The sequence below is a fragment of the Salvelinus namaycush genome, chromosome 22 (genome assembly GCF_016432855.1).
Source record: "Salvelinus namaycush isolate Seneca chromosome 22, SaNama_1.0, whole genome shotgun sequence".
NCBI classification, from domain to species: domain Eukaryota; kingdom Metazoa; phylum Chordata; class Actinopteri; order Salmoniformes; family Salmonidae; genus Salvelinus; species Salvelinus namaycush.
The window spans coordinates 20,119,039-20,191,127 of record NC_052328.1 but is presented as its reverse complement, the minus strand read 5'-3'; the positions used below and the strand labels follow the sequence as shown (position 1 = coordinate 20,191,127).

General features: G+C 43.4%; 1 protein-coding gene across 1 annotated transcript; it reads right to left on the bottom strand.

Annotated features, from left to right (window-relative positions):
• Nucleotides 1–31,410: 31,410 nt before the first annotated feature.
• LOC120017930 (regulating synaptic membrane exocytosis protein 1-like) lies at nt 31,411–59,567 on the bottom strand. The gene is made up of 24 exons (XM_038960886.1): nt 59,336–59,567; nt 55,602–55,642; nt 55,316–55,438; nt 54,997–55,096; nt 54,594–54,717; nt 53,481–53,527; nt 53,125–53,237; nt 52,383–52,513; nt 51,949–52,120; nt 50,172–50,319; nt 49,683–49,707; nt 48,850–49,080; nt 48,475–48,585; nt 47,824–47,886; nt 45,517–45,618; nt 42,355–42,470; nt 42,018–42,145; nt 34,573–34,736; nt 34,155–34,366; nt 33,866–34,031; nt 33,625–33,737; nt 31,991–32,092; nt 31,748–31,887; nt 31,411–31,626 (listed from the first exon to the last, which is right to left on the bottom strand). Exons 1-24 carry the CDS (start codon nt 59,526–59,528, stop codon nt 31,411–31,413), a joined length of 3,081 nt encoding a protein of 1,026 aa, XP_038816814.1. The 5' UTR covers nt 59,529–59,567.
• Between the last annotated feature and the right edge of the window lie 12,522 nt (nt 59,568–72,089).

Genomic DNA, 72,089 nt, shown 5'->3' with positions numbered 1-72,089 from the left:
TGTGTGTGTGTGTGTGTGTGTGTGTGTGTGTGTGTGTGTGTGAGAGAGAGAGGCGGGAGCGGAGGGTGTGTGTGGGGGGAGGGGGGGGGGGGTGGACGAAGTAAAACAGAGCGAGGAAAGCCAGTGGACAGGAGCTCGAAGGGGGCCAGACGTATGCTGCATGCGGGGAGGGAAAGAGAGGAATAGAGAATGAGAAAGAAAGAGAGAAACACAGAGAGAGAGACATTTAACAGAGGTTGTTGCATTGGTGGACATTGATCAGGGGACTTGAGTTGGGGCTGGAGCTATGTGGTAGAAAGAGAATACATTATTGTAACACTCCTGGTGTGTGTGTGTGTGTGTGTGTGTGTGTGTGTGTGTGTGTGTGTGTGTGTGTGTGTGTGTGTGTGTGTGTGTGTGTGTGTGTGTGTGTGTGTGTGTGTGTGTGTGTGTGTGTGTGTGTGTGTGTGTGTGTGTGTGTGTGTAAATGCAGAGTGCAAAGTGCAGAATAGGTACATAAGGAGAAAGGGCGAAGCGCCATTGAAACGAACGAAACGGAGCGCGTGAATATAGGGTTGCATGAACTGGACAGACAGGTTCTGGCGAGAGGGCAAGGGGATTAAACCTTACGCGCGCGCGCAGGTATAGAGAACCACCCCGGGACATGAAACATAAGAGAGGTGTCCAATCTGTGCTATACCGGTCTTTGATTCTTCAGAGTTGGGTTTTGGGTTCAGTGGGCGAAGCGGGTTACTGGGCACTAGGGTCAAACTTCGAGACTAGACACTTTCTGTAAAATCCAAACTCATTGAAGAACAGACCGTGGGAGTCTTCCCATAAGCACCCATGTAGGCTAATACGTTTCATATGTGTTTCAGGTTGAACCTGCGGATGGGGGAGGGGGTGTAAATACTCACATAATGGGGTTTGGTAATATAAGACGGGTTAAACACCGCCCGTGCAGACTAAATAACGACACCTAAGAAGACATAACAAATGCGATGACAAGAGTGTCGGGAGGGTGGAGGAGAGGAATGAAGCAGCCTATAGCGAACTATAGCTGAAGTGTGACTAGACAGCGACTGAAGCATAGTGAAGGAGCGAAGCGCCGCAGCGCAGGGCAAGCGTGAGCTGCACACACGGACCGGGGACACGGCTGGGGAAAGGGACAGAGCATTATAGAACGGAGAGAGAGAGAAAGAGAGAGAGAGAGAGAGAGAGACACGACCTGGAGTGGTGGAGGTGCTACGTTCAACGTCTACGAGGAAAAAAATGTATGACCAGTGAGTGAAATATTTTACAGGTTGAGACTAGTTTTTCGTTGCGCGCGGACGAAGCTTGGTGTGCTGTGGTATGGGAGTACTGAAGGCTATGCTTATACAGACTGTTATTACGTCAAAGTTCAGGCGCTGATAAGAGCTTACAGACCTAGCCTAATTCCGCTGTATGAAAGCGATGAACAATCTGATACAAAGCCTAATGCAATGTGATATGTATGGAAGTATGTGGATTATATGGTAATAACAATATAACAGCACACTACAGTTGTTTCTTATACAGTTATACAGACCCAAGGCGACTTGATCGAAATAGCCTAATTATTTGCTTCTGACTGATTAAAACATTAATCAGCATCAGAATGGCGGACGCATTACGCATTTATTTTATTTTCTTAAAAGTTTTTTACGCAAGCAATATGGGCTTACAACCATTCAATACCCAATAAAATAATTATTTGTGAATATGCCAATTGTACACTTTTCCGATTTGTATACTATTTGACCAGTGATCATTCCAGATGTTCCCTGTAGTGCTGAGCGCGCGGAATTGGCTGACTGTTTAAAAACAGAGCAATTGGCTCTGACTTAGAACAATCTCAGTTTTTCTGGTCCACAATTTAAAGAATGTAATATATAACTTTAAATACAGTATCGTCGTCTTTTTGGAGTCAATCTTGTCCAATTACGCACAATAGGGAGCATGGAAACTCGTGAGATTGTTTTGAAACGACTGCTATTGAAAATAAATATCACACAAGTAATAGCAATGGAAACGGTTTGAGTTATAAATTACAGTTTTAAAAAGTTGGATACTAAATGCCAGTTTGCCATTTAAACTAACCAATTCTTGGACATTTATCCTAAGGAGTTTAAAAATGAAGATTGTTTTTTATTCAACAAATGTATGGCTGATATTTATTTAGCCTGTCAGGCAGTTTCAATTGACTCTATCTCCAACGGTATCGTGACATGATTGCCTGATTCAAAAGGTGGGCTAATCATAATGTACTGTAACGACCCTGGGTTTATAAGACGGGTTAAATTGACCTAAATCAAGTGAATGTGTTTCTTGTGTCGCCCCACACTGTAAGCCTTATAGTTGACTTCAATATGCATGGGATATATAGTCCTACGAATTAATACTGTTGGGACACCCTTTTAATTCACTTGATTGACTCACCTTAAATGTCGCTGTGATTTTATGATCAGGCTTTACGCACAGGTGCAATGGTAAAAAAAAAACTGTTACAAGGAAATTCACTTTAACTACAATTGTGTATAGACTACTACTGTTTTCAATGAATAAATATGGATATAAAATAGGGAATAGAAAATAATCGGTGATCATTCAGTAGCCTGTTACTTTATAGTGACAGGCAGCCACAGCGGCCTCTTGAACTTGATAGGCTTCACTGAAACATTAGCCACACTGAGCAATTACATTGACACTGATTATTTGCATAGTGTGGACCGCCCACCATATAGCATCGCAATGATTGGAATTCTCACTTGTAGTGACGTTTCCCACAATAGCATAGAACAATAGCATCATAAAGGTGTAAACAAGTTCAAAAGATGTCCATGCAGATGTATCTTTTAGTTGATAATTTGAATTAATATCGATTCCCCCTAAACTGCCGCTTTATAGGCCTACTAGTCCTTCATGGACAACGCGTTTGTTGACCAGTCTAGGTAGGCTACTGTTGGTATGGCAGCGTGAAAGCTTTTGGGGGGCCCTCGATTTAACACCCCGCAGCCCATTCTAAGGCACAGCGCGCTAACCTCGGCCTCTCCATACACCCTACTCCATCTGTTGGCACAAGTAATGTTTTTCCTTTTTTTCTCCCCCTACTCTTTCTCCCCCTCTCTCCCTGCTCACTCAAGGCAGACATTGATCAAAGCCAATAGAGCGCTACGACTCGTGAGCGAGGGAGCCCAGGACGCGAGAATCTCAATGTGCAAATGGTAGCCCGGTCCCGAATTCGTCATAAATCAGTCAGGCGGTGTTAATGCATTGGAGGTATTCGTCTAGCACCACACTGCATGGATGCATGGAATGACATGCATCACGTGCACGTGTGTGTGCGTGTGCGCGAGAGAGAGGTTTTAATTGCAGTTTAGGTTTGTGAGCATGCAGACCTTGTTTATTTACAATAGGCCTACCTATTCGTAGACTTGTGTTTCAAGTCAATTCATCAAAAAGAATGGGCTAAATAATGGATGGACTATTGACCAGTTTTTGTCGACCTGTGTATTGATCAGAAAGATAAATACAGAACAGTCCCGTTTTGTCTTATAACCCAATGCAAACGATTAATATGTTATAACAAAACAGAAAATAAAAATACATTGATATTATCCTCAAAGGAGAGGGAGAGAGGGTGAAATCTGTGATGGTCACGTGCATGCTCCACGCGCGGGAGCCCGGAGGAAATTGAGTGACTCGGCGCTCGGGCACATTTCAATATATGGAAATGACCTGGGGCTCGCGCAATAATTCAGCGCTCAATACGAACCACGAATTCTCTGTGTGCCTCTTTATGCTTCACTATATCCATTTCCCACACTTCTGCTGTACCATTCCATCGTTTCTGTGGTATGAACGATCTGCCTCTAAACGTTGGTGTTATGACATCGCAGGGCACATCAAAAAGCACATTTAGGCTAATGAGTACAAATAAAGCGCGAAAAGTGCGTGTTTATGGTGGGTCTTTACGCACACATGGCTCCGTTGAGCGCGTTTGGGGACGTAGGCCACGCGCCGTCAGATGGAGAGGAGAAGATATTCTGTCTGGGTTACCCCGGGTGACCATTTCGGCCTAAATGCACCTCTGTCAAGCCTAGCTCTACTAGGATCTCCCCCTTTTCTGGCTCTCTCAGCATTGCCCTCTCCCAGTAAAGATAATGGAAGTTTCTTTTTACAAATCAGAGAGAAACCCAAGGAATTAGCTCAAAATCCTTGGTAAATAGAGTCTTGCCTTTTCGGAGGAATTTCAAGCTCTGCTGGTCCAGGCATTATTCCCAGCCTTACACTTCATATTAATGGCTACATTTCACAATGTGGCATTATAACACGGAGTGATGGGCGCGCATGCTGCCCATGCTTCGGCAGGTATTAGATACAATCTGAAGGATTATGCAGTTTTAGGCCAAATTATCACCCTGAGCTTCCCTTCGCTCTCCCTGTGTGTGTCTGAGCCCACATAGGCCTACGCTAGGACAATAATTTGAGTCAAATTTGTAAGAAACATCCGTGCGTACGATCACACACACATCACACACAGGCGCGAAACTCATCAAATTAATTACATGACTCGGGCGTTAATGGAAACGGACAGGTTTCCTCTACCGCAAACGCCCGTCTCCCTCGGACGGGCTGCAGATACCACCCAGCAATCTGCATCAATCTCGGGGTAATGCATGACCATGTTTATTGCTGTAGTAGTTAAGTCGTTGTTAATTTTACACTAAACGCTTGTTATGATGATGAATGGGGAGGCCGAGATGGTCCACATGGGACGCCAACCATTTATCTGTTGAGCGGAGGCCTGCCTGCCTCCTATGTCAGTGCATTAATGTTAGTTAGATCTGAAATACATTGACGGACGTTTATCCAAGATCTTACCCTTAGTACGCTGACTTGTCCACCTCTCGACACAATTTTGCAATATCACATTGCAATCTCAGTGTGTTTAAATGTTGAGTGCATAAGGTTTCCTCTATAGTCAAATAAATAACCTATCTTTTGTTATATTTTTCATGAATTACATTTTTCATGGAGTGCTGTATGTTCAAGGGATTATCGTAGGCCTAATATAATCACACGTTTATCATAATCAACAAACTTTTAGGTTAATCTAAATAATAAATATTAAGCCAAGGCCTACCCCTAGGCCTACTCATAAAACAGAGAATTTGACTAACATGAAAGTAAGCGATAGCCCACATGTTAATGTATTTCCTGCTTCAAACCTGTTTTGATACAGACTTGAGTTCTCTATTTTTCAGTTCTGACGCGCTTGGAGGTGGCTATGAACATGGCACTGGCATCACTTCCACAATCATGGACTCAGACGCCCTCTAGTGTCAACAATCAGTAAATCACAGCTGCATGGTCTCAGTCGAGTCCTATCTCTCATTTGTAATTAATGACCAACATATTACAGTATCGTGCACTATACATTCTCATCGTTTACTCGCCGTATGAGACTTGCAGTATGAAGACTTAGAACATTGGTATATCCCAGTAGGCTTAGAGTTATTTTTTGGAAGAAATTTGAGATCTATCGAAATTCCATTGTCGACGCTCAAATCCTCCTCAAAAGCCTACAATATCTACAGGAAAAAAATAAATCTATTGAAATCGAATGTGTAATCATGGGAGTAAGAATATTTCTTAACGGTTAGGCAGGCTAATGTAACAGAAAAAAAGAACAAGGCAACTTCAAATATTGGCTTGTAACAGAAAAACGAGCAAGGCAACTTCAAATATTGGCTTGCAAAGAATCAGAGAAACGGTTAATGAAAATATCCATTGGCCTACGTGTTGGATCACCTGTTTCGACTGCTATTTTAAACATGAGGCCTAGTTATATTAGGCCTAATATAATATTGAAGTAGGCCTATAGCCTACAATGTTTTGCCGAATAAACTACAATTTAATTTGTGCAGTGCGTCAGGTTGAGGTCAATTCCATGTGTATTCCTGAAGAGAAAAAGAAGCAGTGCATTGAAAGTAAATTAATTAATTGATTTGGGGGGAAATCCTCATAATCCACTGTTTTAATTTAGCTAAGCCACGCTTTTTGAAAGATATGAAAACCATCTTTGATAATTATTTGATAAACTGATAAAACTCACATTCTCGGAAACAAAACCTTCCCGATAAGGATGATCTATATGTGTGTTGTAGCTAAAGATATTAGGCCTATGTAGCCTAGTGCTATGCGTAGCGCGACACACAATAAGGGCTGATCGTTGAGGTGCAATTTATTAGTCTGCTGTATTACATGATCATGATTTATTCATCTATTTATATTTCGATTTCGATTTATATTTTATTATTATTAGGTTATTATTATTATTATTATTATGCTATTAATCACAGTTTTTTATTGACAATCTGTTGCCAGACGACGTCGGTATAAGAACTGTGGCTTGTCTCTCCCTAGTAAATTAATTCCAACTGTTTATCTTCTTATAGCCTATAGCCTACTTATAGCCTATACGTGGCGTTTATTACCTTCAGACGGATGAATGGGCCATACCTCGGAGAGCTTAGTGATAAATCATGTATTTTTAATGAATATCAATAGAAGAAACCCCAAGACATATCCCGCTATCTAATTTGATTAAACTGTGCTTAGGGCGGTTGGAAGTCTCTGACGGGGGAATTGTGTAGTAATGACTCGGCGGGTGTTACACCAGCCTATTTTAATGATCTAATGGACTGCCTGTGCGTTTAACTCCGCGCCGTTCAAATGATTAGCACCGACGGAAAATAACATTCGTTCTGACATGATAGCCTATTTAATATCCATCCTCAGTCCCCATAGGCACAGCCGCACGCCCTCTGCCCATGATATCTGTTTGGGTAAGTGTGCGGATGCATCTATGTATGTGCAAGTTATCGATAATAAAAATGAACGAAGCACGTAAAAGGTCAGAGCGCACGCACAGCATCATCCGTAATGTAGCACAGTTTAACGAAAATATTATCCAAAGCTAAAGAAAAAGGTAGAGAAAATCTGTTTGAAGAAAAACTTCAACAGCCAATAAAGAGAAACGTAAAGTCAATCAAAAAGTGATATGTCAATTAAGTTATTGCAGGGTGAGTTTCTACTCAGGGGAGTGGGTAGTTAGGACCAGGTCTCAAAGTTAATTTCATGGACAGGTTCAACATGAACTTACTTAACCATTTCATCTGGAGCACCAAACATCACATTTCACCCAAACTATTCTGCTCTCTTGGCAACACAACATATTTGCATCGATCTTTAAAAAAACGAAACAATAAAAAAAGGAATTGATAGAAAATAAGAGAACATGGGCCCTTTAAGCTATTTACTGTGAATGATAACGCATTATGATTCGTGTCCTAAATTATTATAGGCCTACTGAATTTCACACATCCTATGGCATCAATTTGACAAGTCCGCTACACTTTTTGACATTCCTCATAATGCATTGATCATTATTCACGGTCTATAACGTTGAATTCTCAAGCCTAGTCGATCTTAAAAAAGTAAGTCGGTAAACAGTCACAATTAGAGAAGACTGGGGTTGTCACATGGAATGTAGGGTTGGTTGTCACTATCAATTACATTATAATACATCCCAAGATCTTTTGTACTTGTACTAAAAAAATCTCCCTTTATTGCTTCTCTCACACAGATATGTTTTGTGTCACACACCCACACAAACACACATACACAGAAATGTACTCATAATGTCATATGTTATTCTCATGGCATAAAGTGCTGAATTGTGTTAGGAATACCAACCCCAAGATAGGCCTGGTTGTCACAACTGGACAGAATGAGTTTGATGGCTTATAACGCCAGGTTGGAATAAGATATGAGGATAAAAATGGTCCCGATTTCAACCCAAGACCTTAGTCTTTCTCCTAATATTGAAAATAGTCTTCTAAGATATACTGGTACTGAGAAATACACACCAGAGTAAAAAGTGTGACAACCAACCACGGTCTCCTCTACTCCTATAGAGTATCACAGTTCCAATCGTTTTTTCCACCTTTCATTTTTACCATAGGGGATTTTACAAACACTTAAAACAAGGGCTGTGTTTCGTGTAGGCTTACCCTGGCGTGACGTTTTGATAACCGTGTAAATCTCTCTTGGACAAGGTGACTTGTATCAATATATCCACTTGTATTTATCAACCAAAAATGAAATGCTAATTAGCTGTTAATGTGACTATCATAAAGAACTACAAATGCCATGATGATCTGGACGAGACTGCCAAATCGAGGCAAAAGGTAAGACACTCTGGATTAACTATCGAATGTTGGCTAAATGTAGTAATGAATAAATTGGCTAAATGTCTTTAAATGGACAAATCTGTGAACTGTCTTGTACAAGTTTTAAATTGATATACCTGTTAGCAAAGGTGTCAGCTAGAGATGACGTCCAGGAGCTTGCAGGTATTTGTAGTCTTGTATGATGGCTACTTTGATGCTAATTAGCATTTTCAAATCTGAGAGTAAATAAAGCGGAATATATTAATAAAAGTCACCTTGTCCAAGAGAGATTTACATGGTTATCAGAACATCACGCCAGGGTAAACCTACACGAAACACAGCCCTTATTTTAAGTGATTCTACAATCCCCTCTGGGAAAATTAATGGTGGAAAAATGATTGGAACCATTTCCCTGTTTGACCGCTGGGTTTTATGAGTATTATGACACCTCCACTGTGAAGCCCTATTTATGCAAGAAGAAAGTCACCAAAATTGCACTGCTGTATAAGGGGAAAGCTGACTTCTACACTGTAGGCCAAGGCAAAGGATAGTTTGATATTGGAGAGACCTTACCAGCAACCTGGACTCTTGGGTAGAAGTACCATAGTAAATGTAAATACGGGACATAATACACCAATTAGTATTTGGTATTTGGTATTTTATTAGGATCCCCATTAGCTGTTGCTAAAGCTAATACTGTAAGTTTTCTTGAATTTGAATTTGTTCTGGATTTGGGGACTATGAAAAGACCCCTGGTGGCATGTCTGGTGGGATAAGTGTGTGTGTCAGAGCTGTGTGTAAATTGACTATGTAAACAATTTGGGATTTTCAACACATTAAGGTTTCTTATAAAAAGAAGAAGTGATGCAGTCAGTCTCTCCTCAACTCTTAGTCAAGAGAGACTGGCATGCATAGTATTTATATCAGCCCTCTGATTACAATGAAGAGCAAATTGTGCCGCTCTGTTTTAGGCCAGCTGCAGCTTAACTAGGTCTTTCCTTGCCGCACTGGACCACACGACTGTACAACAATCAAGATTATACAACACTAGAGCCTGCAGAACTTGCTTTTTGGAGTGTGGTGTCAAGAAAGCAGAGCATCTCTTTATTATGGCTAGACCTCTCCCCATCTTTGCAACCATTGAATCTATATGTTTTGACCATGACAGTTTACAATCTAAAGTAACGGCAAGTAATTTGTTGTTCAACAGCCACACCATTCATTACCAGATTCAGCTGAGGTCTAGCAATTAAGGAATGATTTGTACCAAATACAATGCTCTTAGTTTTAGAGATGTTCAGGACCAGTTTATTACTGGCCACCCATTCCAAGACAGACCGCAACTCTTTGTGAAAGGTTTCAGTGACTTCATTAGCTGTGGTTGCTGATGCGTACATGTGTATGGTTGAATCATCAGCATACATGGACACACATGCTTTGTTTAATGCCAGTGGCAGGTCATTGGTAAATATAGAAAAGAGTGGAGGGCCTAGAGAGCTGCCCTGCGGTACACCACACTTTACATGTTTGACATTAGAGACGCTTCCATTAAAGAAAACCCTTTGAGTTCTATTAGATAGATAGCTCTGAATCCACAATATGGCAGAGGTTGAAAAGCCATAGCACTTAAGTTTTTTCAACAACACGTTATGGTCAATAATATCAAAGGCTGCACTGAAATCTAACAGTACAGCTCCCACACTCTTCTTATTATCAATTTCTTTCAACCAATCATCAGTCATTTGTGTCAGTACAGTACATGTTGAGTGCCCTTCTCTATAAGCATGCTGAAAGTCTGTTGTTAATTTGTTTACAGAGAAATGGCATTGTATTTGGTCAAACACCATTTTTCCAACAGTTTGCTAAGAGCTGTCAGGAAGCTTATAGGTCTGCTGTTAGAACCAGTAAAGGCCGCTTTACCACTTATGGGTAGCGGAATTACTTTGGCTTCCCTCCAGGTCTGAGGACAAAGACTTTCCTCTAGGCTCAGATTAAAAATATGACAGATAAGAGTGGCTATAGAGTCGGCCACCATCCTCAGTAGCTTTCCATCTAAGTTGTCAATGCCAGGAGTTTTGCATTATTGATGGTTAACAATAATTTTCCCACCTCTCCCACACTAACTTAACAAATTCAAACTTCCACTGCTTTTCTTTCATTATTTGTTTTTTTATGCATAAATATAATTGCTCACTGTTTGTCATCGGCATTTCCTGCCTAAGTTTGCCCACTTTGCCAATGAAATAATCATTAAAATAATTGGCAACATCAAATGGTTTTGTGATGAATAAGCCATCTGATTTGATGAAAGATGGAGTTGGAGATGGAGTCTTTGTCACGGCCGTTGACAGAAGAGGACCAAGGCGCAGCGTGGTGAGCGTACATTTTCTTTTTATTTGAAAAGACGCCGAACAAAACAATAAACACTACAAAACAAACCGTGAAGCTAAAGGCTATGTGCCATAAACAAAGTCAACTTCCCACAAAGACAGGTGGGAAAAAGGGCAGCCTAAGTATGGTTCTCAATCAGAGACAACGATAGACAGCTGTCCCTGATTGAGAACCCTACCCGGCCAAAACATAGAATTACAAATAATAGAACATAGAATACCCACCCCAACTCACACCCTGACCAAACCAAAATAGAGACATAAAAAGGATCTCTAAGGTCAGGGCGTGACAGTCTTTCTGCCCATAATTTCATTTAAAGTACTCCAAAGTTTTTTTCCATCATTCTTTATATCATTGATCTTGGCTTCATAATAAAGTTTTTTCTTCTTTTTGATGAGTTTACTCACATAATTTCTCAATTTGCAGTAAGTAAGCCAGTCAGATGTACAGCCAGACTTATTAGCCACTCCTTTTGCCCCATCTCTTTCAACCATACAGGTTTTCAATTCCTCATCAATCCATGGAGCCTTAACAGTTCTAACAGTCAGTTTCTTAACAGGTGCATGTTTATCAATAATTGCAAGAAGCAATTTCATAAATTCATCAAGTGCAGCGTCTGGAGGCTCCTCATTAGTCACATCATACCAACAAATATTTTTAATATCATCCACATAAGAGTCACATCAAAATCTTTTGTATGATCTCTTATACACTATTTTAGGCCCAGCTGTTGGAACTTTGGCTTTCCTGGATATAGCCACTATATTGTGATCACTGCATCCAACGGGTACGGATACAGCTTTAGAACAAAGTTCGACAGCATTAGTAAAAATGTGGATCATCTTGTTCCTGTAGTGTTTGTAACCCTGGTAGGTTGATTAATAACCTGAACCCGATTACAGGCACTGGTTACAGTAAGAAGCTTCCTCTTGAGCGGACAGCTTGATGAAAACCCCAAGTAAGTAGACCTCTTTGTTTACATCACATACGCTATCAAGCATTTCACACACATTATTTAGATACTTACTGTTAGCACTTGGTGGCCTATAGCAACACCCCAAAAGAAAAGGCTTTAGATGTGCCATGTGACCTGCAACCACAACACTTCAATAACACTTGACATTAGATCTTCTCTAAGCATTACAGGGATATGGCTCTGAATAACTCTGAACAACTCCTCCCCCATATGTTATATCCTTGTATTGCTACTGATGTATCATCAAATGAATTATCTAAGTGAGTCTCATAAATGGCTAATATATGAATGTTATCTGATGTTAGCAAGTTATTAATACGGGCTATTTTCAGCCCTTTCCTGGGACAGCTTATCATAGACATAATATTGAAAAGAGCAGACAAAGCAAAATAAAAATATATAAATTCAGCAGTCCATTAATCAATTGGTGTGTGTGTGTGCTGCGGGGTTGAGGCTACGAACCCATAGGCTTGGCTCTCTCATCCCTTCCAGGTTTCTGGGAGGGTGCACAATGAGTCTGTCGTACCGGATGTACGCAATGTCCCCACGCGCTCTGGCAGCTTTCATGGCTGGAATCAGTTCTTTCCTCTTCTGGCGCACAGCTTCAAGATAGTCCTCGTTGAGGAAGATATACATTCCTCTCAAGTTCTTGGCTCTTTCCAAAACAGCTACCTTGTCTTTGAACCTCAGGAACTTGACCACTATCGGCCTGGTCCTATCAACGGCCTAGGCCTACCACATGGTATGTATTAATTTGTGGATGTACATAATCCATTTCATATGATATGTTATGAACTGCAAATTGTACGATATGTTATGAATTCCAAGTTGTTGTGGCTAACGTTAGCTAGGTGGCTAACGCTAACATTAGCTAGGTGGCTAACGTTTGCTAGGCTAGGGGTTAAAGTTAGGGTTAAGGTTAGGGTTGCGAGTTAGCAGAGTTTCCCAAACTCGGGGTGCACGTTTTGGTTTTTGCCCTAGCACTACAAAGCTCATTCAAATAATCAACTAATCACCCCTTCGGGATCCCGAGGACTAAGTTTTGGAAATGGTGGGTTAAAGGGATATTAAGGTTAGGGTTAGGGGAAGGGTTAGCTAACATGCTAAGTAGTTGCAAAGTAGCTAATTAGCTCAAATGTGATTTGAACATGCAACCTTTGGATTTCTAGACGTTCGCATTATATGCTCACCCATCCACCCCAACCAACCACCATACTTTCGTTTTTGCCTGAAAGGGATACTTTGTGATAAGCAGTTACCATAGACTTCCAGTCATTGCGCTAACGCTAGTTAGTAATTGCACTAAAGGTAGTTAGCAACTTCCTTCAAACTGCACACAGAGACGTAAAAATGGGATCCATAAGTTCATCTGACTCTGGGGAAGTAGATAAAGGGCTTCATTGCCAACATCCTACCCATCCCGGATCCGGGAGCATCCTCATCAAAAAAGCTGACTAGCATAGCCTAGCCTAACGGGACAGGGATATCATATAATATAATTTTCATGAAATCACAAGTCCAATACAGCAAATGAGAGATAAACATCTTGTGAATCCAGCCATCATTTCCGATTTTTAAAATGTTTTACAGCGAAAACACAATGTGTATTTCTATTAGCTAACCACAATAGCCAAAGACTTAACCGCATATTTTCACCATGTTTCTACCGCATAGGTAGCTATCACAAAACCGACCAAATAGAGATATAATTAGTCACTAACCAAGAAACAACTTCATCAGATGACAGTCTTATAACATGTTATACAATAAATTTATGTTTTGTTTGAAAATGTGCATATTTGAGGTATAAATCATAGTTTTACATTGCAGCTACCTTCAAAAATATCACCAAAGCAGCCAGAATAATTACAGAGAGCAAAGTGAAATACCTAAATACTCATCATAAAACATTTATGAAAAATACATGGTGTACAGCAAATGAAAGATAAACATCTTGTGAATCCAGCCAATATTTCAGATTTTTTAAGTGTTTTACAGCGAAAAAAAACCAATATAGCATTATATTAGCTTACCACAATAGCCAAACACACAACAACATTTATTCACCGCATAGATAGCATTCGCAAAAACCAGCAAAAGATATAAAATGTATCACTAACCTTGACCAACTTCATCAGATGACAGTCCTATAACATCAGGTTATACAATACACTTATGTTTTGTTCGAAAATGTGCAAATTTAGAGCTGAAAACCGTGGTTATACATTGTGAAAATGTAGCAACATTTCCCCAGAGTGTCAGGAGCTATTTTGGACACTCACCTAATCTGACCAAAGAACTCATCATAAACTTTACATAAAAATACTTGTTGTATGGCAAATGAAAGATACACTGGTTCTTAATGCAACCGCCGTGTTAGATTTAAAAAAATAACTTTACCATAACAAACAGCTTGCGTTATTGCGAGACAGCACCCGCCAAAACGGCGGAGAATAGAAATAACATTTCCACAGAAATACGAAATAACATCATAAATTGTTCTTACTTTTGCTGAGCTTCCATCAGAATCTTGTACAAGGAGTCCTATTTCCAGAATAAATCGTTGTTTGGTTTTAGAATGTCCTTTTCTCCTGTCGAATTCGCGCCACAATGCTAGCCAATGTTGATGACGTTCCCAGTTTCTCTCGACGCAAAGAACGGAAAACTCCAAAAGTCCCAATAAACGTTGAATAATCTGATAAAACTCGGTTGAAAAAACATACTTTACGATGTAATTATCACATGTATCAAATAAAATCAGAGCCGGAGATATTAGCCGTGTATACCGAACGCTTATCAGAAGACAATATGGAGGTGCTTCGCGCGCCTAGGTAGAGAAAGGAAATTCCTGACCTGCCACTCCAAAAGCTCTTGTTCGACCTCAGATCAAGCTGGACACCCCATTCCACCTTCCACTGCCCGTTGACATCTAGTGGAAGGCGTATGAAGTGCATGCATATCGATAAATATAAGCCAGTTGAATAGGCAGGCCCTGGAACAGAGCCTCGTTTTCAGATTTTTCACTTCCTATATGGAAGTTTGCTGCAAAATGAGTTCTGTTTTACTCACAGATATAATTCAAACAGTTTTAGAAACTTGAGAGTGTTTTCTATCCAATAGTAATAATAATATGCATATTGTATGATCTAGAATAGAGTACGAGGCAGTTTAATTTGGGCACGATTCTTTCCAAAGTGAAAATAGCGCCCCCCTATTGACAAGAAGTTTTAAGTATCCTTGTATGTAACCTTCTGTCTTATGTAACATATCATACTAATAGAGCTGGCCACCTTGTAGTCCTAAAACCCGGAAATTAGTTTCCTCTGGTTCATTAAGCCATCACTATGGGAAAGAATAGGGTTTTGGGATAAATGCAGAAAATAAAAGCTGAGGTTAACACAGGCTTAGGAGATCTTATTTGGTTCTACGATATACTATGAGTCAGTTAACATGACCTTTATGAATTATGAAGCCTTTATATGCTTTTTAAAATGACATCAATTCTTAAAAATTCACCAAAAGTGACATTAGCTGGTGAAGATTTTCTTATAGAACAAAACATATAAGATCTCCTAAGCCTGTGTTTACAACAGACCTTGTTTTCGGTATTTACCCCAAAACCATACAAAAACAACATTCATTTCCCCATAGGCTTTGTCCAACGAACCATGGCAGTAGTGCTAACAATCATTACCAGGTTTGGGATACCACACGCACCACCGTTTCCTTGAGTTTGATGGAGCTGTATCGGGACGCTAGGAGTCTACAGAGGTTGGTCGGCTTGGTGTGTCTTGCAGCATCTGCAATGTGCTAACAAGCAGTGGCAGTTTTAGCATGTAAAATCTTGGTGAGGCAAACTCAACTTATTTTTTGTTGATGCATGCCAGCAAAGCCACTACACAATACAACACTAAACAATACATTAATTGCACTATAACGATGACAAACGATGCCCACAAACTGTTAGGACCTACATAAAGCTGTCCCAACAGCAGAGCTTTCTTTCAGCACCATGGAGTGAATCCTTACCACCGCTACACCTGGTTATCAGAGGAGCCTTGTCTGGCAGTGAAACAGTTCATTCAGCCTCATTTACTGCCTTTTTAAAAACCATAGCTGATATGGCTGACTTGCTTAAAAACAAATGTGGTTACTACTGACTCCTTGTGGATTAAATAAGAAGTCGATAAGAACCGCATTCTCCTTCAATAATAACGAACGGCAAAATGAGTTTTGACTTTTGAACCATACACAATTATTATTCCATTTATGTTCAGTGAATTCATGATGTTTATTCTTATATCATTAACTCTTAGCTCTAACTATAAGTAAGTCCAAGTAAATGCGCTGCAACGAGGTAGGCCTATTCCTTCAGGACCCTTTAAAATGGACACAGACAGAAATTCAGATAGATTTTAGTTCAGATAAATTTAGCAAGATGTTGAGGCCTTAACTTTACGCTTTTTTAAGTCACCACAGAGAGAGAGGGAGAGAGAGACTCGGTTAGCCTACCATTTTAAGTATTTTATTAGGCCTATGTTGTCAAAAAAGGAAGGAAAATACAATCATGAGGATCCACTTTTATATACAATATACCGACGCACAGACAGCGCATTGCGCAAACAAAACAACCCTCGCAATATCAACTGGAATTACATGGGTCTATTACGGAACTTTGTGTTGAAAACAAATATCTGAATGGGAAGTGACTGTCGCTGACAAACATGGTCACAGACCCAACAACATTATATAGTACCTCCTCCTCTTCAAGAAAAGCACATGAGCTAATTATAATACACAAAGTATGCAAAACAATGAAATCATTCAAACATTGCCTAAAACTATGAATAAGATACTAATGAGATGGACCTATATAAGCAATAGACCTATAACAATTGAGATGTACAAACTATGGCATAAGGGAACAATGAGGCAATCCATCATTTCAATTAAGACATTATTAATGAGTGAGCTAAGATGGAAATAGTCAATATAACTATTTATTCAGCACTTTTGAAATGTACAGAGACATAATTCAGAACATGGGCCGTTCTTACAGTTTTCTCCCTGTACACCAAGTCAGAACCATAGGATAAATAAAGGGGCAAGATAAGCAGACAAAGTAAGCTCTCACAATATTCAATCATAACTTTTCTCTAAAACAGGGTATAGGCTACATGTGCAGCACCAAGTCAGAACAGTAGGCTAAGTTCTGAGGGGGAAACTGACCAAATTATTAGGGTGAGGCACAAGGGCTACTAAGCTCAACATACACTTAGTATTACTTTCTTAGCTACAGTATACATATCTCCCTTGCATATTACATAATCTATGCAGCAGCATACAATAAAGTTTTGGACTCACAGTTGTTGTGCTGTGCCCACTTGAAGAGGAAGGTGGCGCGGCGGTCTTTCTTGTAGGCAAATTTTGTCATCAAATTTTGTCATCAATGTCTGGCATTCTCTGGATTTATGGAGCATTCAAGACAACTGGGAACTCGGGAAAAAACAAGGTTGACTCATTTTTTCAGAGTTCCCAGTTGTCTTGAACTCACTGAAGTCTGAGATTTCCCAGTTCCGAGTGTCCAGTTGTTTTGAAGTGGCAGAAGTCATGCTGGATTGACAGTATGGTCAAGTATGGTTATTTTGGCCCATGGTATTGCGTGTGAATGTTTAATCTTTTAAGCAGGGTTAACTAGAGAAGATTACCAAACCCTACGCTTTGTATTTTCGACTGGCTGCCCCACCACCACAGAAAGCACTGAGCTGGGCTGAAACACCTGCATTTTGGAGATGCCTTACTCAAGAAAGCAGGAAAGAGAGCATGTTTGTATGCGGCTTTACTATCTCAATAAATGTGTTTTTTAATTGCTTGCAAACTGATATGTGACACGAATTAATGCCAAAATACTATGCAAAACAGGCAACAAAGCTGAAAAGGTGGGACTCCCACCTGCCCTGAATGACAGGTCGCCACTGCTAACAACACACCAAAGCAAGACAAACATGTAAAACAACAATTCAGCAAGAAAGCAGGGTTAATGTCTACTAGTGGGAATCATGAGCGTAGGCTGCAGCAACCCTAAACTTGTGGTGGAAACGCGAAGAGACTTCACCCAAGCAGAAACTTCAAACAAGTTGCACATGAATTACCTTACCCTATGGCTACTGGGCCACGCATGCCCAACATTTCCCCTCCTTCCAGAAAGTTGGGATTCTTGGGAATGAAGTTCAGGTATGCCAGTAGCCTACCATTTTGAATAGTACAATATGCATGGTTATGAATATCAGCATAATAAATCAAAATTGGGAGAAAAATAAATACAATACTGCAATGTTTTACAGTCAACCTGTGTATTTGTGTATTTAATAAAATGCAATTCCTCTGTCAACAGTCTCCTATCCAATGCCATATTTTAACTCTAAATGCTGTTTGCGTATTTTAGCATACTACATTTCATACAGTGCATTCAGAAAGTGCATGGCCCCTTGACTTTTTCCACATTTTGGTACGTTACAGCCTTATTCTAAAATGGATTCAATAGTTTTTTCCTCTCATCAATCTACACATAATACCCCATAATGGCAAAGCAAAACCCTATTTTTAGAAATTTTTGCACAAAAAAAGAAACAAAAGAAATATCACATTTACATAAGTGTTCAGACTTCTTAGTCAGTACTTTGTTGAAGCACCTTTGGCAGTGATTACAGCCTCGGGTCTTCTTGGGTATGACGCTACAAGCAGGCTGGCTATCAGAAATGGGATCAAGTGTTCTGCCTCTTCTGAAACAGCCCAAGAAAGGCTATTTCACTGTGAATAAGAACTGAAGGGAGAAGAGAAGATCTACAACCAAACCATTAACATTCTTTACATTCTCAATCAAAACGACATAACCAGCGATGTGAAAAAATGAAGAGGAAGCGTTAAAGAAACACAGCTGGTCGGTAGATACATGAAGACTATTATGTGTATTATGTGTCATCATACTAAGTGTGGTCCTAATATTATGACCACACCTCCATTTGGATTTTCTTGTCTGTGAACTGTATGCTACTGAGTAAATTGACAAATGCATCTAGACTAATGCTGCTGCCAATACAGAAGCATGACAAGGGAGCCCAAGTCAGTGCATTTCTGTTAGAACAGACTTATTTTTCACCCGATGATGGCGCTAAAGCCATGTTTGTTCAATCTATGCTGTATCCAAGTGTTTCTATGTAGCCTACTTTTTTTCCTGTACGCAGTGGACATGTATGGTAGTTAATTGCTGTCTTTGAGAAATACAATTTACCGGTAACACTGACACTAAGACAGTTGAGACACCAAGTGTTTCAAACTAATCCCACTCCTCAATGCCTAAGCAAAGAACAATGCAATGGTCCTCTGCTGGTGATACCTGGATGGGAAACCAAGATGCTGCTGGAAGAGGTGTTGGAACATGGAGGGCCAAGGAATGCCTCTCGCTCTGGTTTAAAGCCACAGTCCTTAAATATCCTGTACAGATATTTCAATAAATGAAATAGAAAATGACTTATCTATGACTTATTAGTAAAAGTGTATGACATCATACTATAAAAAAATGGGCCTATTTGTGATATGAAAATGTAATGGGACCCATTAACTCCATTTTAGGTCATCAACTCAATTGTCCAGTATTTTCCCATCTTCCAATAGTCTTATTTAACCCTTCCCACTCCAACTCTTTTCCAGGTCAGACCAGAATATTACGTTTGCCTGGCTGTGGGAAGTAGTTTGAGGGTGTTGGACAAATCCTTTTGCAGCGCACATAGGCTATATCAGTCTGCTAATACAGGCCCAGTGCACATCATTTGTGGAAAACATTTTTTATTTATTTTTTATCCGATTTTTAAGGGGTGCTAATTCTATGGGGGAATGGATAAAATAAGTAAATCAAGACGAACAACATTATGGTTGAATAGTATCCTAGGCCCAGTTGAATAGTATCCTAGGCCCGGTTGAATAGTATCCTAGGCCCAGTTGAATAGTATCCTAGGCCCAGTTGAATAGTATCCTAGGCCCAGTTGAATAGTATCCTAGGCCCAGTTGAATAGTATCCTAGGCCCAGTTGAATAGTATCCTAGGCCCGGTTGAATAGTATCCTAGGCCCAGTTGAATAGTATCCTAGGCCCGGTTGAATAGTATCCTAGGCCCGGTTGAATAGTATCCTAGGCCCGGTTGAATAGTATCCTAGGCCCAGTTGAATAGTATCCTAGGCCCGGTTGAATAGTATCCTAGGCCCAGTTGAATAGTATCCTAGGCCCAGTTGAATAGTATCCTAGGCCCGGTTGAATAGTATCCTAGGCCTGGTTGAATAGAATCCTAGGCCCGGTTGAATAGAATCCTCGGCCTGGTTGAATAGAATCCTAGGCCCAGTTGAATAGTATCCTAGGCCCGGTTGAATAGTATCCTAGGCCTGGTTGAATAGTATCCTAGGCCCAGTTGAATAGTATCCTAGGCCCGGTTGAATAGTATCCTAGGCCTGGTTGAATAGAATCCTAGGCCCGGTTGAATAGAATCCTCGGCCCAGGAGGCCAGTTGAAAAGCATTCAGTTACAAAATCTTGTAGTCATGGTGCAGGGCTAGAGCTATCCAACCCTTTTCCTGGAGAGTTATCATCCTTTTGGTTTCACTCCAACCCTAATCTATCACACCTGATTCTAATAATTAGCTGGTTGATAAGCTGAACCAGGTTAGTTACAACTGGGGCTGGAGCTAAAACATACAGGACGGTATGTAGCTCTCCAGGAACAGGTTGGAGGCCCCTGGCATAGAAGTAGGCGTTTAAGTAGGCGTCCAGTCATGGCGTTTCTTTTACACCTGCTATGTAAGGTTATGGCATAGGTAGTGCCTAAAACTGTGTTATGTCCATTTCTACCACTAAGTGTGAGTATTGGACATGGTTTATTGTTGTAAATGCCAGTGAAAATCGACACATTTGAAGGTGTATTCTTAGATTGGAGATGACTCCTTCAGCTCAGGTAAGTGAGCTGAAAGAATCTTTCCTAATTTGTATTTCTATTTATTATGGATCGCCATTAGCTGCTGCCAAGGCAGCCGCTACTCTCACTGGGGTCCGGCAAAAATAAGGCAGTTATGCAATTTTAAAAACAATACATTCATAACAGATTTCACACACTAAGTGTGTGCCCTCAGGCCCCTACTCCACTACCACATATCTACAACACAAAATCCACCCACTCCAAAAGGCTTTCGGAGCCATCATCGACTCAATGGGTTTTGTCCAACATGTCTCTGGACCTACTCACTGTCACATTCATACTCTGGACCTAGTTTTGTCCCATGGAATAAATGTTGTAGATCTTAATGTTTTTCCTCATAATCCTGGACTATTGGACCACCATTTTATTACGTTTGCAATCGCAACAAATAATCTGCTCAGACCCCAACCAAGGAGCATCAAAAGTTGTGCTATAAATTCTCAGACAACACAAAGATTCCTTGATGCCCTTCCAGACTCCCTCTGTCTACCCAAGGACGTCAGAGGACAAAAATCAGTTAACCACCTAACTGAGGAACTCAATTTAACCTCTTAGTGAATAGGGGGCGCTGTTTTCACTTTGGGAAAAAATTGTGCCCAAATTAAACAGCCTCGTACTCTGTTCTAGATCATACGATATGCATATTATTATTACTATTGGATAGAAAACACTCTGAAGTTTCTAAAACTGTTTGAATTATATCTGTGAGTAAAACAGAACTCATTTGGCAGCAAACTTCCAAACAGGAAGTGAAAATTCTGAAAATGGGGCTCTGTGTCAGGGCTTGCCTATTCAATTGCCTTATATTTATGGATCTGTATGCACTTCATACGCCTTCCACTAGATGTCAACAGGCAGTAGAATGTTGAATGGGGTGTCTAGCTTGATGTGAGACCGAATGAGAGCTTTTGGAGTGACAGGTCCGCCCTATTGGCAGTATTCAGCTGCGCACAAGGGAACACGACATTGTCTTCTGAAATGTGTTAGGTATACACGACGAAATGCTCCGTCTCAGACTTTATTGGATACATATGAGAAAAACATCATAAAGATGGATTTTCAACTGAGTTTGACCAGTTTATTCGACATTTATTGTGACTTTTGGAGTTGATGGACATGTGCCCTCCACAATGCTAGCCAAAGTTGCTAATTCGACAGAAGAAATGGACATTCTAAAACAAAACAACGATTTATTGTGGAACTAGGACTCCTTGCACTACATTCTGATGGAAGATCATCAAAGGTAAGAGAATATTTATGATGTTATTTCGTATTTTTGTGGAATATGTTGGCTCCAACATGGCGGAGAATTGCTGGGCACTGTCTCAGAATATTGCATGCTGTACTTTGTACTAAAGTTATTTTTTTTAATCTAACACAGCGGTTGCATTAAGAACCAGTGTATCTTTCATTTGCTGTACAACATGTATTTTTTAGTAAAGTTTATGATGAGTTTTTTGGTTAGATTACGTGACTGTCCAAAATTTCTCCGGACAATTTGGTGCATTATGGCGCCGTATTCACAATGTAAAACCAGGATTTGTAGCTATAAATATGCACATTTTCGAACAAAACATAAATGTATTGTATAACATGATGTTATAAGACTGTCATCTGATGAAGTTGTTCAAAGGTTAGTGATTAATTTTATCTCTATTTGTGGGTTTTGTGAAAGCTATGTTAGCGGTGAATAAATGGCGTTGTGTGTTTGGCTATTGTGGTGAGCTAACATAAATATATATTGTGTTTTCGCTGTAAAACACTTAAAAAATCAGAAATATTGGCTGGATTCACAAGATGTTGTCACGATCGTCGTAACGTGAAAGAGAAGAGGACCAAGGCGCAGCGTGAAGTGAATACATAATCTATTTATTTAAGCGACGTACTGAAGAACACTTAAACAAAACTACAAAACAATAAACCGACGAACGTGAAGCTATACAAAACAAATAAGTGCAGACACTGGCAACTTACACATAGACATAGACAATCACCCACAACCTACCTAAAGACTATGGCTGCCTAAATATGGCTCCCAATCAGAGACAACGATAGACAGCTGTCTCTAATTGAGAACCAATCTAGGCAACCATAGACATACAAACACCTAGACTGAACACTACCCCATAAACATACAAAACCCCTAGACAATACAAAAACACATACATCCCCCATGTCACACCCTGACCTAACTAAAATAATAAAGAAAACAAAGATAACTAAGGCCAGGGTGTGACAGATGTTTATCTTTCATTTGCTGTACAACATGTATTTTTCATAAATGTTTTATGATGAGTATTTATGTATTTCACGTTGCTCTCTGTAATTATTCTGGCTGTTTTGGTGCTATTTGTGATGGTGGCTGCAATATAAAACTACGATTTATACCTATAAATATGCACATTTTCGAACAAAACATAAATGTATTGTATAACATGATGTTATAAGACTGTCATCTGATGAAGTTGTTCAAAGGTTAGTGATTAATTTTATCTCTATTTGTGGGTTTTGTGAAAGCTATGTTAGCGGTGAATAAATGGCGTTGTGTGTTTGGCTATTGTGGTGAGCTAACATAAATATATATTGTGTTTTCGCTGTAAAACATTTTAAAAATCGGACATGTTGGCTGGATTCACAAGATGTTTATCTTTCATTTGCTGTATTGGACTTGTTAATGTGTGGAAGTTAAATATTTCCCCAAATTTTTTTTGAATTTTGCGCGCTGCGAAGGCGGAATGTTGTGGGTGTTCCGCTAGCGGAACCCCGGGGCGAGAAAGGTTAACCTTGCGCAATACCCTAGATGCAGTTGCACCCCTAAAAACTAAAAACATTTGTCATAAGAAACTAGCTCCCTGGTATACAGCAAATACCCGAGCTCTGAAGCAAGCTTCCAGAAAATTGGAACGGAAATGGCGCCACACCAAACTGGAAGTCTTCCGACTAGCTTGGAAAGACAGTACCGTGCAGTATCGAAGAGCCCTCACTGCTGCTCGATCATCCTATTTTTCCAACTTAATTGAGGAAAATAAGAACAATCCGAAATTTATTTTTGATACTGTCGCAAAGCTAACTAAAAAGCACCATTCCCCAAGTGAGGATGGCTTTCACTTCAGCAGTAATACCTTCATGAACTTCTTTGAGGAAAAGATCATGATCATTAGAAAGCAAATTACGGACTCCTCTTTAAATCTGTGCATTCCTCCAAAGCTCAGCTGTCCTGAGTCTGCACAACTCTGCCAGGACCTAGGATCAAGAGAGACAATTAAGTGTTTTAGTACTATATCTCTTGACACAATGATGAAAATAATCATGGCCTCTAAACCTTCAAGCTGCATACTGGACCCTATTCCAACTAAACTACTGAAAGAGCTGCTTCCTGTGCTTGGCCCTCCTATGTTGAACATAATAAACGGCTCTCTATCCACCGGATGTGTACCAAACTCACTAAAAGTGGCAGTAATAAAGCCTCTCTTGAAAAAGCCAAACCTTGACCCAGAAAATATAAAAAAACTATCGGCCTATATCGAATCTTCCATTCCTCTCAATTTTTTTTGAAAAAGCTGTTGCACAGCAACTCACTGCCTTCCTGAAGACAAACAATGTATACGAAATGCTTCAGTCTGGTTTTAGACCCCATCATAGCACTGAGACTAAGGTGGTAAATTACCTTTTAATGGCGTCAGACCGAGGCTCTGCATCTGTCCTCGTGCTCCTAGACCTTAGTGCTGCCTTTGATACCATCGATCACCACATTCTTTTGGAGAGATTGGAAACCCAAATTGGTCTACACGGACAAGTTCTGGCCTGGTTTAGATCTTATCTGTCGGAAAGATATCAGTTTGTCTCTGTGAATGGTTTGTCCTCTGACAAATCAACTGTACATTTCGGTGTTCCTCAAGGTTCCGTTTTAGAACCACTACTGTTTTCACTATATATTTGACCTCTTGGGGATGTCATTCGAAAACATAATGTTAACTTTCACTGCTATGCAGATGACACACAGCTGTAATTTTCAATGAAACATGGTGAAGCCTTAAAATTGCCCTCGCTAGAAGCCTGTGTTTCAGACATAAGGAAGTGGATGGCTGCAAACTTTCTACTTTTAAACTCGGACAAAACAGAGATGCTTGTTCTAGGTCCCAAGAAACAAAGACATCTTCTGTTGAATCTGACAATTAATCTTGATGGTTGTAAAGTTGTCTCAAATAAAACTGTGAAGGACCTCGGCGTTATTCTGGACCCTGATCTCTCTTTTGACGAACATATCAAGACTGTTTCAAGGACAGCTTTTTTCCATCTACGTAACATTGCAAAAATCAGAAACTTTCTGTCCAAAAATGATGCAGAAAAATTTATCCATGCTTTTGTTACTTCTAGGTTAGACTACTGCAATGCTCTACTTTCCGGCTACCCGGATAAAGCACTAAATAAACTTCAGTTAGTGCTAAATACGGCTGCTAGAATCCTGACTAGAACCAAAAAATCCTTGCTGTCCCCAGTCCACCTGGCCGTGCTGCTGCTCCAGTTTCAACTGTTCTGCCTGCGGCTATGGAACCCTGACCTGTTCACCGGACGTGCTAAAAAAGCCAGACCTGCTGTTTTCAACTCTCTAGAGACAGCAGGAGCGGTAGAGATACTCTTAATGATCGGCTATGAAAAGCCAACTGACATTTACTCCTGAGGTGCTGACTTGCTGCACCCTCGACAACTACTGTGATTATTATTATTTGACCATGCTGGTCATTTATGAACATTTGAACATCTTGGCCATGTTCTGTTATAATCTCCACCCGGCACAGCCAGAAGAGGACTGGCCACCCCTCATAGCCTGGTCCCTCTCTTGGTTTCTTCCTAGGTTTTGGCCTTTCTAGGGAGTTTTTCCTAGCCACCGTGCTTCTACACCTGCATTGCTTGCTGTTTGGGGTTTTAGGCTGGGTTTCTGTACAGCACTTTGAGATATCAGCTGATGTAAGAAGGGCTATATAAATAAATTTGATTTGATTTGATTTGATATGTAGGTGGGTGTATAGTGCGTATGTTATCATGTGTGTATGCATGTGTTTGTGCCTCTGTTTGTGTTGCTTCACAGTCCCCGCTGTTCCATAAGGTGTATTTTTATCTGTTTTTTTTTATCTGATTCTACTGCTTGCATCAATTACCTGATGTGGAATAAAGTTCCATGTAGTCACAGCTCTATGTAGTACTGTGCACTTCCCATAGTCTGTTCTGGACTTCGGGACTGTGAAGAGAACTTTGGTGGCATGTTTTGTGGGGTATTTTTTAATGAAATGTTTTATTTAAATTGTAACCTTTATAGAACTAGGCAAGTCAGTTAAGAACAAATTCTTATTTACAATGGCGGCGTATGTTATAATGTGAGTATGCATGTGTCTGTGTCTATGTTTGTGTTGCTTCACAGAGCAATGCTTTATTATGGACAGACTTCTCCCCATCTTAGCTACTGTTGTATCAATATGTTTTGACCATGACAGTTTACAATCCAGGGTTACTCCAAGCAGTTTAGTCACTTCAACTTGCTCAATTTCCACATTATTTATTACAATATTTAGTTGAGGTTTAGGGTTTAGTGAATGATTTGTCCCAAATGCAATGCTTTTAGTCTTTTAAATATTTTAGAACTAACTTATTCCTTGCCACTCACTCTGAAACTTACTGCAGCTCTTTGTTAAGTGTTGCAGTGATTTCACTTGCTGTGGTAGATGACGTGTATCGTGTTGAGTCATCCAATCCACATACATAGATAGACACACTGGCTTTACTCAAAGCCAGAGGCATGTCGATAGTAAAGATTGAAAAAAGTAAGGGGCCTAAACAGTTGCCCTGGGGAATTCCTGATTCTACCTGGATTATGTTGGATAGGCTTTCATTAAAGAACACCCTCTGTGTTCTGTTAGACAGGTAACTCTTTATCCAGAATATAGCTGGGGGTGTAAAGCCATAACACATATGTTTTTCCAACAGCAGACTATGATCAATAATATCAAAAGCCGCACTGAAGTCTAACAAAACAGCCCCCACAATCTTTTTATCATCAATTTGTTTACTGTAAAATAGCTTTGTATCTGCTCAAACACAATGTTTTCCAAAAGTTTACTAAGGGTTAGTAACAGGCTGATTGGTCGGCTATTTGAGCCAGTAAAGGGGGCTTTACTATTCTTAGGTATGGAAATAACTTTTACTTCCCTCCAGGCCTGAGAGCACACACTTTCTAGTAGGCTTAAATTGAAGATATAGTAAATAGCAATGACAATATCATCCGCTATTATCCTCAGTAATTTTCCATCCAAGTTGTCAGACCCCAGTGACTTGTCATTGTTGATAGACAACAATACTTTTTTCACCTCTTCCACACTCACTTTACAGAATTCAAAATTACAATTCTTGTCTTTCATAACCTGGTCAGATATACTTGGATTTGTAGTGTCAGCATTTGTTGCTGGCATGTCATGCCTAAATTTGCTAATCTTGCCGATAAAAAAAATCATTAAAGTAGTTGGAAATATCAATCGGTTTTGTGATGAATGAGCCATCTGATTCAATGAATGACGGAGCTGAGTTAGCCTTATTTCCCAAAATGTCATTGAAGGTGCTCCAAAGATTTTTACTATCATTCTTTATGTAATTTATCTTTGTATCATAGTGTATTTTCTTCTTCTTTTTATTCAGTTTAGTCACATAATTTCTCAATTTGCAGTACGTTTGCCAATCGGTTGTGCAGCAACAGTGATTTGCTATTTATTTTCCCTCATCCCTCTCAACCATAAAATTTTTCAATTTCTCATCAATCCATGGGAATTTAACAGTTTTACAGTCATTTTCTTAATGGGTGCATGCTTATTAGTAACTGGGATAAGCAATTTCATAAATGTGTCAAGTGTAACGTCTGTTTGCTCCTCCTTACACCCCAATGAACAACAAACATTCTTTACATCAACAACATAGGAATCACTACAAAACTTCTTGTATGACCTCTTATACACTATATTAGGCCCGGCCTTTGGAACTTTGTTTTTCCTACATATGGCTACTATATTGTGATTACTACATCCGATGGATCTGGATACTGCTTTCAAGCACATTTCTGCAGCATTAGTAAAGATGTGTTCAATACATGTTGATGATTTCATTCCCATGCTGTTTGTATACCTCTCTGTTGATATCAAATCAAATTGTATTTGTCACGTGGGCCGAACACAACAGGTGTAGACCTTGCAGTGAAACGCTTACTTACAAGCTCTTAACCAACAATGCAGTTTTAAGAAAATCCTCTAAAAACTAAGAGATAAGAATAACAAATAATGAAAGAGCAGCAGTAAATAACAATAGTGGTGCTATATACAGGGGGTACCGGTACAGAGTCAATGTGTCAATGTGCGGGGGGCACCGGTGTCGAGGTAATTGAGGTAATTATGTACATGTAGGTAGAGTTATTAAAGTGGCTATGCATAGATGATAACAGAGAGTAGCAGCAGCGTAGAAGAGGGTGGTGGGGGTGGCAATGCAAATAGTCTGGGTAGCCATTTGATTTGCTGTTCAGGAGTCTTATGGCTTGTGGGTAGAAGCTGTTTAGAAGCCTCTTGGACCTAGACTTGGCGGTCCTGTACCGGTTGCCATGCAGTAGCAGAGAGAACAGTCTATGACTAGGGTGGCTGGAGTCTTTGACAATTTTTAGGGCCTTCCTCTGACACCGCCTGGTATAGAGGTCCTGGATGGCAGGAAGCTTGGTCCTGGTGATGTACTGGGCCGTACGCACTACCCTCTGTAGTGCCTTGCGGTCGGAGGCCGAGCACTTGCCATACCAGGCAGTGATGCAACCCGTCAGGATGCTCTCGATGGTGCAGCTGTAAAACATTTTGAGGATCTGAGGACCCATGCCAAATCTTCTCAGTCTCCTGAAGGGGAATAGGTTTTGTCATGCCCTCTTCACGACTGTCTTGGTGTGCTTGGACCATGTTAGTTTGTTGGTGATGTTGACGCCAAGGAACTTGAAGCTCTCAACCTGCTCCACTACAGCCCCATTGATGAAAATCCTCCTTTTCCTGTAGTTCACAATCATCTCCTTTGTCTTGATCACATTGAGGGAGAGGTTGTTGTCGTTGCACCACACGGTCAAGTCTCTGACCTCCTCCCTATAGACTGTCTCATTGTTGTCGGTGATCAGGCCTACCACTGTTGTGTCATCAGCAAAACTTAATGATGGTGTTGGAGTCGTGCCTGGCCATGCAGTCATGCGTGAACAGGGAGTACAGGAGGGGACTGAGCACCACCCCTGAGGGGCCCCAGTGTTGAGGATCAGCGTGGCGGATGTGTTGTTACCTACCCTTACCACCTGGGGGAGGCCCGTCAGGAAGTCCAGGATCCAGTTGCAGGGTGTTTAGTCCCAGGGTCACATACATTATCAATGTTATCCAGATACTAATGCAGTTATGATATGCATACATTATCTTGTTATGAAAGATAACAGTTGATAAATAATGATACCGAACAATTGCTTTTGTAGCACTTCATATGCTTCAAAGTGCTTGGCATTGTAAAGGGGGCCAATCCACATCAGCCTTGATGTGCAGCACCTACCTTCGTTGAGGGTTAAGGTTAGGATTAAGGTAAGGGAAAGTCATAAAAAAGTTGTTACATCGCTAAATTTGTTGGCGCCTAAATATGTTGACTTCTTTGTACTGCTCAGCAGCCATTTTGCGGTAGTTAAGTTCATAGTTAAGTTCATCATCATATACCCTGTTTATCGCCAAGGGTGAGTCAAAAACCGGAGTCGATTTGCCCACCATTTTCTTCCACAGTCTTTTATTTGTAAATAATAAAAATGAACTCTTGAATATAAAACATACACATCAGTAGAGCCACATCTGTTATACAAACAAGAAATGTTGAAGTGAATACTTCTTTTCTAGATATCGTGTTTTGAGTGGAAACTCATGGACTGTAAACAATCAGTATCGTGGAGTAATACCGACAAAGGAAAGGGCAGTGGGCCGCACCGCAAGAGGTTCAACTAAAACGTCAGCTAACAAAATCTTTATGGGTTTTAAGTTCAGTCCAAACCATGATAAAATACGGGGATTAAAGTTTTGCGGTTAAATAAACAAGGTGGCATGTGTTGCAAATAGTCATGTTGGTTTTGGCTGCTATGAGGAGAAACTGAAAGGTCTGTTGGCTCCCCCTTGTGGTTGGGCACCGCTCAGCGGCTCTCAAAGCACAGGGCAAGGGGCTCAGATCTGTTTCCATAGGACTAGGAATGTTTGGATCGTTTTGTGTGTGTAAATATCGTCCCCCTGACTCATATTTACAACGTGTGTGTGTGTTTATAGGTGATAGGTGTATAGTCAGATACACTCATTTGATAATCATATATATCTATATCTTTTATCATTTATGTCATAATTATACTTCATATACATTAATCTCTGTTTTTATACACACATTCTCTACCTAGCCCCACTGTCAAAGACTATAGTTAAAACACCTAGCTCCTCAGATAGTCAGTTTGCTCAGTACTACGATACAGCACTGCTCTCCAAAGGGTTCAAAAGGAACACAAGAAAAGAAAAAAGTATTTTGGAGACTTCCTAATATGGATATTCATACGCAGAGTGGGAGGTGTGGCCTGGGCGGAGCTTATTCCCCCGGTGTCCGCCCTTGGATGGCGGATGGCTTTTCTGTTTGTATTCATATTCAGTACGAGCAAACTGTACAAGTACATGCAACATACAAGCTGGCCTAAAGTATGTGGAACTAACACACATTTAGTCTAGTCTCTTTTTAAGTAATTCGTCTGGCTTTTGTTTTACAAAAAAATGTGCATGCAGCTTGGGCCGGGGTCCCGAGTCATGCTGCGCCCGCCACACTCGCGGGGGGTGACGAGACCTCTGCTGGTCTGCAGACCACCATCACTCGAAACCAAATATGCACACAGGGAGTCTGCACCACATTCTCAACATTCTCAACTCTAGGCAAACTCTAGGTACCATTCTCAACTCTAGGCAAATAGAATAAAATAGATCTAACCATAATTTGGCCCTTTTTTTTCTCTTTCGCAACCATTTGTTGTCTGAAAAATAATCAAGCTTTTGTGCTTGCTTTGATCTTAGAACAAGTATTGTTTTCACCTGTGCAGTCTCCCTCCCCTAACAGGTTGTGCAATCACGCCAATCCTCACAGATATAGCGACGCCATGACGACCTCAATGCTGAAACGCATTTTGATGGGCAGCTGTCGGCAGGGCGTCTTCAATCTTTTCCCTTTATCTCCTGCACACTCTTTATGGCCTCACAATAACCTCTTCATTGATTGGCTACACCAAGCCTGGGCTGACATCCCTTGTGCCCCCTAACAGAGTGGGCTGCATGAGTCCCTTCAATCTCAGGAGCACAAGCCATAACACACTCAACGGAGGGAGAGGAGGAATGGAGAAAGAGGGGACAAAAAAAGGAGATGTCAGAGAGAAGGAGGATGGATACATAAAAAGGAGGGATGAGAAATAGAAGAGGTGAGACTCAGGAGCAAGGCCCTAGCAGCCCAGAGAAAGGAGGGAAAACGGAAGGAGGGAGGCATGGGAAATGATTGTCTGACTCCAGCTAAACTTTGATTGGCTAGTTCTCTCTCTCCCTCTCTTTCGCTGTATATCTCTATCTCTCTGTCTGGCTTTGATTTGCTTAAGGTCTATCTTGGCCCTAGGGATGTGGTCATGCACTCTGGTCAGTTGTGGTCCATTGGTTGTTGTCCATTTGGGGTTGTGGTTGCGTTGTGGTCACTAAGAGCGCATACCAGCTGGTCCTGAGCTGTCCAGGGATGTCTGGGACGCCCGCCGCGTAAGCGAGGCTAAGGTAGGGTCCACCAATGAGGAAGGAGGAAACAATTTGTACCAGCCAATCACTGTGCTGGAGAGGTCCAGCTCCTCCAATAGGATCTGTGCAACTCCCATGAAGCATTTGTGATCCAGTCGCCCGTAGTCGCCCCAGACTATTATCTGTGGAGAGGGACAGAGATAAGACCAAGGACCCACACCTTCAAGCACACACGTACGCATCACACACACGCACACAGACACAGACACACACACAAGCAGTACAAGTCCCCGGTGTTATTACCTGGAGGACTTTCCCCTGTGGGCTCTCCTCAAACAGCAGGGCCTGCTGGTAGAGTGGCTCCAGGGTTTTACGTGCAATCTTGGTTTTCTTTTTGGCTTTACAGGCTCCGTTATCCAGCAGGTAGGCCTTGACATAGGGTGCTGCAGAGACAGAGTGGTGTGGGGGAGAAAGGTGAGAGAATGGAGAACAGACACACTTATCTGGGATTTTGTGTGTGTTTGTGTGTGTACGTGTGTGTGGTACCTGGGAGTGATTTGGACCCTGGTTTGGGGGTAAGGCCACGTGCTCTAATCACCTCCACCTCTAGCTGGCCTTTTTTGTCCATCATTCCGATCTGAACATCTCCTGTAAACCATACACGGTATATCATCAGTGGTGTGTACTCAAGGGAATCTAGGCTTCCCCAAAAATGGTACCCCAAAAAATAAATAAAAACATATAAAATAATGTATCTTTCATCTCCTTGTGTTTCATGAGGCTTAATGTACTGTATCTCACCGGAGAAAGCATCCGAGTGAGTGAAACAGCGCCCCTCTATCTCTGTATGTGTAGCCCATCTATCTGATGTCGTCTGGTCAAAAAGAGTATGACATTGTTGCCGACCATAGCATTGAATGTAAGGGAAGCCAGAGAGCATTTGGCCTTCCTTGATAAAAAAATATATGAAATAATAGCCAATCAGCGTTGAGCTAAACTGAGTGAGCTCAATTGTGAATGGTCCTTGCGCACCAAGGCAGTTTGGATTTGGCTTTACACCAATCACATCAGATTAAAAACAGTACGTCATTTACACAATTTCTTTTATTTTTGCATCTCGTTGTGTCACTGTCCTCCAGTTTTAGCTAGCTAGCTAAAATCGTTCCTTTCCTAAATAGTGATGGATAGAGATATGGATTTAGACTTGTGGTTTTATTTCATTCTCTCTACTGGCCAATGATTATAGCAGCGATTCTGATCCAACCATTAATTCATACCTTGTTGTGCCCCTGGCCTGAGAGGATGGAAGTTCAATATGTATCTAGATGTAGAAGGCTAACGTTAACTAGCTGGCCTGGCACATCATTGCCCATGAAGGGAATTTAAGTTAGCGAGCAAGCATTTTAGCCAGGTAGCCTAGGACAACAACAACTAAAATTGTGTACTGTATGACAGAGTGATGAAAGAGAGGAGGATGGCATTGGCGTTTCTCTACAAGTAGTGTGAGTCAACATGTTTTTTCTAACCACACACACACACACACACACACACACACACACACACACACACACACACACACACACACACACACACACACACACACACACACACACACACACACACACACACACACTAATCAGTACCATGGACAGCCACGTCATATTTAGCTTATGTTTATTGAACTAAATTATTTTTGGTATCTTTTAGTTGTCACTGTATTAAACTAAGCAGAGGTGATTTGATGATGTTGAAGTTGAAGTGGTGCTGGAATAGTGGAGGCAGCTCCTGGTTTCTTTGTGACTTGTGGTAACTCTCTGTGGTTCTAAATCAATAGTTGTTTAGTGGTCCGAAAACATTAACTCGCTTGACCATGCTGTAGGTCTGTTTGTTACATGCAATGTGCTTTGTGGACTTCACCAGACAGAGGTTGCTCTCCGGTTTTGTGATGAAACAAAGGTGTGGTTGAGTTTATTCTGCCACTGTGTCTTCTTATTGTCTCGACCTTTAGGCCTATATATCACGGTGTCAAGGCATATGAACTAACAGGTTATAGAGCAAACAACGCAATTATCACAACACATACTGTAGGTTGTAATATGGCTTTTTTTCCCTGGCTTGGCTTCCTTAGCGATTTTACCCACGCATCACTACTGTCCATCATATCCCTTTGTGCCACTCACCCATGGCGGGTGTGGCTAATGTTTGCCGGCCCACCAGTTGGGCGGGGCCAAGGCCATCCAGGAAGTCACTGAACTGACTGTCAACCCCCAGCCTCATCCCCGAGAAGATTAGACTGGAACACACACAAACACACTGGGGTTAGACTACTGAAGATCAGAATAACGTTAGACCGGACAAGCATTGAAGTGAGAATGACACTACCACTACAGTCAAAGAGAGAGTGAGGCTAGAGATACTGACTTCCCCTCAGAGCTGTAGCTGTTCATGCTTCCGTCAGTGGAGTCTCTGCTGGCCTGGCGGTTCATGGCAGAGCGGGGGTACTCTACAGCCATGCCCACCTCTGTACTCCGCTGGATCTGAATTTTGTTCTTTTTCTTGCCCTTCTTTTTAGTATCCACCACCACTGCTTTTTATTACACACAACAAATACAACAACAATACATTCATATTACCAACTGGTTTTTATATGGGTGCTGGATACAGGGCTTGTGTATGGTGGGGTATTGTTTGTATGGTCTGTCTGTGTTACCTTTCTGGGAGGTGAGCTGTGAGGTGCTGCAGCTGCGTCTGGAGGGCAGGCCCACAATGGCCACCACCCGTTGGCTGAGGCTGGAGCGCCGCTTCTTGCCCCCGCCCAATGCTGTATCTGATTGGCTGCCGTCCGTATGCTCAATGCCATAGATCTCACCACTCACACTGGTGCTCTTCAACATGCTGCGGCTTGACGCACGCATCGCCTTGCTACACGCACACACACACACACACACACGCACGCACGCACGCACACACACACGCACGCACGCACGCACGCACGCACGCACGCACGCACGCACACACACACGCATACACAGACAAAGAGACAGACAGACAAATACATTTTGTAGTCTTTACTGCAACACACAGGTGTGTGTGCGTGCGTGCGTGCGTATGTGTGTGGTTCTTTTTACTTGAAGCGTCCCCGGGGTCTCTCTGACTGGATGGATATGTAGCTGGTACTACTGATGCGGGAGGCACTGCTGGTGCGAGAGATGGCTGACACGTCGCTGACATCACTGTCTGAAGACTTGCGGGATACGTTCTCACAGCTGGTTCTCCTCTGGTCCTTATACAGCTAGAGAGAGAGGATTAGAGAGGGACAGAGGATGAGAATATATATACACATGTGTTTCATGCCAATAAAGTTGACTGAATTTAATAATTTTGAATTGTGAAGGGGGATAGAGGAGTGAGAGAGAGGAAAGATGAACATGGAGAGATGGTCATAAATATGGGGAGTGAGAGAGAGGGACAGAGAGATGGAGAGATGGTCATAAATATGGGGAGTGAGAGAGAGGGACAGAGAGATGGAGAGATGGTCATAAATATGGGGAGGGACAGAGAGATGGAGAGATGGTCATAAATATGGGGAGTGAGAGAGAGGGACAGAGAGATGGAGAGATGGTCATAAATATGGGGAGTGAGAGAGAGGGACAGAGAGATGGAGAGATGGTCATAAATATGGGGAGTGAGAGAGAGGGACAGAGAGATGGAGAGATGGTCATAAATATGGGGAGGGACAGAGAGATGGAGAGATGGTCATAAATATGGGGAGTGAGAGAGAGGGACAGAGAGATGGAGAGATGGTCATAAATATGGGGAGTGAGAGAGAGGGACAGAGAGATGGAGAGATGGTCATAAATATGGGGAGTGAGAGAGAGGGACAGAGAGATGGAGAGATGGTCATAAATATGGGGAGGGACAGAGAGATGGAGAGATGGTCATAAATATGGGGAGTGAGAGAGAGGGACAGAGAGATGGAGAGATGGTCATAAATATGGGGAGTGAGAGAGAGGGACAGAGAGATGGAGAGATGGTCATAAATATGGGGAGTGAGAGAGAGGGACAGAGAGATGGAGAGATGGTCATAAATATGGGGAGTGAGAGAGAGGGACAGAGAGATGGAGAGATGGTCAAAAATATGGGGAGTGAGAGAGAGGGACAGAGAGATGGAGAGATGGTCATAAATATGGGGAGTGAGAGAGAGGGACAGAGAGATGGAGAGATGGTCAAAAATATGGGGAGTGAGAGAGAGGGACAGAGAGATGGGGAGATGGTCATAAATATGGGGAATGAGAGAGAGGGACAGAGAGATGGAGAGATGGTCAGATGTGCTCCTGCATTTTTCAGCATGTTCTTAACAAAATATAGATTTAGAGTTAGATAAACTTGGATTTTTTGTCAGGAACATATACGGGATGCTACCCTCTACAATATAACCTTCACTCCAAATCAAAACTCAAAACCTACAACCTGATTTTGGACGGAATTACGGAATCACCTGGAAGGCTTACAACTACCAAAGATTATTATTCCAACGCTATACAGCAAATGCTCTGGAAAACAACAGAAACTTTATAACACCATCCAACCTGGAACTGAGTGAGTCATGTTTAGTCTGAAGCTATATTTTATTTCCAAAAGCCAAGAAGAAAAATTCATTACATTACTTTATAAGGACTGAATACTAAATTAAGGCTGCCAAGCTTGATACAACTTCAATTAGCACTGAAGTGTCAAGTGAGAGGTGTCAAAGCCCTTTAGCCCAACAATGGCAGGAGAGTCGAACAGTCTACTCCAACAAAATGGAGAGGCCTTAGAAGCTGCCTCCCGCTGTTCAGAGGTAATTAAAATACAGTACCCTGTGTATGTAAAGAATGATAAGGCAAGAAAAGATCACAAAATTAAGCTCTTTATGGAAAATCAAGAGACACTTTTTGCTGACTATTTTAAAAATGGGAACATCAGCAACCTCATCTTCCACACAAACCCTCCCCTGGCATGGCACAGTGCTATATTAACCAGACCATCTCCTGGCACAGTGCTATATTAGCACACTACCCCTCTGTTAACAGGGGGGTGTTAACGAGGGGTGGAAACTCAGGATACTAGACAACGAGGACTCTGAGTCAGCTAATATAGTATATCCCTATAAGTCTGGAACAGTAATGGTACAGGGCAACATCAAACAGTTTCACCTGGACTTTCACCTAATAAAAGAATTAGCCCAGCAGGAGAAGCTCTCCCTTGAGAAAGATACCCCCACCCCGAACGGGTCAGACCAGACCTCTTCATTATATAACCCCACAGACGAGCAACCCCAAGTGGAAAGTCAACCTCCCAGGACAGAGTACTACCCCCTCATTGGAATGAAGGATACATTCACCCAGCTGGAGGTAAGGCAGGTGGAGAGGGAACAGCAGGTGATTCCACTCCAGTCAGCACAGACCCAGACAACAGTCCAGCACAACAACATCCCCTTAACCAGACCCGGAGAGCTGGAGGTGGAGAGAGACATATCTGTACTCTGGACTGTGGTGACACAACTTCAACAATATAAAAAGCAGGAGCAGGAGAAGAACAGAGCACTAGAGGAGAGGATCAGACTGCTGGAGGAGAGGGTGAGGGGGATGGCGTGTGACAGAGAACAACCCACTAGAGAGGTGGCCAACCCCGCAGAGAAGCCAGCAGAACAGCCCACCTCAGCTCCCGACAAAAGTCTCGACACCAGAACAGAACAGTCCACACCAGACCCTGACCATAGCGTCGACATCACAGCAGAACAGACAAATGAAGAACCCCAAGCCCAGGGGACCTCACCCCCTCTGAGCACCCCCCCTGTCAGCCACCCTGATAGCTCTCCTGACAACCCCCCCACTCCCACTGAGGACATACCCAAGACACAGATTGTACTCCTTATGGACTCAAATGGGAAATATATACAAGAAGAAAAACTTTTTCCCAAACACAGTGTGTCTAGACTCTGGTGTCCAAACACCCAGCGCGCCCTAGACCTTCTGTCTGAGGACCAACTAGGTACACCTAGCCACATAATAATTCACACAGGCACAAACAACCTGAGAACACAGCAGGAAAGGGTGGCCACAGCACTTAAGGGAGTGATAGAAAAAGCTTATTCTACTTTCCCCAATGCACAAGTGGTTATCTCCACCCTGCTACCACAAAAAGACTTCCACCCTGCTACCATACAGCGGGTAAACACAAGTATTTCCCATGACTGTGCCTCAAAACCAAATGTTTTCCTGGCCCACCACTCCACCCTGGACTTGAACAGCCTCTATGACCAGGTCCACCTAGACAAGGCAGCAGTGCCCACCTTCGCCCGGACTCTAAAAGACATTGCTTTCAAATGCAGCCAGCTGCCAACACTTCACACAGGAGCAACAGATCAATAGACACCCCGCCCAGACCAGCGAGACACTCTCCCAGACCTGCGGGACACCCCCCCCCCCCCCTGGACCTACACATAGAGGACCCACGCCGAGAGGACCTACATCCAGACCACAACACCACCAGCCACATACACACCCCCACCCCAATCAATCAACACCCCACATAAGTCAACCATGCCCACACCCCATTTAGGTCCCCTCAGATCAGACCTATGCCCCTCCTGCCCACCCCATGTACCCCACCCCCGCAAAGAGGGCTTCAACATGGAAGTCACGCATACGCCCAGGCCGTGAGCGGGCAAACAGGCCCAACCCCCACTCTTACACTAACCCAAGCCAATGGCATGTACCAGATGCTTAGCAGGCTCTGCTCACACTTACTGGCCTGAGGCCAAACCACATGACCAACAACATTGGACACTTTATGGAACACAAAGCCTTCACTATCTCATCCTGGAATATCCAAGGCCTGAGGTCATCTGCCTTTGGCCTAAAGAGCAGGTACCTAGACTTCATCAAAGAAATCGGAAATACAGACATTGTCATCCTACAAGAAACCTGGTATAGAGGAGACGGACCCACTGGTTGCCCTCTAGGTTACAGAGAGCTGGTAGTCCCATCCACCAAACTACCAGGTGTGAAAGAGGGAAGGGACTCAAGGGGGAAAGCTAATATGGTATAGAGCAGACCTAACTCACTCCATTAAATTAATCAACACAGGAACATTTTACATTTGGCTAGAAATTCAAAAGGAAATTATCTTAACAGAGAAAAATGTCCTCCTGTGTGCTACCCATATCCCCCCCAACAGAATCCCCAATGAAGACAGCTTCTCCATCCTGGAGGGGAAATAAATCATTTCCAGGCCCATGGACATGTACTAGTCTGTGGTGACCTAAATGCCAGAACCGGACAAGAACCTGACACCCTCAGCACACAGGGGGACAAACACCTGCCTGGAGGTGACAGCATTCCCCCCCATATGCCCCCCTAGGCACAACTATGACAACATAACCAACAAAAACGGGTCACAACTACTGAAGCTCTGTCGCACACTGGGTATGTACATAGTCAATGGTTGGCTTTGAAAGGACTCCTATGGTAGGTTCACCTATAGCTCATCTATTAGCAGTATTACTGTAGACTACTTTATCACTGACCTCAAACGAGAGTCTCTCAGAGCGTTCACAGTCAGCCCACTGACACCCCTATCAGACCACAGCAAAATCACAGTCTACTTGAACAGAGCAATACTCAATCATGAGGCATAAAAGCCAAAGGAGCTGAGTAATATTAAGAAATGCTATAGATGGAAAGAATGTAGTCTCTAAACCTATCAAAAAACAATTAGGCAACAACAAATTCAATCCCTTTTAGACAACTTCCTGGACAAAACATTCCAGAGTAATAGTGAAGGTGTAAACTTGGCAGTAGAAAATCTTATCAGTATATTTGACCTCTCAGCTTCCCTATCAAATCTAAAAATCTCAAATAGAAAACCGAAGAAAATGAATAACAATGACAAACGGTTTGATGAAAAATGCAAAAATCTAAGAAAGAAATTGAGAAACCTGTCCAACCAAAAACATAGAGACCCGGAAAACCTGAGTCTACGCCTTCACTATGGTGAATCACTAAAACAATACAGAACTACACTATGGAAAAAGAAGGAACAGCACGTCAGAAATCAGCTCAATGTAATTGAAGAATCCATAGACTGTAACCACTTCTGGAAAAATTGGAAAACACTAAACAAACAACAACACAAAGAATTATCTATCCAAAATGGAGATGTATGGGTAAACCACTTCTCCAATCTTTTTGGCTCTATAACAAAGAACAAAGAACAAACAGCAAAAACATATACATGATCAAATACAAATCTTAGAATCAACTATTAAAGACTACCAGATTCTCCAATTACCTTGAATGAACTACAGGACAAAATAAAAACCCTCCCACCCAAAAAGGCCTGTGGTGTTGATGGTATCCTCAATGAAATGATCAAATATGCAGACAACAAATTCCAATTGTCTATACTAAAACTCTTTAACATCAGCCTCAGCTCTGGCATCTTCCCCAATATTTGGAACCAAGGACTGATCACTCCAATCCACAAAAGTGGAGACAAATTTGACCCCAATAACTACCGTGGGATATGCGTCAACAGCAACCTTGGGAAAATCCTCTGCATTATCATTAACAGCGGACTCGTACATTTCCTCAGTGAAAACAATGTACTGAGCAAAAGTCAAATTGGCTTTATACCAAATTATCATACGACAGACCACGTATTCACCCTGCACACCCTAATTGACAAACAAACAAATCAAAACAAAGGCAAAGTATTTTCATGCTTTGATGATTTAAAAAAATACTTTGACTCATTTTGGCATGAGGGTCTGCTATACAAATTGATGGAAAGTGGTGTTTGGGCAAAAACATACGACATTATAAAATCTATGTACACAAACAACAAGTGTGCGGTTAAAATTTCTTCCCACAGGGCTGTGGGGTGAGACAGGGATGTAGGTTAAGCCCCACCCTCTTCAACATATATATCAACAAATTGGCGAGGGCACTAGAAAAATCTGCAGCAAAAATCCTCACCCTACTAGAATCTGAAGTCAAATGTCTACTGTTTGCTGATGATCTGGTGTTTCTGTCACCAACCAAGGAGGGCCTACAGCAGCACCTAGATATTCTGCACAGATTCTGTCAGACCTGGGCCCTGACAGTAAATCTCAGTAAGACCAAAATAATGGTGTTCCAAAAAAGGTCCAGTCGCCAGGACCACAAATACAAATTCCATCTAGACACCGTTACCCTAGAGCACACAAAAAATATATACATACCTTGGCCTAAACATCAGTGCCACAGGTAACTTCCACAAAGCTGTGAACGATCTGAGAGACAAGGCAAGAATGGCATTCTATGCCATCAAAAGGAACATAAAATTCGACATACCAATTAGGATCTTAAATCAGTGATAGAACCCATTGCCCTTTATGGTTGTGAGGTCTGGGGTCCGCTCACCAACCAAGAATTCACAAAATGGGACAAACACCAAATTGAGACTGCATGCAGAATTCTGCAAAAATATCCTCATTGTACAACGTAGAACACCAAATAATGCATGCAGAGCAGAATTAGGCCGATACCCACTGATGATCAAAATCCAGAAAAGAGCTGTTAAATTCTACAACCACCTAAAAGGAAGCGATTCCCAAACCTTCCACAACAAAGTCATCACCTACAGAGAGATGAACCTGGAGAAGAGTCCCCTAAGCAAGCTGGTCCTGGGGCTCTGTTCACAAACACAAACAGACCCCACAGAACCCCAGGACAGCAACACAATTAGACCCAACCAAATCATGAGAAAACTAAAAGATAATTACTTGACACATTGGAAAGAATTAACAAAAAAACAGAGCAAACTAGAATGCTATTTGGCCCCAAACAGAGAGTACACAGTGGCAGAATACCTGACCACTGTGACTGACCCAAACTTAAGGAAAGCTTTGACTACGTACATACTCAATGACCATAGCCTTGCTATTGAGAAAGGCCGCCGAAGGCAGACCTGGCTCTCAAGAGAGGACAGGCTATGTGCACACTGCCCACAAAATGAGGTGGAAACTGAGCTGCACTTCCTCACCTCCTGCCCAATGTATGACCATATTAGAGACACATATTTCCATATCTATTGGGTGAAATACCACAGTGTACCATCACAGCAGCAAGATTTGTGACCTGTTGCCACAAGAAAAGGTCAACCAATGAAGAACAAACACCATTGTAAATGCAACCCACATTTATGCTTATTTATTTTCCCTTTGTACTTTAACCATTTGTACATCGTTACAACACCGTATATATACATAATATGACATTTGTAATGTCTATTCTTTTGGAACTTCTGTGAGTGTAATGTTTACTGTTCATTTTTATTGTTTATTTCACTTTTGTATATTATCTACTCCACTTGCTTTGGCAATGTTAACATATGTTTCCCATGCCAATAAATCCCCTTGAATTGAATTGAGAGGAACAAGCGGACAGAGATATGGGGAGCGAGAGAGAGAGGGACAGAGAGAGATGTAGAGGGCGACATACAAAGAGGTTTAGGGTTAGGGGCTGACCTCAAGTGACAGGTGACTGACCTCGCGTTTGCTCTTGAGCACCCTCTCCACGTCCCTGCTAGAAGTGGACGGAGCAGCAGAACTCCTGTAGGAGTCCCTCTGCTGCACCTTCATCTGGAGCTGACGAACACGCTCCTCTGCTGCTAGGGCTAGACACACACACACACACACACACACATACAGGGAGAAATCAGCAAAAATATGCACACCCACATTTAATCACCACACACCCACATTTAATCACTCACTCACTCACTCACTCACTCACTCACTCACTCACTCACTCACTCACTCACTCACTCACTCACTCACTCACTCAGGTTTACAGACAAAATCAAGTCAAGGAAGCCACACACACCTTGCTCTACGGGGCTGCTGCTCTTGTCTGGGACTTGTGGGAGTTGTCTGACCCTGCGAGCTGCTGACGAGGACATCACTGAGGTGGACAGAGACGCACCACCTTGGAGGTGGCCCCTGAGAGAGAGAGATAGAGAGCGAGATGGAACGAGAGAGAGGATGAGAGAATGCACCCACTACTAGTTTCACTGTTAGACACAGAGTTTTGACACATAGGATCTAAGAAGAGCACTAGACAGAGTCAAACTTGGTAGGAAAGTGAGGGGAAGTGTACTACGCACAATCACCTGGTCTATGTCATGTTATGTTCTTAATGTTTTGTACACTCAGTGTACACTTACACACAAACACGCACATGGACACGCACACACACACACACACAACCCACCACACACTGGCCCATGGCTGGGGTACAATATCAAATAAATAGTGCATTATAGGCAGTGGAATCATGGAGGAGGAAGGCAACAGCTCTTTCTCTCTCAGGCCGCTCCTCCAAGGGGACTGAGGTGAGGGGTCAGAGGTCAGCACCTGTATGGTTGGGGTGAACCCGGGGCCAACTCTCGGGTCCCCTTACCGAGAGGCCGCAGGGGAGGGGGCCGTCCTCGGGACCCCCTCAGGATGGAGGTGGGCTTTATTCTGGGGGCCCCAACACACACACCATACACACTGTGTGCACAAAGTCGCAGCATGCAAAAATGAAAGAAAATAACAGAATAGAGGCAAAAAGGAAAAGAGGAAAAAAAGGAAAAATGGTGAAAAGAAAAGAAGCTTTGTCAAACATATTGAAATCAGCATACACAGTGTGAGAGACATCTCAGAAGAAAACATTGTTCAAGGTGCAGGTCAAACTACCTGATTCCATATTAGGAAAGACCCCACCTTGATACTGAACAGCCAATTACAAACGCAAGCTCATCTTGCCTCCATCTCAGCGAATCCTGACCCACGCTATCATGCTTATGTTAGCATCACCATGCTAATGGCCGTACTGCACTACAGCCCAGTACAGTACATGTGTACGTGACTTAATCTGATAGATTATTCCAAAATCAGCGTTTAAAATTGTGGTAATGTGGATGAACTGGTGGACAGAAAAGAGGGGGATCCCCACTAGAGGTAAAAGTCACCATTTGGTACAGATTTAGGATCAGTTTACCCCAAACAAATCCTAACCTCAATTATTGTGGGGGAAAACTGATGTTAGATCAGTGTCTAAAGTGAACTTCATCCTAGACTGGGAATTTGTGGGAGGGGACAGACTATGATGGCAGGATGAATCTCGCAATGAGATTCACATGCTCGACTCAAACTTTAATTTCTGTACTGTACTGATGTGAATGGGAGATTTGATGAAAGTTTGAGGATTGGGCCGGAAGTGATGATGTTGATAAACAGGGTATATGTTATGGTTGGCCCCCTTACCTGTCGTTGTCAGGGAGCTTCTTGCCCAGAGTGTGACAGGTGGATGAGTCCAGGCTCCGAGTTTGCCTGGGAGATGGGAGATGAGTGGAAAACAGAAAGAAACGGATGGAGGGATGAATAAATAAACGGAGAGAGTATGGGACAGGGGTAAACAGCTGGGGTAAGTGAGAGAAGTCTGATTTTCTATTCGTAATGAAATGTCTAGCCTTATGCTCTACAGAAGACAAGCCAGTTAGGCGATTGATTTGATTAAGTTGTTAATACACATCAATGGAATATGGAGTATGGAACACTGATCATGAAGAAGCATCACACATGTATTCATTGAACAAGTAATGTGTGTGTGTGTGTGTGTGTGTGTGTGTGTGTGTGTGTGTGTGTGTGTGTGTGTGTGTGTGTGTGTGTGTCTGTGTGTGTGTGTGTGTGTCTGTGTGTGTGTGTGTGTGTGTGTGTGTGTGTGTGTGTGTGTGTGGTGTGTGTGTGTGTGTGTGTCTGTGTGTACCTCTTCTTTGCACTGAGGTGGTTAACTGTCTCCTGTCTAGGTACTAGAGGTTCCATCATCCATTTGCTCCATACACACCACAAACACGAAGGTGATGAGATGACATGATGAGAAACACACACACACACACACACACACACACACACACACACACACACACACACACACACACACACACACACACACACACACACACACACACACACACACACACACACACACACACATAGATATAAACTCAACTTTAATCCTGAATTATTTTGAATTTGTTATGAATATGAAAGACACACATTAGCGATAATGATAAAAGCTCAGTTGGCAATGCAGTAGACAGATAAAAACTTCTGAAATCCTTATCAATTCCTAGACTAAAAAAGCAAAATAGCTCAGCGATTCTAAAGGAGAAGATAGAGGCTTCTAGAATGCTGGAATACAATCTGGATTGTGGAACACAACCTACAGACTGTTAGATTCTAGAATAAAAACTACAAACCACAGGGATTGTAAAGAACAAACACAAGACACTAGTCCATACTATGCCAAAAGACCCTGTACATAGTCCCATAGAGAAAAATGATCGATTGCGATACGTTTAGGGTTAGAAGATAGCTAATTATCATTGTTTGCATTTGAGGTTAGTACAGGTGTGGGGGTCAGGGTTGGGGTCAGCTGCTAACAGGGGGGATGGGGGGTTGGGGTGGGAGCGGTGGGGAAGGGGTACCTGTCGTCTTCTGGGGAGGCGTGTTGGATTAGAATCCTGGGGCTGGCGGGGCGTCTGCGGGGCAGAGACTGGGAGCAGCTGAGACCCAGCAGCACCCCCGGTGGACACACAGAGAAACACATGCATCATGGATCACCTGCACTCTCATAGGGGCTGTATCGAGTTCATGGGTCTATCATATCTCTGAGTCTCAGTTTAAGGCTGTTACCACAAAAATGCACAGATCATTTCAGACTACTCCCACAAAAAAGGACCCTCCCTTTAAGGCATCTCATAAAGTAGCTATGTACAAACAGTCACTCCAGCAGACTCTACAAAGAGAATGGATTCCTACAGATACTGCACTACTTTGCACTAGTACTATACCAATCCTTTTACACAAACCTTAAGAGTGTACTTAAAACTACATCCACCACACCGTCCTCAACAAACTCACACTCTCTCAAACACACACACACAGGTGGTAGATTGTCTGAGGCTGGATGCAGGCAGTGTACAGGTCAGTGGGCTGGTACCTTTGGGGATCTGGTGAAGGAACACTATGGTTCCTTTCTGGGTTCAGACAGTTGGTGCTAGCACTCCTAGTCTTAACCCTGTCCAGAGAGGTATGTAGATCACTAGCTCAATAACATGCCATCCAATGCAGTAGTGGAGAGGAGCGGACACAGAACAAAGAAGAGGAAAATGGAAAAGAAATAGATGTTATTTACCTAAACCATAAAGGACATGCCAGTCTGAACGTTGTTTTAAGTGATTAGATGATTGATTGGAGTCAACACAAGTCATTCAGTGTTGGGGAGTAGTGAACCATATGTATTTCCATTAGTCATTTAACTGCATTGACAGTTGTATTTGAACTCAATTCCAATCTTGGTAGTGTTTTCAGTAGTTAAATACTTTATTACCATGTAGTGGTGTAGCTAACTACTGGAAGTACACACTACTTTTTTTGCAAAAATAAAATATGGGTGGTAGACAAGAATTTCCTTTTTTTTTGTTAGCATCACACCTGCCAAATTCTCACTTGAAACATAGTTTTTAGTCCATGACATTTCAGATTTAATTAAGATACTTTTTCGTAGTTAACTACTTTTTCATAGTAACTTAAGTTAAGTAAACAATATTTTTCATAAGGGTAGCTTTAGTGTAGCTTAACTTTTAAAGTGAGAAGTAACTGGTAGCTTGGTCAAATATATATTCAGAGTAGCTTCCCCAACACTGAAGACATTGTCAGGTAGTGAGATAGCCAGGTTGTCATGGAGACCTGTTCTCCGGTTGTCAGAAGATTTCGTGAACATGGTATGAGGAGGTCATTGAGGGTTGAAGGTGTGTGTGTCTTACCTAATGGTGATCTCGTCTGTAAACCTGAGAACACGTTGTGTGAAAAAGCTGCGTATTGCCGTGACAACGCTGGAACGCACCATTGAGCTAGTCTTTAGACATGCAGGCAGTGTGGAACTTTACTCAAGACAATGAAAAGAGTCACATATAAAAAGCATGCAATAAACAGACGACAAAAAACAACTTAACATCAAACAAACAGAGGCCAAGAGTGGGAAAGGATGTGGTAGCCTACACCTATGGACAATACTCACATGGGCAAGATAACTGTTTTTGGAGCACAAACTGGACTACTTTCAATACTTGCTCCAAGTCAATTGATGGAATTCATCCCAAAATAATCCGGAAGATAAACATCAGTAAGACCAGGATACAGTCGGGTGCATATGATGTAGTTATACGAGGTCAACTCAAGGGATATTACCTCCTGAACATAAAACTACAGAAGTATCAACACTGACGGCGGTACAAAGTTGGGAGGGGAGCCATTTTCTAACACAACCTCTCTCTCTTCTTCTTCCACGTACCTGTAAATGTCCTTGTGGATGCCATTGACTAAGAGAGGCATCTTAGGGGGTAGTGTGGTACTGTGTCTAGAAGAGCCCCTGGGGTGAGTCGTGTGACGTATGTGTGCATGCAGGAGACGTAGATAGAAAACGGGGAAGGAGGAAGATGGATTAACAGAATGTAAACATGGTTCCTAAAATACTACTAAAGAAAGACAGGAGAGCAGCATGCCAGCTGAGTGCATGTATGTCAGGCTTTTCCAGCCTCTACCAGCCATACTTTACCACTTACCTATGTGGGTGGGCTCACTGGGACAGTATTGCACCTTTGTCCAATATACTGGATCTTTTACATTTTTACAGACAGTCTTATCCAGAGCGACTAACAGCAGCGATTAGGGTTAAGTGCCTTGCTCAAGGGCACATCGACAAATGTTTCACCTAGTCGGTTCCAAACCAGCAACCTTTGGGTTACAGGCCCAAAGCTCTTAACCGCTAGGCTACCTGCCGTCCAGTAACGCACTGAACTAAAGTGGCCTCTAATGTTGGAGTAACATTATTTCGGCCATGAATGGACGAGAATAGCTACATGACGCTAACTCTGAATAACTAGCAGCCCCTCAGGCATTGGCCAGGGTCAAAAGAGGCTATGTGCGGTCAGTAGTGGACAGTCCCAGTGTTGATGTCTGGGTGGGTGTGTGTTGCGTCACTGTCACACGGGACAGGATGGACACACTGAAATGTCCATCACTCTCTCACACACATTATGACAGAATAAGACGCATTTAGGAGATTGAGTGAAGTCATCAAGAAATATACATCCATCTTTATGCAGCTCCAATATTCCTGTATAAAAAGGCTTAGGCTAAAGGCTGATAAGGATAGTGCGAATGAGGATGATGATCATATCTAATACTACCACTACTACTAATAATATTACAATATCAAATAAAACATGTGATGACACCTGTTTACCTTTCAGTGTGTAGGCATTCTGCACTTTTGCCCCGCATTGACTGGTGGATCAGGATGACCTCACTGTAGTTACCATGGGGATGGATGACACATGAGGAAGTAAACAACAAAGCCAAACCAGAGGACAGAGAAAGAAAAGAGATACAAAGCTGAGCCAGCGGAGAACAATGGGACAGGTAGAAGTTACCCCTAACCATAGATCTAGGATCAGATGACTCTAACCAATTTCCCAACCCTAACCATTACAGGGGATGAACAAATCTGACCCTGTATCAGTGGTTAGGGGAAACTTCTACCTACTCCGATGACAGCAACTCTTGTCTCATGGCAATAACTTAATCGAGTCTGAATCAACAAACAACAGAGACCAAACAAACAAGTGGCCAGCCATATCCAAACATAGTCCCCACAATTCATTGTGCTGAATCACAGAAAGACAGAGAGAAGAACACAAAGGAAGAAATTAAACCGAAGGTACTGTCTGAACTGAAAGAGATGGCAGGGAGAGGGAATCCATGGCCACCTGATTGTACACACACACACACACACACACACACACACACACACACACACACACACACACACACACACACACACACACACACACACACACACACACACACACACACACACACACACACACACACACACACACACCTGTCATCTACATAGTCCTGCTCCTGGTAGTGTCCTCTGGTAGAGTCGTAGTAGCGGGTGGGAGAACGAGACCTCCTACTATGGTGGATCTCATCATCCAAACTCCTGATACAGAGGGGCGAGATATGGAGATATGGGACAGGGAGAGAGTTGGAAAGAGATAAGGGGGGAGAACAAGGCTTTTAGCTGTGGTAACACTGTGCAAGTTGGCTGTGTTGGCAGGGATAATAGTAAAAGCAATATTCTCAGCGCTACTTGTTCTGGGTCACGAAAACGGCAAAACAAAAAGTGGTCGTTCAAGTTCTCTCCTCCCTCTCCTCTCCATTTTCTTCATCAACACCCCTTCTCCCCCCTCTCCTCTCCTCTCACCTCTGGGTGGGGACATTGGCGGGTCGTGATCGCCCCCTGCCCTGTTCCTCTCTGTGAGGAGAGACAGATCGAGAGCGATGCTGGGGTGTCCTCTTCTGCTCCGGCACCTCCAGAGTGGTGGCGTGGGGATCCTTCTGCTGCCTCCCCCTCTCCCGCGAACCCCTCTCGGCAGCTACACACACAGAAGCTGTGTTCATAAAAGCAAACATACATACGATATATTGTCCCAAACTGGCACAATTGCAGGCAAGTTGACATTTATTGTCATGAATCTTGCCTTGGAGCCAGAACTGAGAGATTTTCGAAATTGTCTATATCGTAAAACTTCATTATATATTTTTTTTGTTTTTGTCTTAATTTAATGTTAGGGTTAGCAGTTTGATTAAGGTTACGGTTAAGTTTAAAATCAGATTTTATGACTTTGTGGCTTTGCCAGCTAGTGACCAATCTGCAGAACTGCCTCCAGGGCAAGAATTATGACAATAAATGCAAACCTGCCAATTGCAGCCCTCAGATCTTTGACAATACTAAAACAAACTACTCATGCCAGTTGAATTCAAAGTTACCCACTGTCCCTGCTTTAACATGAGCACACACACACACACACACACACACACACACACACACACACACACACACACACACACACACACACACACACACACACACACACACACACAAATACAGCAGGGTCGTTTTCTGAGGCCCAGTGTTCTGATGACAACAGAACCAAATATTAAGTTGTAGAATGTTGATGGAATGTGTCTCTCAGTAAGAAGACAGCATGCCCATGGCCCCACCCACCTTTAGGCATAGGTCCAGTGTCATCGTACTCAGGCTCTTTAACACGCTGAGAACCTGCACAATGGTTGGCACACATGGAAAACACAGGCACAGACAGAAGGAATGGGGTAAGCAGACCACATTGATATAGACATGCATGCCGACACAAACACACACACACACACACACACCACAGAAGGCTGCTGAGGGGAAAACGGCTCATAATAATGGGCGGTGCAGAGCAAATGAAATGGCATTCCACTCCAGCCATTACCACGAGCCCATCCTCCTCAATTAAGGTGCAGCCAACCTCCTGTGGCACACACACACACACACACAAACCACATTTATATACATACATACAGTAATATCTCAAACACGCACATGCACGCGCACACGCACACGCACACACACACACACACACACACACACACATTACTCATACATACAACTAACACACAATAGGGTAAGTAGACCACATAGATTACAAACAGATATATTGTGAACACACATCGCACATGCACTCGTCTGTGACTTACGCTGCAGCTTCTTGCTGGGTGTGTCTGTGATTCTGCGGGGCATGTAAGGGGATGGCCAGGGCAGGGGGATAGACGACACGTCATGGGTCTGCAGCTTGTACCAGTGAGGCTTGTCATCCAACGGGGCTGTCTCCAGCTCTATTAGGATCTAGACATATGTAACCAATATAAACAAGATCAATCAGTTACACACAAGGCCAATGACAGCAATTCATGCACTCCTAGATGCACAATTGAAAGCATCCTGTCGGGCTGTATCACCGCCTGGTTCGGCAACTGCACCACACGCAACCGCAAGGCTCTCCAGAGGGTGGTGCGGTCTGCCCTAAACATCACCGGGGGCACACTGCCTGCCCTCCAGGAGACCTACCGCACCCGATGTCACAGGAAAGCCAGAAAGATCATCAAGGACATCAACCACCCGAGCCACTGCCTGTTCACCCCGCTATCATCCAGAAGGCGAGGTCAGTACAGGTCCATCAAAGCGGGGACCGAGAGACTGAAAAACAGCTTCTATCTCAAGGCCATCAGACCGTTAATTAGCCATCACTAGCCGGTTACCACTTGGTTAGTCAACCCTGCACCTTATAGGCCCCTGCCCTATGTACATAGACATATAATCACTGGTCACTTTAATAATGGAACACTAGACACTATAATAATGTTTACATAATGCTTTACACGTTTCATATGCACAATGCATTCAGAAAGTATTCAGACCCCTTGATTTTTTCCCCATTGTGTTGCGTTACATCATTTTTAAATGGAAGAAGTTTAGAACCACCAAGACTCTTCATGGAGCTGGCTGCCTGGCCAAACTGAGCAATCAGGGGAGAAGAGCTTTGTCAGGGAGGTGACCAAGAACCCGATGATCACTCTGACAGAGCTCCATAGTTTATCTGTGGAGATGGGAGAACCTTCTGGAAGGACAACCATCTCTGCAGCACTCCACCAATCAGGCCTTCATAATAGAGTGGCCAGAAGGAAGCCAGTAAAATGTGCCTTTCAGTAAAAGGCACATGACAGCCCGCTTGGAGTTTGCCAACAGGCACCTAAAGACTCTCAGAACATGAGACCTGAAAATAGCTGTTCAGCGACGCTCCCCATCCAACGTGACAGAGCATGAAAGGATCTGCAGAAAATAATGGGAGAAGCTCCCCAAATACAGGTGTGCCAAGCTTGTAGCGTCTTACCCAAGAAGACTCGATGCTGTAATCGCTGCCAAAGGTGCTTCAACAAAGTACTGAGTAAAGGGTCTGAATACTTATGTAAATGTAATATTCAAGTTTTTTATTGTTAATACGTTTGCAAAAATGTCTAAAAACCTGTTTTTGCTTTGTCATTATGGGGTATTGTGTGTAGATTCATGAGGGGGAAAAACTATTTCATCAGAATAAGGCTGTAACGTAACAAAATGTTGAAAAAGTCAAGGGGTCTGAATACTTTCTGAATGCACTGTAACTGTATTCTACTGTATTTTAGTCAATACCATTTCGGCATTGCTCATCCTAATATTTATATATTTCTTAATTCCTTTACTTTACTTTTAGATGTGTGTGTATCGTTGTGAATTGTTAGATACTACTGCACTGTTGGAGCTAGGAACACAAGCATTTCGCTACATCTGCAAAATATGTCTATGTAACCAATAATATTTAATTTGATTCCTGTGTGTGTCTGTGTTTCTGTGTGTGTGTGTGTGTGTGTGTGTGTGTGTGTGTGTGTGTGTGTGTGTGTGTGTGTGTGTGTGTGTGTGTGTGTGTGTGTGTGTGTGTACCTCTCCCATGAACATGCTATTCTCGTCAGGTAAGCGAGGCTGGTCCCACACGGTCAGCTCTAGCATGTGTTGGCGAAAGTCTCTGCGGTGGATGTGGGAGTACACAAACGTCTGGTTCCACTTTGGCTCTCCACTCTTCTTCACTGTCTTAGTCCTCCGCTTGCTCTTATCGCTGTGCACACACACACCAAATCAAATCAAATGAGCATTTATTTGTCACGTACACAGTTTACAGCAGGAATAAACGGTGCAGTGAAATGCTTACTTGCAAGCTCCCTTGAATACACACACACACACACACACACACACACACACACACACACACACACACACACACACACACACACAGAGGAGTTAACATTTGTTGTTGGTTTCTTCCTGTCTACAGACTATTTTATGTGAAAGTCTGTCAGTGATAGACCTTGTTAACGTACCTTCGGTCTGGCAGGAAGTACATTTTGACGTAGGGGTTTCTGGGTCGCCCGTCCGGGCGGGGAGGCAGCTCTGTAGCCTGTACCACGTTCACAATCAGCTGGTGTCCCACCTTATCATACCACAGCTTGACCTGAACACACACATGGATACACACACATACATGATCAGTAGGAGACAATCTTAAAGTCCCATCTTAAACGGCATGATGTTGGCTACAGACTATATACAATTATAAACTGGGTGGTTCGAGCCCTGAATGATTATTGGCTGACAGCCATGGTATCAGACCGTATACCATGAATATGACAAAACATACATTTTTACTGCTCTAATTACGTTGGTAACCAGTTTATAATAGCAATAAGTTACCTCGGGAGTTTGTGGTATATGGCCAATATACCACGGCTAAGGGCTGTTCTTAGACACAACGCAATGCGGAGTGCCCGGATACAGCCCTTAGCGGTGGTATATTGGCCGTATACCACACCCCATCAGGCCTTATTGCTTAAATATAACAAAACCCCAAATATCTGCACTGATGATACATGACATAATACATGACAATCCTTTGGTATGGACTCACTAAAAGTTGTCCGGGCAGTACCTGAAAACACAAACACATACAGAAACACACACACACACAATGGAAATGATCACCATAAACCAGATTACTATCACATACAAATACATAATAATCCCACATTTTTGAGTGCACACACACAGCTGTTGGTGTATACTCACTGCAAGCTGTCCAGGCATTAGCTGTGGGTGGTCTCTAAGTGTACTGGGGCTGGTGGGGGACATGACCGATATAGATGGCCGCTCCATCTTCTGGGACTCAAATGAACTGGAACCTGCTGTGAGGGCAGAAATAAGACAAGATGCATCTCGCCCAGTTAAACCCCTAACAACTAGGTTTGAAAAGAGAGAGAGAGAGAGAGAGAGAGAGAGAGAGAGAGAGAGAGAGAGAGAGAGAGAGAGAGAGAGAGAGAGAGAGAGAGAGAGAGAGAGAGAGAGAGAGAGAGAGAGAGAGAGAGAGAGAGAGAGAGAGAGAGAGAGAGAGAGAGAGAGAGAGAGAGACCAGAGGAGATACCTACTAGATTCTAATGGAGGGTGGGACGTGTCTGGGATTCTTGGGATATCACTGTAATCAGCCAAAGAGACATATCAGTCAAAGTCACACTACAATCTGACAGGACAGTATAACACAAGTCCACAGACACCATTGTTAAGCGTTGCCTTGACTGCAACATATTGGTAGGTAAAAACAGAAGGGAAGAGTAGGGTCAATGTAAAAGGACTAGGATAAATAAACAAAAATGTTACAACCCAGTATACATTTTTACAATCCCTTATTGCGGCTACTAATTTGGCCATTCTTCAGCTCTATGGTCACATGGTGTGGGGGTGGGTGGTGTGGGGTGGGGGGCTTGGGTAATTTGGGTTGGAAGGGGACACTAATACTGTAGCTTTACTTACTGATAGACTTTATACACCCTTCGCAAGTGTTTGGAAATAAATGTTTTTTTTAGGAAGGAGCAAAACAAGTCAGAAAGAGACAACTGTTCAAAATAAAAACCAAATGTATGTACAGTACCAGACAAAGGTTTGGACACCTACTCAAGAGAGAATGTCAAGAGAGTGCAAAGCTGTCATCAAGGCAAAGGGTGGCTGCTTTAAAATACATTTTAGTTTGTTTAACACTTTTTTATTTACAACATGATTCCATATGTGTAAATTCATAGTTTTGATGTCTTCGCAATTATTCTACAATATAGAAAATATAAAAAATTAAGAAAAACCCTTGAATAAGTAGGTGTGTCAAAACTTTTGACTGGTACTGTATGTGGATGGAGTGTGTGAACAATGAAACTCAATTCAATTGAGACCAATTCTGTTTCATCCCCTTCTCCTCAAATTGCACTCGTTCACTCGACATTAAAAAAATGTCAAACATCGGATTGATGTTTTGAATTGTTTGAAGCGAGTTTCCACCCTAATTCTTACACCAGTACATTCCTTGTAAATCCATGAGGGGAAGTGTATGAACGTACAACTTGGAAAGAAAGGGGGGGAACTAAATTGGCGATGGACTAACCTAAGCATTATCTCACCAGTACTAAATATACAAACAGAGACTTGATCAGAGAGTATCTATCAGGGTTCACCGTCTTTTCATCAAAGGTAAGAGACTCTTATTCCTGACTTACCCAATGGGCCGAGACACCACTAGTTCCACTTGAGGTTCTGCTTGGGAATTGAGAATGATATTATAAACTTCTTTCTGGGTTGCTCCTGGCAACATCTTGCCATTCCACTGCAGAACCTCATCCCCTGAAAATACACAATGACCTGTCATTCTTCAAAACCTACACACATACACACACGTGTACTCACACTTACACACACCAGAGGAGGCTGGTGGGATGAGCTTTAGGAGGACGGGCTCATTGTAATGGCTGGAATGGAATAAAATAAATGGAACCGTATTGAACACATCATGGAACTTTGTTCCATTTATTCCATTCTAGCCATTACAATGAGCCCATCCTTCTATAGCTCCTCCCACCAGCCTCCACTGACACACACCACACACACACACTCTGTGCATACCTGCTCGAAGGTGTCCCACGATGTCGGCCAGACTGCCCTTCTTGACTACAGTGATGAAGGCTCCCAGTCTGCCCGCCTCTGTGACCCTTCCCCCAACCACCTGAGAAAACACATGCACACATACACACAAACACACACACATAGTCATGTACACACACATGCACGTACACACACACACACACACACACACACACACACACACACACACACACACACACACACACACACACACACACACACACACACACACACACACACACACACACACACACAAAAACAGTCTAGCCACAGTGTGGTTGTGTCTGGTGTGAGCTCTGACCTTCAGCCCCAGCGGTGCTCCGGCCTCTTTGGGCATAGCACTCCTCTTGCTCAGGGTGATTCGGCCAATTAGATGGTCACCCTCTTTGGACGGCTGCCATGTCACCGGATGCTGTGAACAACACTGATTCAATCAGCAGCCTGGGAGCAAACACATTACCCCTCTTTCCCTCTGTCTCTATCTGTCTCCACACACACTACATATAAAGACACACATTGTAAAAAAAATATATACAGACACAAACACACTCACTTCAACAGATAGAAAAATAGATTCGGTCACTTACATGCCACACAGTGGGGTCCGGCGGGTAGCACTCCCAGTCCCCTAAATGAGAGAAGAGATCAACTCAAACAGGAGAAGAAGACAGAAGGAGACATACACACACACACCCACCCACACCCACCCACACCCACCCACACACACACACACCCACACACCCACCCACACACCCACACCCACACCCCCACACCCACACACACACACACACACACACACACACACACACACACACACACACACACACACAAGGTGTATACACTGCACATACCAGCTCAACTACCACTATACACAACAGAGCCAGATCTGGACCTCCTTCATAACAACTGTGTTTACAGAAGCAGGACAGAGTTCATTGAATATTTAGCTTCACTTCAGCAGAATCACCCAGGACTTGACGACCTTCTCCTCTTAGAGATTGAGAAAGAAAGAGAGTCTACACGTGATGTATGTTTGTTGAGCTCTTCATGGTTGTTGAGCAAACTTTCACTAGAAAGTCTAGTTAAAGGAAGGAAATATACGACCTCACTACTGTTGTACTTACGTACGCCGTAACGCACCTACAAACTAAAAGTGTGTGCACATGCAGTCACAGAATGATTTAAATGCCTGAACACTCCTCCTGTGCCAACTCAAGCATCTTAACCCGCCTCGGTCCGAGCTAAAAAAGGAAACATGGCTCGCTACTGCACTGATATGTTTAGAACTAGTTTTGACAAATCTCTTCTTCCTCTCTCATATGATCTATTAGTCATTAGAGAGATTTGTCTGGTTTCAATCTAGGTTGGCATGTGGAACAAATGGCATGAAATTAAAGCGGACTGAGGCCTATTCTTCTCAGTGCCGTGTATACAGTAGAAGACTATATATTCAAAAGTATGTGGACACCACTTCAAATTAGTGGATTTGTCTATTTCAGCCACACCTGTTGCTGACAGGTGTATAAAACCAAGCACCAAACCATGCAAACTCCATAGACAAACATTGGCAATAGAATGGCCTTACTGAAGAGCTGAGTGACTTTTGGATGCCACCTTTCCAACAAGTGACTTTGTCAAATGTCTGCACTGCTAGAGCTGCCCCGGTCAACTGTAAGTGGTGTTATTGTGAAGTGAAAACGTCTAGGAGCAACGACGGCTCAACCGCTAACAGGACCGCCGAATGCTGAAGAGCGTAGCGCGTAAAATGTGTCTGTCCTCGGTTGCAACACTCACTACCAAGTTCCCAACTGCCTCTGGAAGCAATGTCAGCACAAGAACTGGTCGTCGAGGTTTCCATGGCCAAGCAGCCTCACACAAGCCTAAGATCACCATGTGCAATGCAAAGAGTTGGCTAGAGTAGTGTAAAGCTTGCCGCCATTGGAATCTGGAGCAGTAGAAACACATTCTCTAGAATGGTGAATCACGCTTCACCATCTAGCAGTCCGACGGACGAATCTGGGTTTGGTGGATGCAAGGAGAACGCTACCTGCCCGAATGCATAGCACCAACTGTGAAGTGGAGGCATGGTCTGGGGCTGTTTTTCATGGTTCGGGTTAGGCCCCTTAGTTCCAGTGAAGAGAAATCTTAACTCTACAGTATACAATGACATTCTGGACGATTCTGTGCTTCCAACTTTGTGGCAACAGTTTGGGGAAGACCCTGATTAATTGGAACACCGACTGTAAGCCAGGCCTAATCGCCCAACATCTGTGCCCGACCTCACTAATGCTCTTGTGGCTGAATGGAAGCAAGTCCCCGCTGCAATGTTCCAACATCTAGTGGAAAGCCCAGAAGAGAAGAGGCTGTTATAGCTGCAAAAGGGGGACCAACTCCATATTAAACGCCCATGATTTTGGACTGAGATGTTCGACGAGCAGGTGTCCACATACTTTTGGTCATGTTGTGTAACTACCTTCTCCTTCTAGAAAATGTGATGTATCTACAGAGTTTACAAAAAAATAAGAACACCTTCCGAATATTGAGGACTCTGCTCTCCCCAGTCCGTCTATGGAGAGCGCTGCTCAAAGCACTGAGTACAATTTGTCAGCTTTGCCGTTTTAAACTCTTGTAAAACTTAATACGGATCATAAAAACACAATCTCAAGTATTTTGAAGACAAATTATTAGAAATATCGATCCTCAAATTGAAAGCGATTGATCAGCTTTGAAAAACATTTGAGAGAGAGAGAGAGAGAGAGAGAGAGAGAGAGAGAGAGAGAGAGAGAGAGAGAGAGAGAGAGAGAGAGAGAGAGAGAGAGAGAGAGAGAGAAAAAAAATATGGGAGGTGCATCTCGTGTTGATATCAAGCCCCAAGCCTGATGGAGAGGTGTGAGTGGATTATGACAGAGCTGTTTGTTCAGGAAAATAAACACAATTGAGCACTTTAGATGTTTCTTATTGTTTTTGTTTCATGTATTCTGCTTAAAATCGTCCTAAAACTGAGCACATATGACTTTATTGCTTTATATGAAATTAACGTAATAAAAAAAACATTGCAAAATGTATCGCACAATTTCAGAAAATCTACCGCAAAATCAAGCATTTTTGGCCTCAGAAATCACAAAAAGATACACATACACACACACACTATCCCTGTCTCAATTGTCTCAAGGCTTAAAAATCCTTCTTTAACCTGTCTCCTCCCCTTCATCTACACTGATTGAAGTGGATTTAACAAGTGACATCAATAAAGGATCATAGCTTTCACCTGGATTCACCTGGTCAGTCTATGTCATGGAAAGAGCAGGTGTTCCTTAATGTTTTGTACACTCAGTGTATCCTAAACATACAGGATAACAGAGTCTGACTGTCTAGGCCTATAGTTAGTACTGTAGGACATGCTAAGGTAAATAGCTAGGACATGGCTAGGTACAGGGGCATGGTTAAAACTAACATTAGTAGTCACATAGCTGAGACGATGTTACAGAAGCATCGAATGTTATTTCCAATGGCTCCAGGGTTGCAGTCTGTCCTAGCTCTGTCAGCCAGGGTCACATGTGGTCAGGGCAGGGTAAACCTATCCTGAAACCCTCAGGCCAAGCAACGGCCAGAATATCATATACACAAAAGCGCACGCACACAAGCGCACGCACACACACAATGCCGTCACACACGCACGCACTCAACAGCCAAACCCATATCCGCTGAATAATGTTAATGAACATGTTTGCTCAGGAGAAAATGATCTGAGATCAGGTACAATGATTACATTATATGTACACTATACATTAATATATAGACTCCAAGAACATTCTTCCACATTAAGAGACGATTTGTCAAATACCACTATCCTTCATCTAATAATCTCATAAGAACAGCCTATGATTACCTGTAATAAAGTAGAATGCGACCTCGAGTTTGGAATGTTACAATGAAGAAAGCAGACTGAGCCTGAACAGCTCACTAGTCACTACTAGTTACAATCACCTGCAACGTGTGTGTGTTAAAAGGTGAGCACACACACACACTTTCTCACACCATGAGAGAGCCCTGTGTTTTAAATTGTGCCCAGCATGTCTTCTAAACAAGAGAGTGCACAGTCTTACTACACACTCGTACCTCTTTCACTGCAGTGTGGGATGCATACAGTATCGGTAAGCTCTTTCACGGAGTGGGAGGAAGCTGGCCCTAGCAGCTGATCTGAAGTTAGTGTTGCATTGTGTCCCTTCATGGTTATGGTTAAGATTTGGCGAGGTTAAGCTGAACCTAGATCTGTGTCTATGTGAAACTTGGACTCTCTCACCTCTCTTACCTCTCTCACCTCTCTCGCTGACACTCTCAATCTCGGCGTCCTCACAGCTGCTATACTCCGGCGTGGTCCCTCCCTCTTCCTCTGAGCTGCTGACAGATGTCTGTCTCTTCCCGGCACCGCCACGTTTTGACTTGTAGGGCCGTGGCGGGGGCGGCCGCAGAGACTCTGACTGGTCCGAGCTGAGCGAATCATTGCGCAGCATGCTCTCAGCCTTCTCCCGTTTGGACCGGCGCAGGAGGGGATCCTGACCGGGTCCGGGGCCTGGGGCTGTCCCAGGAGGCTCCCTGAGTTCTGGGGGCTGGAGCTGTGGAGGGCCGAGGCCCTGTGGCCCTCTAGTGCCCCCCACCACCGTCCTCTGGCCCAGCATAGCCTCAGGCTGGCCCCCAATGCCCCCAACACTCTCAAACCCAATCCCCATCCCAACCCCCCTGCCTCGCCCCTGGGGCTGTAGAGGGTGCCTGCCCCCCAGTGGCTCCACTGGCTGGGCTAAATGTCGGGGGGCGTTGGGGTCTATGTGGTAGCCCTCCTCTGTCCATCGGGGGACCCCCACTCCCACAGGGTCGTGTTCCAGAGAGCGGCCCTTACTCAGCCGCCGGCCCTCCCTCCGCTCCCGCTCCCACTGGTCCCGGTCCACTGACACCTGGGTATGGAGTCTGGGGTGACCCGGCCGACGCTCACCTCGACCTTTAACGTTCTGATCGCCCGGCTTTCTCCTGGTGGGTGAAGGAGAGAGAACGAGAGAGAGAGAGCGACAGAGAGAACGGATTAGGTGTATGTCAGTTTAGAGTAAGGTTTAAGTAGGTTAAAATAAAATAAAATTGTATTGGTCGAGTATACACATATTGCAGATGTTATCGCAGGTGCAGTGAAATGCTTATGTTTCTAGCTCCAACAGTGCAGTAATACCTAACAATACAAAACAATACACACAAATCCCCAAAATAAAAAATAAATGAATTTCAGAACGAGCAATGCCAGAGTCTGGAATATAAATATATACACTGTATTCGGAAAGTATTCTGGCCCCTTGACTTTTTCCACATTTTGTTAAGGTGCAGCCTTATTCTAAAATTGATAAAATTATTTGTATCAATCTACACACAACACCTCATAATGACAAAGCAAAAACAGATGTTTAGAAAATGTTGCCAATTTATTACAAATAAAATACCTTATTTACATAAGTATCCAGACCCTTTTCTATGAGACTGGAAATTGAGCTCAGGTGCATCCTGTTTCCATTAATCATCCTTGAGATGTTTTTACAACTTGATTAGAGTCCACCTGTGGTAAATTCAATTGATTGGACATGATTTGGAAAGGCACACACCTGTCTATATAAGGTCCAACAGTTGACAGTGTATGTCAGAACAAAAGCAAGCCATGAGGTCAAGGAATTGTCCATAGAGCTCCGATACAGGATTGTGTCGAGGCACAGATCTAGGGAAGGGTACCAAAACATTTCTGCAGCATTGAAGGTCCCCAAGAACACAGTGGCCTCCATCATTCTGAAATGGAAGAAGTTTGGAACCACCAAGACTCTTCCTAGAGCTGGCCGCCCGGTCAAACTGAGCAATCGGGGGAGAAGGGCCTTGGTCAGGGAGGTGACTCTGACAGAAGCTCCAGAGATGGGAGAATCTTCCAAAAGGACAACCATCTCTGCAGCACCACCAATCAGTCCTTTATGGTAGAGTGGCCAGACGGAAGCCACTCCTTAGTAAAAGGCACGACGGCCCACTTGGAGTTTGCTAAGAAGCATCTAAAGGACGGACCATAAGAAACAAGATTCTCAGGTCTGATGAAACCAAGATTGAACTCTTTGGCCTGAATGCCAAGCATCCCGTCTGGAGAAAACCTGGCACCATTCCTACGGTGAAGCATGGTGGTGGCAGCATCATGCTGTGGGGATGTTTTTCAACGGCAGGGAATGGGAGACTAGTCAGGATCGAGGGAAAGATGAACGGAGCCAAGTACAGCGAGATCCTTAATGAAATTCTGCTCCAGAGCGCTCAGGACCTCAGACTGGGGCGAAGGTTCACCTTCCAACAGAACAACAACCTTAAGTACACAGTAGAGGTCGACCGATCATGATTTTTCAATGCCGATTCCGATACCGATTAATGCAGGACCACAAAAAGCCGATACCGATTAATCGGACGATTTTATATATATATTTTTGTAATAATGACAATTACAACAATACTGAATGAACAATGAACACTTTTATTTTAACTTAATATAATACATAAATAAAACCAATTTAGTCTCAAGTAAATAATGAAACATGTTCAATTTGGTTTAAATAATGCAAAAACACAATGTTGGAGAAGAAAGTAAAAGTGCAATATGTGCCATGTAAAAAAGCTAACGTTTAAATTCCTTGCTCAGAACACGAGAACATATGAAAGCTGGTGGTTCCTTTTAACATGAGTCTTCAATATTCCCAGTTAAGAAGTTTTAGGTTGTAGTTATTATAGGAATTTTAGGACTATTTTCTCTATACCATTTGTATTTCATATACGTTTGACATTTGGATGTTCTTATAGGCACTTTAGTATTGCCAGCCTAATCTCGGGAGTTGATAGGCTTGAAGTCATAAACAGCACTGTGCTTCAATGATTGAGCTGCTGGCAAACGCAGTAAAGTGCTGTTTGAATGAATGCTTACGAGCCTGCTGCTGCCGATCACCGCTCAGTCAGACTGCTCTATCAAATATCAAATCATATACTTAATTATAATTAACACACAGAAATACGAGCCTTTGGTCATTAATATGGTCAAATATGGAAACTATAATTTCAAAAACAAAACGTTTATTCTTTCAGTGAAATACGGAACCGTTACGTATTTTATAGAACGGGTGGCATCCATAATTCTAAATATTGCTATTACATTGCACAACGTTCAATGTTATGTCATAATCATGTAAAATTCTGGCAAATTAATTACGGTCTTTGTTAGGAAGAAATGGTCTTCACACAGTTCGCAACGAGCCAGGCGACCCAAACTGCTGCATATACTCTGACTCTGCTTGCACTGAATGCAAGAGAAGAATATTGCCTGCTGACATGAATTTCTTTTAACTACATATGCAGGTTAAAAAAATATGGATTTGTGTATTGATTTTAAGAAAGGCATTGATGTTCATGGTTAAGTACATTTGCGGAACGATTGTGCTTTTCTCGCGAATGTGCTTTTATTAAATTATCACCCGTTTGGCGAAGATGAAGTAGGCTGTGATTTGATGATAAATTAACAGGCACCACATTGATTATATGCAATGCAGAACAAGCTAGTTAACTTAGTAATATCATCAACCATGTGTAGTTAATTAGTGATTATGTGAATATTGATTGTTTTTTATAAGATAAGTTTAATGCTAGCTAGCAACTACCTTGGCTCCTTGCAGCCACAAGATCCTTTTGACGCTGCACTCGCATAACAGGTAGTCAGCCTGCCACGCAGTCTCCTCGTGGAGTGCAATGTAATCGGCCATAATCGGCGTCCAAAAAGGCCGATTACCGATTGTTATGAAAACTTGAAATCTTGAAATCGGCCCTAATTAACCGGCCAACCCGATTAATCGGTCGACCTCTAGTACACAGCAAAGACAACGCAGGAGTGTCTTAGGGACAAGTGAATGTCATTGAGTGGCCCAGCCAGACCCCGGACTTGAACCCGATTTAACATCTCTGGAGATACCTGAAAGTAGCTGTGCAGCGACAGTCCTCATCCAACCTGACAACGCTTGAGAGGATCTGCAGAGAAGAATGTGAGAAACTCCCCAAATACAAGTGTGCCAAGCTTGTAGCGTCATACCCAAGAAGACTCGAGGCTGTAATTGCTGCCAAAGGTGCTTCAACAATGTACTGAGTAAAAGGTCTGAATACTTATGTAAATGTGATATAAATTTGCAAACATTTCTAAAAACCTGTTTTTGCTTTGTCATTATGGGGTATTGTGTGTAGATTGATGAAGGGGGGAAAACAATTTAATCAATTTTAGAATAAGGCTTTTACGTAACAAAATAGGGAAAAAGTGAAGGGGTCTGAATACTTTCCAAATGCACTGTATGTATATGATGGTGTGTACAGACAGTATGGACAGTATATGAATATAAAAGGTGTGTACAGTAGTAGTTAAATAGGATGAGCCTTGACTAGAATGCAGTATATACGTACACTGAGTAAACTGAGTATAAGAACACCTTCCTAATGTTGAGTTTGGGGCATGGCCTCTACAAGGTGTTGAAAGCGTTCCACAGGGATGCTGGCCCATGTTGACTCCAAAGCTTCCCAAAGTTGTGTCAAGTTGGCTGGATGTCCTTTGGGTGGTGGACCATTCTTGATACACACGGGAAACTGTTGAGTGTGAAAAACCCAGCAGCGTTGCAGTTCTTGACAAAAATCGGTATGTCTGGCACATACTATCATACCCTGTTCAAAGACACTTAAATATTTTGTCTTGCCCATTCACCCTCTGAATGGCACAAATACACAATCCATGTCTCAATGGTCTCAAGGGTTAAAAATCCTTCTTTAACCTGTCTCCTCCCCTTTATTTACACTGATTGAAGTGGATTTAACAAGTGACATCAATATGGGATCATAGCTTTCACCTGGATTCACCTGGTCAGTCTGTGTCATGGAACTAACTGTTGTTCTTAATTGTTTTGTATTCTTAGTGTACATATGAAGTATGTAAACATTATTAAAGTGACCAGTGTTCAATGACTATGTACATGGGGCAGCAGTCACTAAGGTGCATTGTAGAGGTTTACAGGTTAACCATTTGTGTGTTCATGGCCATAGCTTACGGCGGCTCGCTACGTGACCGGGGGTCCATTCCGGGTGCCAGTCCTGGGTCACCGGGGTGATTGGGGTCGAGGGGCCCCAGGGGGACTTGGAAGTGGGAACGGAGCTTCTTGTCACCGGGGTTCAGGCCACACATGGCCGGGTCACTGATGCCTGAGCCTAGACCTGGCTTCCCTGGACCTGAGAACCACTCCCCTGGCTTAGTGAGGATCTCCTGCTGCTTACGGCAGTTATTACACACCCACATCACCTGGAGGAACACAGATACTTAGATGTATTATATGGTTATTATACAGTTATTAAACATCCACATCACCTGGAGGGAGAGGTTATAACACCGTTATTACCCAGCCAAATCACCTGGAGGGAGAGGTTATAACACAGTTATTACTCAGCCACACCACCTGGAGGGAGAGTTTATAACACAGTTATTACTCAGCCACACCACCTGGAGGGAGAGGTTATAACACAGTCATTACCCAGCCAAATCACCTGGAGGAAGAGGTTATAACACATGTATTACACAACCACATCACCTGGAGGGAAAGGTTATAACACAGTTATTACACACCCACATCACCTGGAGGAAGAGGTTATAATACAGCTATTACCCAGCCACATCACCTGGAGGAAATTGATACATAGAGTACTGCATTTGTTTGTTAAAATCTAAATAATTTACATGGATATAATTATTTAAAGGCCAAGTTGCTTTATCAATAGTTGGTTAGCAACTTACTTGGTACATATTGTATTGAATATCACATGAGAACAGCATTGTGTTGTGTATAGTGAGTAGCTATTATTATCACAAGTAATTAAGATAAGCACTGAGCCAATTTGAATAGCGACAGACCAACTGTGAAGTTCAGCATCACACACAAACTATGGCTTAGAAACAGACAGAGAGGAATCAGGGGGGACCCTCTGTTCACCAGATTCCATAAGACTCCCTGATGGCTCCTTAAAGAGAACTAAAATAAAACACCATGGCATGTTCCATATTTTCCCTCTCTCTCCCCCTCTCGTCCCCCTTTCTCTCACTCTCTCCTCCTCCAGATTGCTTTTGATTAAAAAGCCACAAAAGCCGAGGAGAAAACAGCCACACACCGACGCAGTTCTATTTATCCCACCATCCACAAGGCAGGCAGGCAGGCAGGCAGGCAGGCAGGCAGGCAGGCAGGCAGGCGCACACACACACACACACACACACACACACACACACACACACACACACACACACACACACACACACACACACACACACACACACAGTGCTTTGCTGAAGATATCCACCAACCCACCGATTCCTGCTGCCAGACCTAAGTAGCTGATCCCTGCCAGACCCAAGCAGCAGATCTGTGCCAGCACCAAGCATAGATCTCCCGCCTTGCCTGCTGCTGCAACATAGCGCCAGAACACACACACAATCCCTGACAGGGCAACCCTCCAACAGAACACACTCTCCATGAGCGCACAGTCGCATATGCCTCCTGCCACCTCCACTGCTGCTGTCCTAGTTTATCACACAACAGCCAACTTTACTAGTCAGCTATAGTGGCACCGATCGTTCCCAGTTGAAAGTCTATGTTAATGTGGGTGACACTTTCCATAAGACACCTGTGTACAATGTTTTTATAGTGCTTAGTATCGTCTATAGTGCATTATTAGAATGCTTAAATGTGTAAGTGCCTTTTCCTCTCTCTCTCTCGCTTTCTCTCTCTCAAGTATTTTTAGCCAGATCCTAATTGGTATGTCAAATTTGATGTTCCTTTTGATGACATAGAAGGCCCTTCTTGCCTTATCTCTCAGATCGTTCACAGCTTGGTGGAAGTTACCTGTGGCGTATGATGTTTAGCCTGAGGTATGTATAGTTTTTTGTGTGCTCTAGGGCAACGGTGTCTAGATGGAATTTGTATTTGTGGTCCTGGCAACTGGACCTTTTTTGGAACAGCATTATTTTTCTCTCTCTGTCTCTGTCTCTCTCTTTCTCTCTGTCTCTCTCTGTCTCTCTCTGTCTCTCTCTGTCTCTCTCTGTCTCTCTCTCTCTCTCTCTCTCTGTCTCTCTGTCTCGCTCTCTCTCTCTCTGTCTCTCTATTTCCGTCTCTCTGTCTATGTCCCTGTCTCTCTCTGTCTGTCTCTCTGTCTCTCTCTCTGTCTCTCTCTCTGTCTCTCTCTCTCTCACTCTCTCTCTCACTCTCTCTCTGTCTCTCTCTCTCTCTCTCTCTGTCTCTCTCTCTCTCTGTCTCTCTCTGTCTCTCTCTGTCTCTCTGTCTCTCTGTCTCTCTGTCTCTCTTTTTTTGCATCACTCCCTTTTCTTTTTCCATCTTATTTTAGTATAAACAACCCCTCCAATACCAAACAAAGTGTTCTTGATTCCAAACCCCGGTCTGACACAGCATGTGACATTTAACATCTGACACCTCACATAAATGTTTTGCTACTACTGACACACACACACACACACACGCACACGCACACACATTCACACACACACAGGGATCTACACTAAATCAGACTCACAATCCACAACAGTCAGATGTGGGTGAACCCTTGCAGTACATTATTAGAAAGGTACTCTATAATCCTGTGTGTGTGTGTGTGTGCGTGCGTGCGAGAGAGAGAGAGAGAGAGAGAGAGAGAGAGAGAGAGAGAGAGAGAGAGAGAGAGAGAGAGAGAGAGAGAGAGAGAGAGAGAGAGTAAAACAAAAAAAGGCAAACAATATATGTTCCGAGGTCACCGCTGGCAAGAAACTTTGGCCAACATTGAAAACGCTCATCCACCATTTTGCCTCACATCTGGACCTTGAATCACTAATCAAGGTCCAGATGACACCAATACAAATGGACAACATTTGCGAGGCAGTGCAGAACCCTAAGACCTGCTGTTTTTCCATGGAAGCCACAGATAATCCAGGAGTAATCCTGGTATTAGATCACCCTCTGATAGGAGGCAGCCAGTCGGCTGGATGGAGTCATAGTCGGGCAGATTGCAGCAAACACAAAGCCTTTACACACACTCCCACTTCCAACAGCAACATATCACATTACCAGAAGAAACCCCAGAGACTAGAGACAGAGAGACAGACAGAGAGAAAGAGAGAGAGAGAACAAGAGAGACAGAGACAGAGAGACAGACAGAGAAAGAGAGAGAGAGAACAAGAGAGACAGAGACAAAGACAGAGATAGAGAGACAAACAGAGAGCTAGAGACAAACAGAGAGCTAGAGACAGAGAGAGAGCTAGAGACAGAGAGAGCGCTAGAGACAGAGAGAGCTAGAGACAAACAGAGAGCTAGAGACAGAGAGAGAGCTAGAGACAGAGAGAGAGCTAGAGACAGAGAGAGAGCTAGAGACAAAGAGAGAGCTAGAGCCAGACAGAGAGCTAGAGACAGAGAGAGAGCTAGAGACAGAGAGAAAGAGAGACAGAGAGAGAGACAGAGAGCTAGAGACATAGAGAGACAGAGAGAGACAGAGACAGAGAGACAGAGAGCTAGCGACAGAGAGCTAGAGACAGAGAGCTAGCGACAGAGAGCTAGAGACAGAGAGACAGAGACAGAGAGCTAGAGACAGACAGAGAGAGAGAGAGAGACAGAGAGAGACAGAGACAGAGACAGAGAGCTAGAGAGAGAGCTAGAGAGTCAGGAGGGAAGCAGCATGTAATGTGAGCAGAAGAAACCCCCAGAGACTAGATAGTGAGTGAGTGTGCGTGTGCATGATTGAGTGTAGAACAACAATGAAAAATTCAGTGCTGAAATCTCAGAGATTCTATTGTATTGCTGCTGGTTCCTGGAAAGACTAACACACTCTGTAACCATAGTTACCGCATGTTGTTACATTCCACCCAGGGAATCCCCATTCTCTGTCTTCAGGTACAGCTGAGAAAGGTCAACAAAAGGTCAGGCTCTATAGTGGAACTAAATGCTTTACCACAGTAGAGTACATTATGAAAGAGAATGCTCATTCCCTAGTAACATACATAGCAACGACATCTAGATACAAGAAGAAATGGAAGAGCCAAAAAAGCCTGTGTTGTGTTTATTTTTTGGCATCTGTGACAGTAAAGGATTTGAATGATCATGTGGTGTCAACATGTGGGTTATTTTCTTTCCAAGTAAATTGCGCTAAAAGTCTTTCTAAGAGTAATGGAAGAGGATTATAGCCATTATACTGGCTGGTTTCCTAAAGAGGATAGTTCAGGATAGAAGACTAAAGTCACTGGATCACTGGATTCATAGAGGTTGAGAGGTCAAAAGGCTGACTGTTGACCGACTGGTTTCCTCCTGGGGGGGGGGGGGGGGGGGGGGGGGGGGGGGGGGGGGGGGTCAGTGACTAGCTCATTATCACACTAATTACCAGCTATATCATTTGGCTAATGACCATCCAATCAAAAAGTGATCAGAGCCTCTGGGTGGGGCTGTGGGGAACAGGGATGCACCTGATTTATCAACTACTCGCCAAGCCCTCAAATAGTTGAACCGGGTGTGTTAGTGCTGGGTTAGAACAAACATGTGTACAGTCTGAATTGAAAAACCCTGCTCTAGCCTACCCAGCCGGCCCCTGCACCATCTATACAATGTACTGTGCTATAATGTGATGGGCTATGATCTTGTCTCCATTGACTAGTGTGAAGGGAACAGGCAAGGACCACGAGTAGTGAGTCACTGCTGTCAGCGTGTCCTCACAGGTGAGATGGATGGGGTTTCCCTCCAGGGGCAAGGGGGCGGTCTGACAAGGGCACGTTCACAATGACAGCTTGACGTATGGAGGCGGCAACAAGCAATGCACTACCCATAATTCAGCGGGCTATAAATCCTAGGTAAGGATGAAAGAGTGCCACAAAGGAGATGAGTGTCCATTGGGGCTGTACATAAGCACACCCAGACCCCCCCCCCCCCCCCCCCCCCCCCCCCCCCCCCGATCACACACACAAATGCACACACACGTACACACACACATGCACACACACACTAAGTGACAGTACATATGATAAACAAACACTCCAATTCTATCACACCCAGACCCATCCATGCAGAAACACAAACACAAACACACACACACACACACACACACACACACGGGCCATATCGACTGTTAAACACCGGATCAATAGTGTAAATAATTTACTTTGGGTCTCTGCTGATGTTGCAAAAGCCTACCTCTGTGTGTGTGTGTGTGTGTGTGTGTGTGTGTGTGTGTGTGTGTGTGTGTGTGTGTGTGTGTGTGTGTGTGTGTGTGTGTGTGTGTGTGTGTGTTGGGCCAGACATAGGTTTCCCTCTGACAAGGCATCAGTGGGTCGATACCCAGGACAAGTTTAGCCCGGCCCCCCCTCCCAATACAGGCTTTTCTGTGAATTAGACCGGATGATCTGTGAGTGTGTACATGTGTGCATGTGTGTCTGTGCGGCTGGGACTGGTCTCACTCACACTGGGAGTGTGTTTATTTTTTAATGTGCACTCACTCACACACACACACACATGCTAGACACACATCACAACTGTCACGCCCTGACCTTAGAGATCCTTTTTTATGTCTCTATTTTGGTTTGGTCAGGGCGTGAGTTGGGGTGGGCATTCTATGTTTTGTGTTCTATGTTTTCTATTTCTGTGTGTTTGGCCGGGTGTGGTTCTCAATCAGAGGCAGCTGTCTATCGTTGTCTCTGATTGAGAACCATACTTAGGTCAACAGACGATCGTTACAGAACTACCCACCACCAAAGGACCAAGCAGTTTGGCCAGGACAGGCAGCCCCAATAATTATTTTGGGGGGGGCACACGGGGCGGTCGGCGGAGCCGAGGATGGAACCAGAGCCAGTCGGGGTGAAATTGGAGGTGAGCGAGGGGAGCGAAGCAGAGACAGTGAAGGAGTTGATGGGGAGATTGGAGGAGAGAGCTATGAGAGAGCTGCTGTGTTGGTACATTCGCCCTACGGAGCGTGTCCTTGGGTTGATGTTACCTGAGTCAGCTCTCCATACTCGTCCTGAGGTGTGTGCTAGCCGTCTGGTGAAGACTGTGCCAGCCCCACGCACCAGGCCTCCTGTGCGCCTCCCCAGCCCTGCACGTCTTGTGCCAGCTTGGCGCTCCAGACCTCCAGTGCGCTTCCACAGCCCGGTGAGTCCTGCGCCGGCTCTAGGCACGGTTTCCCCAGTTCGCCAGGAGAACCCAGTGCGGCCTGTTCCAGCTCCCCGCACGTGCCGGGCAAAGGTGGGCATGCAGCCAAGAGGAGCGGTGCAAGTGGTAAGCACCAGAGCTCCAGTGCTTCCCCACAGCCCGGTTCGACCTGTGCCTGCGCTCTGGAGGTGCCGGGCTAGAGTGGGCATTCAGCCTGGAAGAGTGGTGCCAAGGCTACGCACCAGATCTCCAGTGCTCCCCCACAGCCCAGTGTATCCAGTGCCTGCGACCTGTCCGGAGCTGCCAGAGTCTCCCTCCTGTCCGGAGCTGCCAGAGTGTCCCTCCTGTCCGGAGCTGCCAGAGTCTCCCTCCTGTCCGGAGCTGCCAGAGTGTCCCTCCTGTCCGGAGCTGCCAGAGTCTCCCTCCTGTCCGGAGCTGCCAGAGTCTCCCTCCTGTCCGGAGCTGCCAGAGTCTCCCTCCTGTCCGGAGCTGCCAGAGTCTCCCTCCTGTCCGGAGCTGCCAGAGTCTCCCTCCTGTCCGGAGCTGCCAGAGTGTCCCTCCTGTCCGGAGCTGCCAGAGTGTCCCTCCTGTCCGGAGCTGCCAGAGTGTCCCTCCTGTCCGGAGCTGCCAGAGTCGCCCTCCTGTCCGGAGCTGCCAGAGTCGCCCTCCTGTCCGGAGCTGCCAGAGTCGCCCTCCTGTCCGGAGCTGCCAGAGTCGCCCTCCTGTCCGGAGCTGCCAGAGTCGCCCTCCTGTCCGGGGCCCGCTGCGAGGGTCCACGTCCCACACCAGAGCCGCCACCGCGGATAGATGCCCACCCAGACCCTCCCCTATAGGTTTAGGTTTTGCGGCCGGAGTCCGCACCTTTGGGGGGGGTACTGTCCCGCCCTGACCTTAGAGATCCTTTTTATGTCTCTATTTTGGTTTGGTCAGGGCGTGAGTTGGGGTTGCTGTCTATCGTTGTCTCTGATTGAGAACTATACTTAGGTAGCCTTTTCCCACCTGTGTTTTGTGGGTAGTTGTTTTCTGTTTTGTGTTGCTGCACCTGACAGGACTGTTTTGTTTTCGTTCATTCTCTTTGTTATTTTGTTTAGTGTTCTGTTTAAATAAAAATAACATGAACACTTACCACGCTGCGCTTTGGTCCACACCTAATTCAACAGATGATCGTTACAAAACTGCTGTTACAAGACTCTTATTTACTATTGTTAATAATTCACAATTTAAACACTTGCCCCCCAATCCCCTTTCCCTAATACATGTGTAAATATTGGATTATAAATTGGGCCTTCCTATATTGTACTTATAATACAGCGATCTCAGCCTCCAGTATTTATGCTGCAATAGTTTATGTGTCGGGGGCTAGGGTCAGTCTGTTATATCTGGAGTATTTCTCCTGTCTTATCCGGTGTACTGTGTGAATTTAAGTATTCTCTCTCTCTCTCTCTCTCTCTCTCTCTCTCTCTCTCTCTCTCTCTCTCTCTCTTTCTCTCTCTCTTTCTTTCTTTCTCTCTCTCTCTCTCTCTCTCTTTCTCTCGGAGGACCTGAAAAGCCAACTGACATCTACTCCTGAGGTGCTGACCTGTTGCACCCTCTACAACTACTGTGATTATTATTATCTGACCCTGCTGGTCATCTATGAACATTTGAACATCTTGGCCATGTTCTGTTATAATCTCCACCCGGCACAGGGAGAAAAGGACTGGCCACCCCTCATAGCCTGGTTCCTCTCTAGGTTTCTTCCTAGGTTCTGGCCTTTCTAGGGAGTTTTTCCTAGCCACCGTGCTTCTACACCTGCATTGCTTGCTGTTTGGGGTTATAGGCTGGGTTTCTGTGCAGCACATT

Coding starts and splice junctions, on each gene's coding strand:
- LOC120017930 (XM_038960886.1), bottom strand. CDS start 59,528: ATGCTGCGCAATGATTCGCTCAGCTCGGACCAGTCAGAGTCTCTGCGG. Junction 42,471..45,516: donor CCTTCACCAGATCCCCAAAG/GTACCAGCCCAC, acceptor TCTCTCTCTCAG/GGGCCACCTCCAAGGTGGTG. Junction 33,738..33,865: donor AGCTACAGCTCTGAGGGGAA/GTCAGTATCTCT, acceptor TGTGTGTTCCAG/TCTAATCTTCTCGGGGATGA.